Source organism: Stegodyphus dumicola, chromosome 1 (assembly GCF_044657685.1).
Source record: "Stegodyphus dumicola isolate Sdum_Otavi_A_Nest chromosome 1, ASM4465768v1".
Lineage (NCBI taxonomy): Eukaryota > Metazoa > Arthropoda > Arachnida > Araneae > Eresidae > Stegodyphus > Stegodyphus dumicola.
Genome location: NC_140768.1, coordinates 264,411,679 through 264,466,711, shown reverse-complemented (window position 1 = coordinate 264,466,711; position 55,033 = coordinate 264,411,679). Strand labels below are relative to the sequence as shown.

Here is a 55,033-nt window from a genome sequence, read left to right as displayed (position 1 = left end):
AATTAAAACGCACCGTTAAAGTTTGAGCCACCTTAGTTAAGCCAAGTTGGTGTATTCTCCGGCTACGATCCTTTTTTTAAATTATAAATTCAATTTTATATTCTTTTATTACTCACAGGTTGCGGAATTTTTATTGTATGCACATATTGTGTGCTCTATTAAATTCAAGCTTGAATAAAAAAGTTTATTTAAAACCTTCATAAGACTTTATAGTACATTTCCAGATGGTAACTCGCTTGCAGTCTCTAAAGAACTCTGAATTAATATAACACAGATAAGATCCTGTACATTTAGAAGTATAGTTTAAATTAAGTTTTCCTTATCGCGAAACAAAACCTGCTAAACAGAAATAAAATGGGAAAAAACAATTAGGGGGACTCGAACATCTTTGCAGTTGTTATTACCATAGTTACAAAGTAAAATGACTCTGAAGGCATTATTCTAAAGTAACAGACTTCAGTAGAAGCGACAATTTCTTGCAAGTAGCTGCCTAATTATTTACAACAATGTGGGAAAACCAGCACTTTGTAATATCATAGCTAATTTTGTAGTCCTTAAAAGCTAGAATACAAGAACTGTGTAGCAATTTATCGCAGAGCCCTCGAACGTAAATGACAAGTCCAAAGAAGAGTAAAAATTACCATTTCTTAAAACTCAAAAATGATTAACAGACGGCCCCTTCTCGGGCTTACAGTAAGCCTCCACTTGGGCTTTAACTCAATATAGGAAACAAAAAACTAATCTAGTAATAACTAAACTAAAATCAGCCGAAGCTGTACAGAAATAACAACAGAATTAGCCCTTATTGAAAATCACCAGCGAATACTAACGGGCACCTAACAATACGGCCGAACGACGTGGACAGTAGGCAGAACACGCTCCACTAAGCTCTTCTACTGAAGTGACCGAGACTTCAACTTAAATTCTACTTTCTACCTCATTTACATAAAAGCAGCATACGTGATGTATATAAATATACCCAGTTGATATTGTTCAATATAATGCATCTGACTGACTTCTTATATCCAAGTTACTACTGACTTCTAGAGTAAATGTTCTCTTTAAACTCAGAATCACAATGCATAAAACTTTGTTAAAATCCTCATTTAACTCAGTCAAAATCTTGACAGAGCGTCTTTAATAATCACAAGTCACAAATATCCATCTTCCGTTGTTAACTTTATAAATTCCGCTACATATAGTAATATTACATAGAGATTTTTGCCTGAGCCTAGCGACAACAGAATGCTCCACCAATTGAGGACACATGCGCTTAACAGGCGGTACAGCGACTCAGTTGGTGCTACCTCATTTACATAAAACGTAACCCTGAAAACTCATTCTGGTAGGGAATCGTAGGTGGAAAACAAGAAGGTAAGGAAAGGTTTGTTCCAAAATAAAAATAACTATTGGAAAATTAAAGTAAACTTCTACAACGGCTTTTGAGAATACATATCTTGTTTAATAGCCGTATCTCAACCCCCCCCCATTCTCTTTTTTGAAAGCATACTTCATGTAGCTATGGTAGTAAACTTTTAGTCGGTTTACGCGTTTACAGAATTTGGTGGTTTACCTTAAAGCTCATCTGAAGGAAAACGTGATATGATATGATAATACACAATATTTGCACGGTTTCAATATAAAATCTTTCGCTTTTTTGTTATTTTTCTGAAGAATTAAGTTCAGCATTATTATTTACTAAATCAGTTAAGAAAATGTCGTACTGTTTATGAAATTCCCAGTTCCGGTATCAGGAAAATGTCGTACTGTTTATGAAATTCCCAGTACAGCTATTACATAAGAAAGAAAGGGAAACCATTCATTACACACAAGGATTGTTGAGGAATGATGTAGTGGAATTCAAGAGTCGAATGAATCAGGTAATTAGCTTTTAGGGCCCATACAGTCTGGACGCTATCGATCTTGTTTATACTTCATTATACTGCTGGTTTGTAAATTATCGTTAAGTTCATGTAATATGTTGAAAATGTTATAATCATAACAATGCAGTTGTTTAATATGAAAGAATGCTTTGCGATAGATGAAAAACATAGTTTGCTTTGACTTTCCAAAAACAATTTTCTTCCTATAGTTTCGTCATATATTTTACAGCTCTAAAAGAAGAGATTCATTTCAGAGTTTTCAAAAATTTCAAAATCACTATACTATGATAAAATTTACTGTACTATGCTATCATATAAAGTTTGTGTAGTATATGTGAATCATCATAGATAGTGAGCATAGTGCAATTTAAATGTATATTATTTTAAAATCATTCTACTATGTAAATAAAATTTAAATAGATAAATTAATTAAAATAAAAATAATTAATATTATATATCTGTAAGATAAAAAAAATTATAAGGTAAAAAAAGGTAAATCAAAATTATAATTTAAATTAGCAACAGTCCTTAATCCCCCCCTCCTCTATTCTAAAAATCGTGATAACTTTTCTGAACTGTGTCATTTCTAGATCAATCCATGTCGCATGGCTTGCATAACGCTGATGACGTAGCTAATTCGGAACTTCAAATTTCGAGAATTGAAACCTATCTATCTCTTAATAAACAACTTAAGCCAAAACCTTCTCTTGGTGACCTTCCATGTTGGATAATTGCGCACTTATCGATGAAATCTTAATTATCTGGATATTAATCTGTCATGTGATCTGAAGTGTAATCTGATATAAAAGGTCTTTGCTAATTATTGGCATTGGCATTTTCTGTTTTCCTCTCTTCTTCCAAGCCGCTCTTTGTTTCATCGCTCACTTTTGCTGTGACTTTCTGCTAGCCACGCCATTATCTAAAATGTTATACATCGCACAAAATTGTGGGGTGTGTATTGTGCCCATGATCATGTATGATGATAAATATATTTTGGATAATTAGTTCGTGTCCAGCAATAAAAATTATGTTCGATTCGACCACGTCTGTCTACGAGTACAAATCTCTGCTTCGTTTTGCGTCATCATTCGTTATGCGCAGCAAGACAACTGCCCAAATCTTTTACAGCTTTCGACTTGTCATCAAGATAATGATCATTGTTGTTATTATTACATATATAAGATAAAAAAATCTGATGTGTACACCACATGATTTCCTTGTACGGAATATTAAAATATATGCATTTTTTCTTGCATTTAATTTAAATTTATTGGATTGAATTAAGTCTACTTCGTCAATAGCGTATAAACCACAATAGAATAAGTGCACTCTTTAAAATTCACTAAATTTGTTTACCATAGCGACACTCTGGCGCTAGGTTCACTTAAAAGCGTTACATTTCGTTTCATATTATAACTTAACTTAGCTACTTTAATATACTGTAAAGCTCGAAGGCACATGACGAATAAAATTCCGAACGTGGGAAAATCTCTGAAGAGAATTCAGAGGAAGCTGGAGAAGGAGGGGCCACAAACCAAACAGAGCAGAGCAAAGCGAGACATCATGAAAAGTCACTGTAATGTGGTGCGATCTGTCGTATCTACATTTAACTATTTCATTCATGAATTGTGATTATTGTTCAAATTTTCCCTCATTTTGTAAAATAAGTCTGATTTCTTCTAAAAAATTAACTCTACTACATATGACAACTGATAACTTACTAATGTATGCATTAGTAAGCCACTGTACACTGAATTGATTTCATCCAAACGAAGCGTCAAACTTTCCTTTATTTAAAGCCTTCGACGGTACTGAGGTTACTATTTTCTGTTATTGAGGCTCATTATTTTCTTTGCTACAGCTATTACATAAGAAAGAAAGGGAAACCATTCATTACACACAAGGATTTTTGAGGAATGATGTAGTGGAATTCAAGAGTCGAATTCTTAACGTGTATTTGAAATAAACTTTATCATTATTTTCATCCAACAACAGGGCCGGCGCCAGAGCATGTGCAGCAGGTGCAGCCGCACCAAGCGGCAGAACTTAGGGGAGGCAAAATTTTTTTAATTTAGGGAATTATTTGGTGATAGATTCTAGAAATCAAAGTGATGTAATCAGGGAGCGAAGGGCCTAGCGCCGGCACTGTCCATCATACTGGAGACATCAATTGTTATCGAAACAGTTTTATCTAAATCTATTTCTTTCTCAGCAGGCAAGTTTGTGCCCTTAGTAGTTTTAGGTAAAGGTGCTATCCAATTAATCCTTCCTTGATATCGTTTACTACATAATATCAAGCAAAAACAGTCAAAAGAGCAGGTTTAGTTGCTTTCATATTTTCATCAAGATATAGCGATATAATGGTAAAATACCTGATGTTAGTCCTTTGTTATTATTTTACATTTTCCGCTAGTTTTAGGATTCTGCTTTTTACTATGTTTCTAGACATAGGAGTATCTTTGATGCTCTGAATTATTCTAGCTTTACTTTCAAAATCTTTAAAGACGGATGAGGCTCATGCTATCCAGGCTTCATTCAAAATGTTTCCCTCGGCAAAAGGTTTACTGTGGCTTCAAGTATGGTTTACCAACCATTGCTGATATATCTGACTGTAACGAAAGTTTTCCGCCGAAAAACACTTAAAAAAGTTAGAAAAAAACATGAAAGAAGTGACTTTAGTGCGCGTAGTAATCACAACCCATATATGCAATTTTCTGCCCGCGTTTTGGTAGATTTTCAAAGCCTTCGTCCCAGAAACTAAATAGATGAACCTCAATTCGGATGTTCTGTACAGAATGGAAGATAAGTACCAGTAAGGTGTGAAAAATGTAGAGGTCCGAAGAATCGATGTTGGACTATACGGTGAGTGTGGCAAAAGATCCTATTCGAGTTCGTACAGAGTCCAACCGGTCAATGCAGACACATGTGGTCTTACATTATCTTGACAAAACATTCCCTTTTTGCTCCGGAACTCAGTTCGACGTGTTTCTTGATAATAGCGTCAACACGGACTAACATATATTACTTACTATCGGGGTTTTACCTTTTCTCAGATATCCTTTGTGGATAATATCAAGGCAATCCCACCAGATACAAAGCATGATCTTTTTGTTAGTCAAATTGCATTTTGTAACTCTGCTGACAGGCTCACCAGGTTCAGACCACCCCCCATTTGGGCCTGCGTTGTTGAAACAAATCTACTTATTTTTCATCACAAATGACGATCCGTCCATAATTTTGTCCTTGTGTTGGTATTCAGCAGATTAGTGCAGGCCTGAACACATATGCTCTTACGTGCTTGAGTCAGCTCATGCATCACCCAGCAATTAAACTTGTACTTGAAGTTTATGCGATGCATAGCACAACTAATAGACATGGCTCTAACGTCTAACTCCTTAGCAAGCTTTCGAGTGATTGCATACTGATCTTCTTCCACAAGTTCTCACAAATGGTCCTCATCAACATCAGTAGGCCAGCCAGATCGCTGTGCTTCATGAATGTCATAATCCTTGCTTTTGGATCTTTTGGTACCAAACCTTCACAGTCTTATATGTGATACAACATTAGTACCTAAAACTTTACACGTGATTTGGTGACATTCTGTAGCTGACTTTTTGTAAAAGAACAGTAAGTAAATGATGGTTCTAATCCTGTAGTGCGATAGATCCATTTCAGACACTTTGTACTCAATGATAACGATATCTTTTTACAAATTTCACAGCACAGTTCTCTAAAGCAAGTCCCTTTCTTTCCAATGCCAAAAATCGTCTGAAGAAATACGATCAAACACGCCAACACGAACTGTTTGCGCAGACGATATTTGCGGTGGCGAGAAACTTTCGCTGAAACCCGATATTTAATCATAGATGTCGACTGCTTATTTCACTCATTAATTTCACACCCAATGAATTCATTTTGTTCTGGTTTGCGTTTTTTGGCCAAAGAGATTTGTGATTTGTTTCATAATGCCTGTTTTACAAACGATTTTCTAAATACCACTGTTCCAAAATACGGAACGCATACCGCTTTATCGCCTTTATTAATCATGCCATATTTCTCATTTCATAAAGTTTGAACTTCTCTAGTACACTTATCTTGCAATTTTTTTTGTTATGTTGAATAATACGTAGTTACGTTCAATAACACTTAAAGTTGTAAACATAACTCTCACAAACTTAAGCAAGCATTTGTGTTAATAAAGTTAGTTTAAAAACTATGCCTGATTACAGCCGACGTAACCACGCGCCAAACAAAAACCGGCAAGTGAATGGCCAGCTTCGCAGCGCTCCCACAGCCCAGAGCCTCCGTCCGCTCATGCGCCCTACGGTTCGGACAAAAGAGCAAGGCTAGCCCTTTACCACCGAAATAACGGTGGTAACCGACATAGTGGTGGAATTTCGCTGGTAACTGCTAATCACGATTGTTCCTCGCAAGGAAAACAATTTTGAAAGTGGTCAGGTGTTGATAACTTTGCTGATAATAAGTACCTAAATTCCTCAAATAATGCCACGCCCAAATACTTTGTCCCATGTCGTTGTTTCGGCAAATTAAAGCAGTGAAAAAAATTAGTACAAAAATTACCTGATACATAAGAAGATGCGAGAAACATAAACGCAAACGGATTGTACATCTCTTGGCATATCTTCCTTAGGGATTTGGATCTTAGTGTAACGAGAATTTGTGCTTGTTTAAATTTAATAAATTTTTTTTAAATTTTTTATTTAGGTGTTTTAAGTTGATAGCTTTTCAAAAAAAAATGTAAGTTTTAAAATATTCTCCCTACAAGTCGCTAGAAATTTCGATCATCATATTTCAATACAAATATCCATTTTGTTACTTCCCAAATCCATTTGAACCATTTCTTTTGCCTGAAGACAGTACGTACGGACAGAATAAAGGATAGTTTTTTTTTGCAAAACGGATCATAAAATTGATTTAAAGTGGGTTCAGAAAGGACTTTTTTCTTGATGTTTGTACGTACGAATGTGTGCATGCATGTACGGACGTATGTGCATAACTCAAAAATGAATATTATTAGTCGTAGAACTTTGAAATTTTGTATATGAGAGTGCTATAACATTTAATTGTGTATCTCCTTTTTTATTGCAATCGGCAATATACATATACATGTATCCCCCCCTTACCCGGCCTTTATTTTCGCAATCGGTAGTCGTAGTCATATACTTCCAATCATAGAAGTGTTTTAAGTGACGAAAATAGTGACGAAGATGAATTGTTTTAGCTTTAAAAAAAATTCGACAAATAACGAAATCTAATTTTTAATGCTCTCTTCCAATTCCTATACTCATATTTGGGAAAATTTTATACTCATTATGAAAAGAATATGAAGTTAGAAGGAATTTGACTCCCGTACGACAAAAACTGGCTGGAATATTTAATTTCAAAATTTGCAGTTTTTGACATCAATTTCGACTTTGCCTTGAGAGATTGGTTAGTTTTGTTCACTTAAACTTCGAAGAACTTCCAACTGCAGATAAATAATTCGCCCATGCGAAGTCCTTTTAGGCCATCTGAGCCATTAGTCCACATAACTGTCCTTAAATAATTATTTATTCTATGTACCTTAACTAAGCTTTACTGCTTTAAAACTAGACTTTACTGTTAGAAAATAAAGACTAATTTCATTTGCATATTAGTGCTTCATTGTATCCTATCCAAAGGCATGAAATATGCTATTTTATTTTATTTTATCTTGAACACTCGATAAAAGTTTTAAAGCTTTCTGATTAAACTTTTTTTTCCTTTTTATGCTATTGTTACCTTATTTACTGTAATTTCTTTCGCATGTGCTTACACGATGTACTCGGTCGGATGATAAAAAGTTAAATATCAAAAGTCAGAGCTCTTAGAAAAGGAAAGCATGTATTTGATTTATAAACGAATCGTAGCTCATACATAAATTAATATATGTAATATAAATTATATCTTAAATATTTTTCTTCTAACAAACTTTCTAACAAAAGTTTGGTAATTTCTGTTAATTCAAAGAAGGAAAAATAGTAGTATCAGCTGAGATATTTTAGGAAGTGCCCCCGCACACTTGGCAGTTATTTAATTTCGAAATTTTAGTAATCACTGAATCACTCAGTCTTGCACAGTTTTGTTTTTTAGAAAGAGAAAAACAGCTCCTAAAATGTACGTTTACAAATAACATAAAACATATTTAATTATTATAATAATTGAAGCATATATAGTTCTTTAATTCTTATTTATTTAGCTCTTTAAGGTCTTTTTTGCAAATACTTAGAATTTAAAGGCATTTTCAATCCTCTCATGCACTGTTAAGCGCTTCAAGGTGAAAAGAAGTACTGAAACCTTATATATGTTAGTACACGCAATTATATATGTTAGAATTTGCAAATCATGTCTATTTTCAAGAAATGTATTCAGCCAAATTTACTAATAATTCCGCCAAAAATTATGCAAGTATTTGAAGTTGAAAATATAAGCATACACGTAAGTGTCTGCGGAACTGTTATTGTGGAGGGGATATAAATGCACGGGGTGGTTCCCGCTATTTGTATGCCCGTACTCCTTCACGACATTAGCCATGTTTCTTGCAAGAGTTTAATAAACTTCATAAGGTTTCAACTAAAATGAATAACCAACATAGGGATGAGAATGAACGCATGGAATGAGATGGAGAATTGTAGGTAGACTGGAGGCAGGGCAATAACAAGAGCACGTGACTACGGAGCTCAATGTAACGCTCTGTGTCGTCTGTAATTTGCGGAAACAGCTTCGGGACGCTGGATCCATATTAAGAAAACCTGGACAAGATCGACCAAGATCCTTAACGACGAATGAGGATCGTTATTTGGCATCTTCAGCACAGCGACGCAGGACTGTTACAGCTTCAAAGCTCTTACGTGAGTTATATCCTGTCACAGAAGCTCCAGTTTCACGATCTACAGTTGCCCGAAAGCTTGAAGATCCTCTGTTTGTGTACCACTGACTGAAAAATAAGATGGTATTTTTCGCATAGTGACAACATAGGCCTTGGACAAGACTTGAGTGGGGCACTTGCTTTTTACAGAGAGTGCCTGGAATAGGATACCATCCCATCCTCATCAGGGAAAAGGATGATTACGGTGGTGGAGGTGTAATAGTGTTGGACGGCCATTCATGATGTTGGACGGCCGCACATGCCTACATGTAACAAAGTTTTCCTGATTGCTATAAGTATAGCGAGGAGATCTCAGAGTTTTATGGTTGACTTTTTAGGGGCGCAGTTAGTAAAGGTTTACGCTAATAGACGACAACGCTGGTCCACATAGAGCTCAGCTGGTTGACGATTACGTGGAAAGTGAGGATACGTCAAGAGAAAATTAAAAACAAGACAAAAAATTTCAAATGGTTTTCTCTGATTCTTGATGAGTCGACAGATACTTATATTGTCCAATTGTTGGTGTTTATTTGAGGGGTTAATGCTGAATTTGAGGTTATTGAAGAATTAGTTTCTATGAATATTCTGCGTGGAACAATTACAGGTGCTGAAATCTTGGAAGAAAGTCGAGTAAACGCTAGTCCAATACAATTTGTAATGGAATCAGTTCATATGTATCACAACTTATGGTGGAAAATATCTGTGTGGTACGGAGAAAGTAAACCTCTGGTTCATTGGAGTGGTATGGGGAAAGTAAACATCTGGTAATTTCATTGTATTATTCACCAGCAAGTTCTTTATCGGAAAAATCCCAAACTCTCACGTGTTTCATAACCACTTGTATCAGTAGTAAACTTTATTCGCTCTCGTGGACTTAAGCATCTCCAATTTCGTGAATTTCTATTAGACATCGAAGCTGAATATCCTGACTTGCCTTATCATACAGCTGTTCGATGTCTACCTTTCGAACTGAGAGAAGTCATACACATTTTTGTAAATGAGAAAAAGTGCCCTCACCCTTTATTACAGAACAGCGAATGGCTACAGAAATTAGCATTTGCCACAGATGTAATGGGATATCTCAACGAATTCAATTTAAAATTAGAGGAAAACAGTACTCATGTGTGAAATATGTTCTATCGTAAAAGCATATCGCCCAAAATTTGCATTGTTTGAAATGCACATAACATTAAACAAATTTGACCATTTGTCATGCTTTAAAAAATTTCGAAAATTAACGAAATCCCCATTCCCAAAAACATTCGCACATGACACATTTCCTGAACTCATACTACAATTACAACAGCGTTTTGTGATATTGATGCAAGTGCAAAAGACATTACCATGTTTCAAAATCCATTTGACTGTATAATAGAGCAGCTTCCACCAGATCTTCAACTGGAAGTGATTGATTTTCAAAACGATGGTACGTTAAATATGATGTTTAAAGAAAAAGGTATAATTAAATTTTATATATATCTTTCATAAGATAAATACGCTCAATTCAAATCATATGCGCGGGGTTGGATATTCGTATTTGAGAGTACTTACAGTGCATAAAGATATTTTCGAAAATGATGTATGTAAAATCGCAATTCAGATCATTTATTAAAGATGACCATTTGCAAACAATTTTAATGGCAGGAAGTACTAATTTCAAACTCCAGTATAATGAAATATTCTCGCAAGTAAAAACAGTTACATTCTTCGCATTAGAAATTTTAATTAAACTTTTTTATGTAAATGTAAATCTTTTATGCTTTTTTTGTAAGTATATCATATATTACATATATCGACTATAACAAAATCGTGTCCTTACAATGAAATAAAACACAAAATCAGTTTTCAAATGCTTATATTTCATGAATTAATTTTATACATATTTCTATATTTAATTGAATTAGCAAAATATTTTCACATATAGCTCATAAAATTTGACAGAAACGTATATTCCTGTTGTTGAATGTTGGAGAATACTTTCTCACTTTTCAGATCTTCATAGTGAAACTAATGGAAGCATGTGAAAAAAAGACTTCTAGAATGCATCAGAATACTTTTAAAATTTTCTAATTTAGTACTGGTGGAATATAACAGAATATCTTTAGATCTTGAGCGTGGTGCAGGTGGTAGTTCAGTTATAATTTGTATAAAGCCAAAGCGAATTATTTATACTTGTAGCCTCGTATTGGCGATAACTGAAGCAGAAATTTTCAAATGGTGTAAGACATTCTTCAGATTCTGCATGAAATACTTTTCAGATTTAATGCGATGTGATATTGGTGATAAGTGAATAACTTCTCGTAGAACGTTACAGAAATACTGTTACTTGCAGCGAGATATTAACAATAGCTGAAAAAGAGTTTGCAGATCGCAACAAAACGCTCTTTATAGTGTTTGAAGTTTATTACTGAGTAAAGCTGAATACGTTTAATAGATGTTATAGAAAACTCTTTTGATGCTGCGTTATAGTCCTGCTAATATTTAAGCAAGGGTCTGTAGATTATGGATGCTTTTCAGGATTTTGCAATGTGGCAGTTGAACCTGACCAGTTAAAAAATGGCGATCTTCAACTTTTCTTGAAGTCTAGCCAGACTTCTACTCGATAAAAACGGAAACAGTTTCCCAAAAGATTAAAAAGTTTCATAGCTAGAGCATCTTTTCGGAACTTATGTGTTGAACACAACGAATGTGGTACAACTCTAGCCCCGTAGGATTCCAGATATCATTAGCCTTACATTGATCTTCAAAATACGTTAACACATATTCCCGGAAGTTGTGGATATTTCGGATGCGGTTGGCAATAATAACCTTTAGTGCACCGTCCTGCTAAATCGTACATTCCACCACAGCTATCGCCCGGTCCCTAGAGAATAGAATTAAAGTAATATTAAAATTATCCTAAAATTAAAGCCGAATATTTTCTTAGTCATCATTTTAAAATTTCTCTTAAAATTATTTATTGATTTATGATAAAATGCCTCATATTAAACAAAATATTGCACATAAAAAGTGACATAAAAACAAATTATTTTTCATAATACACAGAAATTAATCTATTCAAACAAAATTATTTTGTTCTGTGAAAAATTATATCTAGGAAAAGGACAAATCGATATCAGGTCATCGCCTAATTAACAGCGTTTTTCAAACAGGACTGCTTAAAATATATTCTAACACATTTAAATAAGTGTTTGTCGCGAATTTATAAAAACTCCTAAAATGAGAGGTAGAGGAAGTGTGTGATAAAAGTGCTTTGAATATTTGCAAGTGCAAAGGATGATTCTCTAAATTTTGACAATGTGACCATATCTTGAAAGATTTCAGTCGCTGTGGGCGTTCTGTATTTTTTTATAATGTTGTGTTGAAAGCTGCATTTGAAAGAAATTCATATGATATTGCTGAAGAGTTGTCAGAAGGCTTCATCATCATCGGCTGTCCATCGCCATTTGAAGGAATTTGGAATCACATCTAGTTGGAACCACGTGGGAACATTGGAACACATTTGGAAACCACATGGGTCCCACATAAAATTATTGACCCTAACCGAAAAGAACATGTCAGCAAGCATCGACCCTGCTTTTTTTCAGGTGAAAACATATTCTCTTCTTTTTTAAACCGTTTAGTGACTGGGCATGAAACGAGACTGCTGATTCGAAGCTTGCAAAATTTCATTGATAGAAAAGAACACAATTCTCATGAGGCACGAAAGAAACAAGACCTTCAAGACTTTATTTCCTGCAATAAGTCGTATGCAGTTTATTAAATTAGTAGCCTATCGATTTGTTTATTTCTACAGAACCTGTTTCAAAAAACATTAGTTATAGGATAATTTGATGCCAACATCTAATGGGGGAAATTTAAAAGACAGTCATTATAATTTTCTTAGCCCAAAAGTAGTTATTAGACTCGAAAGGGGATTTTGCGTCGGTTCACTATAAAAGGTGCGTCACTTTTCAAAGTTTTACCATCAAATATTATAACCCTTTGTTATTTTTAAGGAAGCTGAATTATGGAGAATCTGCATATATGTATTTCTTCACATTCTGAGAAACTACGTGTACTAGAGCCATCAAATTTTGAATAATGCAGCCCCCACCCGAGCATGTGCCCCTCGAAGCCCGAATTTTGAATTTCGAATTTTTTTAATTATCTGTTTCATATTCTGTAACATTTAATGAGTTTCTGACTAACAAATTCAACGATTTCAAAGCCAGCAGTGGCGACACTGAACGGAATAAAAGACTTTTTATCTCCTGCGCACGAGACTGTATATCGGAAATTCTAAAGATATCCTGTTTTTAAATATTTTTGAATTTTGTTATTGAACTTCATTTTATGTGGCGTAAGTGCGAAGAACGTGATATTTAATAAATAAAGTTAGTTCTCAAAACGATAATAATAAAAGGACGAAAAAACGCAGGAAATTGAACATTGATATGAAGAACTAAACAGATTCAAAAAATAGAAAAAATATTACTCCAACACCTAACACTGCATCGGGAATTGTAAACATATGCTGCTTTACTACTTTTAAAATTTTGGAATTTTGTTTTTGAATTGTATATGGCATAAGTACTAAGAAAACGATGAGTAATAACAAAGCTAAAAAAAGTGTGAAAGCTTTCATATTTTACATTACGCCCAAAGGGGCGTTTTTTACCGTTTTGTGTGTTAACTTTACTTATTAAATATCATATTCTTCGCACTTCAACCATAAAATTCGATTCAACAGCAATATCACAAAATATTTAAAAGAGAATTTCCTATACACCTGTCTCTCGATTTTAAACAGATTTCTTTAAAATTTCCGATACACAGTCTCTCGTGCTGGAGATAATTTTTCCCCGTACAGTGTTGCCATTGCTCGAAATCGTTGAGTTTGTTAATCAAACATTCCTTAATTTTTGGTAAAATTTGAAATAGATAATAAAATTTTCCAAATTTGGGCTTCCAGATGCCCATATTCGAATTGAGGACTACATTATTCAAAATTTGATGTCTCTAGGTACCGCTGTTTTTTCACAGTGCAAGAAACATACATACCTTCATGCAGATTCTTGATTATTTAATTTCTTTAAATATAATGCAGGGCTTTAATATTTGGTGGCAACAATTTGAAAAGTGAACCCGCATTTATAGCGAGCCGACACAAAATAGCAAAAAGAAATTAATAGCCCTTCTGGGCAAATAACCACTTTGGCTTAAAAAAAAAAAAAAAAAAAGTTTAAGCAGGAGTGAATGCTACACAGCAGACTGGAACACTGCGAGCTCAGCGAAAGAGTACAAAACCTTAACGAACCCTTTTGAACAACCGTTAAAATGCGAAACTTTTAAGATTTTTTTTTTTCTAAAATTTAATAATGTTTTGCATGTGTGTGTGATATTTGCACAAGATCTAATCGTGTAATGCAGCAAAAAATAATACTATTAAATAAAAGCGAAAACCACTGTTCAAAACGTTAGCGGAAGTCAAATTGCGTTCATTATATTTGCAATATTTGAAGCTGACTGTTAGCAGAAATTAAGGGAAACTCTCTACAGATAAAATGTATAATCCAGAGTTCAAATATGTCTTGAGCTTACGCCGCGATCTCCCATTTTGACCCGAAATAAATTCCTGTCGTGCCATAATCATATTATTTGCCAGCTTTCTCATCAATTGATCTCTCTATTCTCACTTACCGACAAGATTTTCTGGGGTCAATTTTCTAGCAAATTTAAGCTATCAAAAACGAAGAAATGTCCAATATGTGACAGATGTCTCGTAACACTTCTAAGAATATCAGAAGTACTGAAGCAACTATATGCACTCTGGTGAATGGTACTCTTATGGTAACTAGGCAACACTTCTTTATATTTCGAACCGAACTGCGTTATTAACATGTTTCGCCAACATTTTGAACACGGTACTTTTTAGAAAGAATTGTGGACTCGGATTGTGGACTGAGTACTTAATTATGGAGAATCATGTCAGAACTATCTGTCCAAGAAGGGATGCCTTTGTGAAAGATTTTTTCTAAATTAAGAGAAATTCAACTAAATATGACGAATTTTCGAATTTGCAACACAGGAAGGTCTCGTGAAGTTTTTGAAACCCCAGTGCTTGAATTAGAAGTCCGCCAGAGGTAGAGCACTCATAGCTCGTCGTCGTTTCCCGTTTTAACAGTCTGAATGTTTGGCCGTTTGGGGTTTTTTCCATGTATAGGGATCGAGTTTAATAAGAGTTAAATTTTCGTTATAAAATCTTTAGCAAAGGCATTCTTTCTTATATACTTTTCTTTCTTTCTTACGTTCTGCACGTAACTTCTGAGTGCTTTCCTTAGCTGCTGGTAGGCCACATGAGATAAAAACAATCTATTCACTTTGCATCTTATTTGATGCTTCCCCCCCTTAAAAAAGATGGAAAGAGAGAAAGAAGATGTAACCTTAAAATTGATATAGATGTAGATTGCTTATGGTTTGGAAATAATTATCTTACGGGTGTTGTGAAATCATCTTTAAGTTGCGCACCTGCGAGAGTATCACTGAGGAAGAAAAGGAACTGGGCAACTGGTTCATTACAGGAATTACGATTTACCTCGCTGTAAGTTACGTAAATATTCACTTCTATTTATTGATATTTATTTGTATTTTACTGGATATTTTTTTTAAAAGTTTTGTTACTTTGTATTTGTTTTGTAGTCTATTTTATAGGTTGTAGAGACATTAGAAATTTTTTGGAAACAGGCAAGATGACAAATTAGTAAACGCCTTCGCCGGGAATCGAACCACGAACCTCTAGAATACCGGCCTTGTGTGCAGACTTCCATTCCACGAAGGCGCAGTAAGAAGGCGGGAGAAATACCTTATATAATCCCCCTTGGGGTTTTAGGAAACCCAATCGCCAAATCCTAGGTGCGGAGGATCATCATCCAACACCCTTTTTAGTTCGGACGCCTTCGCTGGGAATCGAACCACGTACCTCTGAAATACCGGCCGAATGTCCAGACCACCACACCACGAAGGCACGCTAGAAGGCAGAAGAAATACCTTATAAGGTATATTTGTATTATTACATTTTGTATGCTTAATTTCTTTATTATTTTGTAACTTTTGTAAGTGGCCTTTTTTTTTTTTTTTTTTTTTTTTTAAATTTAAATGGTCTGTAATATGCTGTCGCAATTTATAGCGATCAGAACTAAACATCTAAGTACACTTTCTGTTATAAGTTACAGTATATTTCTCGCTGTAAGTTATTCAAAAATAGTATAAATAACAGGTAATAAAACATGATTCAATCCATTCGAATATTTTAAAATTTTGCCAAATTTCAAATTTTTTCCATATTGAAAAGTTATTAAAGACATGCCACTTAAGCATACTCAGCTATTCAGTGTATCACACTATGGAATGATACACAAACACGTTATTATGTTTTATTCACTAGATAATCAAGTGGACAAAAGTCTGTATATAGAGAACGTGTACATACACAATCAAATTAATTTTGAAACTGATAGAATGTTTATCGATCTTAAGCTTACAGGAGTGATTGAAAATAATTGTGGAATACAAGTGGGAATAAAGCTTTACGTGCTGTTAAGCTTAACGATAAAATGCTCTCATGAATAATTCTAAATAAATAAAATGTTTAACCATTGCATTAACATGAATAACTTCACAAATCTGAAGGAAAAATATTTTGAATGTATTAGCTTAATAATAACGTGAATCAATAATGGAAATCCTTATTCTATACCAATAGATTAGAAACTGATACGTTTTCATCAGCAAATAGTAGAAAAGCAAATATAAATCTTACAAACTGAGAAAATAAGCAGAAAACTAAAATCTGGAGAACATTACTTTTGTATTTATTTTACATTAAATTTAAAACTGAAATTAAAGTTTAATCTTTACTTACTTTAGCACAGGTGTAACAACATCCGCAAACATCCGGAGCCAGTCCATAATCGCAATCGTCTGTCTCCGGGCATTCGTAATCATCGCATATTATATCGCTGCATAACACTTCTCGCTCATCATCTTCAAAATCATCGTCATTAGCTCTGCAGGTAGAAATATGAATTAATCCTGTTATTTGATACAGCACAATGCAAAATGGGAAATACAGCATAAGAATGAAGGTAAATAAGTTGTTAATTTGTTGTGAACGATTCCATAATTTCTAAATGAAAATTTACTAAGCTTGATATTAACCGTTAACTGGAACATATAACTGCATTTCAGATCAAAAACCGATTACCAAATTTAATTACTTTTATTTTTTAATTCGAGTCAATCAACCACCTAAATTTCAAACAACAACAATTCATTGAAAATTATGGTATGAATCTTAACACATTTTGCAATTTATTTGAAAATGTAAAAAGGAAAAAGGACTATTTTATAAGAGAATAAATATAATGAGTTACACTAAAAAACAAACAACCAAATACGGTATATTTTTCTTTAAAAAAATATAAAGATAATAAAAGACAAAATTATATTTTAGCCCAAATGAGCGTTAGCTCAGAAGGGCTGTTAGTCTCGAAACGGTATTTTGCGTCGAATCAATTTAAATATCATAATCATTTTCAAATTGTTGCCATCAAATATTATCGGTCTGTATTATATTTAAAGAAAGTAAATAATGAAGAATCTACATAAATGTATGTATGTTTCTCGCATTGTGAAAAAACAACGGTACCTAGAGTTATCAAATTCTGAATAATATAGTTCTCCATCATGGGCACCTGGAACCTCGAATTTGGGATTTCGAATTTGCTTAATTGTCTATTTCATATATTTTTAAAAAATTTTAATGAATTTTTATTAAGAAACTCAACAATTTCAAAGCGAGAAGTGGCAACATAGGAGGGAATAAAGCATTTTTATCTACAGAGCGCGAGACTATCTATCGGAAATATAAAGATATGCTATTTTAAAATACAATTTAACCCGACGTGGCGTTAGCCCAAATGCTCTCGAAACGTGTATGTATCTGTAAACGCAAATAATAATAATAATAATAATGCCCGTTTGGGCGTAATATAAAATCTGAAATATTTTAGATTTTTTTTTCAAATTTTATTCAGGTGTTAATGTAAATAAATAATTTTTAACCATACTTCAGCTATTGAATATTACCGTTTGGAAGGAAATGATTATTTGCCTAAAGAAAAAGTCAGAAACAATCAGCATCGTGGCATTTTTACCCCACCCACCGTGGGGTACTTGTTATAACTGTTTCAATAATTTTTAGTATTAATTATTTATTTTTAGGTGGTTATTTAAGCTGAAAATTATTAAGCTTATTTAAGCTGAAAAGCGAAATAGCTCATCCTAAAGCATAATGAGAATCAGAAGAACTAAGATAAAAAGTACCTTGTTCAAAAGATACAACCTGCCAATTTTAATCACTATATAATTCAGAAAGGTTTTAGAACAGTTACATTTGAGGAAAGTGATGAATACATTGCAACTACAATAGCTGCTCATCGAGCGCAGCAGCATTTAACACTACAGATACCAATCCTTCAAACTGATGTAATACTTTTCTTCTTGAGAGAAACGGATGCAAATTAATCATTGTTAGTTTTAGTGCTTACTAATAGCTATTTTCTGAAATATTTAAATTTATTCGTTGAAATAAATAGAAAATACATATCAAAGGTGGCAGAAAACATTGCAAGCTGCTGATGGTCAGATACATATTAATGGTGACACACATACCAATGGTGAGCTTTGAAAATTTTAACAAACGACTTGTACTTTTTTTTATAAAATTAAAATATCACTCTAAATATTTTACGTTGTACAAAAAACAGTAAATGTAAGTGATTATGTATGAAAATTAATAAATAGATAAATAACTTTAACATTAAAAAGTTTTTAAATCATAGAATAGCATAGAAATTGCATAAAGGCAACAAGTAAATTTTATTATGTGGCACAATTTATACCTGCCACATATTATTTTCTTCTTCTTTTGCCTCAGGCGGTCTTTTCGAGGTTTAAAGCAAAACAATCAATTCTCAAGAATGTTTTATGTAAGGTCCAGGATTAAATTCTCTTAGAGGTTTCCCATTTAAGGAAATTGACTTATTATACTTCTAAGATAGGCTTATTATGCCTTTTTCTGCATATTTATTACGTTTACAAAACTTTGTCACTTAGCACATTGACAACGTTTCGTAGACATAGTTTCGAATACTTGTACGCATGTAATACCTTTCACATTCAATATGTTATTTCTTCTCCTGACAGATTTGTTTGCATTTTACTGAACCTGAAATTTGCTTCTGCTACATGTTTTAAACTGTGTTCGGTAATTCCCAGACTGTCAAGTGGATGTGGTTCGCATTTTTTACTGATTCTAAGACTGCTTTTGGATACTTCGAAACGTCTTTCATCGGTGCTCCATAAGGAGTAAATAGTCTTCTTTTCTTATGCCTCTTGAAGTTTCTTCCTTGGAGAAAAACACTTTTGTTTAAACTTCAGAGTTACCAGCTTCAGGATGTTATTTGCTAAAGTGAGTAATGGCTTTCTAAGCAACGCACTTGAACAACATTTTATAAATTCCTAATAATTATTCCTATCTACTCTCTGCGAAAGTTTACTGTGTCCAACTAGATTTTAGCTCATAAATACTGCAGTGATAGAAACATGCCTTATGATGATTGAAAGATGTTTCTAATAGCAGGAATCACTCTAGTTAGCTGTTTAACAACTGGATCAAATGTCCAAAAATGCGAAAGCCTGGGAAAACCAGACTGAATGAATAAGAGGAAGCCTCGAGGTGCTGATCAACCCTAAGGCATTGATTGACTTTTCATACTTTCCCTAAACACTCAATTTTGCAGGCGCATTGGACTCAATTAATTAGCTGCACTAGTCTGTTATATACTTTCTGGAGACATTCATTCAGCACTTCCCTTGTGACTGTTTCGCAATGCAGTAGTGTCTAAGTTATAGCAAAGTCATTGCGATGCCGAGCCCAAGAATAGTTGCTGAAGTCATAATGACACACTGTAATTCTTAACACCAGAATCATAAAAAACAGCTGTCTGTCATCAGATTTTTATCCTCAAACAACAGCTGTGTAAATTTGAATGGCTTATTTAATGAAAGCATGTACCTAGTTACCTAAATGCAGATACCCATCTGTTCAAAGACATATATCCAACCGTATTCGTTAGTCCGCTATCCCTTGGTATTCGTTACCACGAACGCATTCGATTAACCCTTTCGCCGTCCTTTCTTGTCCGCAAAATTTCCCTTCAGCGGCCGTCTGTTTTCGGAGCGTGTAATGATGATTTCTCTGTACATCATAACTTTCCATGCATGACCTTTCGTAGTGGATGAATGACAATGAACATTAAGTAAAATTATAAGGAAATAAAGCATAATGGAAAAATAATAATATCTCTGCTTATTTCTAACAGCAGGATAATTTGATAACATCTGATCCAGGCAGTCCACCCCTCCCATTTTGTTGTTGTAATCTTTTACAATTATTGTTCTTTTTACAGTCCTTTTCCGTGTTCCAACATCAGTCATTGAGTTATTATGGACTCGATGATTGATGTTGGAACACGATGACTGTAGTCTTCAAACGTATATCCTTCTTGTCTTTCCAATTCATAACCTCATTTTTTCTCTTTTTCTGCTGAGTAGACGTTGAAGCCATCGCTCACTGTCTTGTATCTTATGTAAAATGTCGCGAATATTCATAAAACGCGGGAAAATTCAATTAGAAATAGAATGCCTGATTAGTGATGCCCTCTACGAGGTATTATAACAAACAAAAATAAAAACTCAAGGAAGTAAACATTTAGAAAGCGTTTTAAACATTTAAAAATTTTAAAATGTAGAAGAACGCTCGAAGCGCATTACGGCCGCCCCGTGGAAGTTTCACTTGAACGCGCTAGACGCGTTGCAGACGACAAAGAGGTTAAGCATAATATCACGTACCTTGTTCCATGAATTCTGCGTAAGGATTGTACAATATTACTGTATTGTAAATACTTGTCGCCTTTCCGTGCAATAACTAATACGAAACCAGTCATTTCCTGCCTTCGAATTTCGTTTGTTGTTGTTGTCATGTTCATATTATATGGAATAATGGTTGCCACAGCCTACTCCAAAGAGAGGTTGGACTTCTATTTTTTACGCCTAGTTTTGAGAGGGGGCACCCCGGGGGGATCCGGGGGTTTCCCACCCCTCTGCACTCCCACCAATCCACACAAGAGGACTTTCGGCTTGCCGCATATTTAGGGTGCTGTCATGCCGCACCAGCACTATACATTTAAAAGCATCCATGTCTTCTCCTGGACTCGAACCCGGGCCCTTCGGTACCGTAGTAAGCTCCTCTAACAACTATACCAGAGGTTCGAATCCCGCGAACGGGCTGGCTGCATAGGTGTTTTCGTGGTTTTCCCCATGTGTAACGTGTATACGAGCCAGTTTCCATTATAAAGTCCTCCACGAAGGTATTCCTCCCCTTAGGCAGATAGCCCTAGTGTGCTTTGCCATAATTAAATACACCACACCACCTAACAACTATACCGTCTGGGCGACTTGAATTCTTTTGATATTAATGAAAGAGTCTTTGCTCAGAAAGCTAAAAATCTCAGAAAGCTAAATTTTGGTAGTCTAGAAAGCAGCTGATAATCATTTCTTTGTTTGATATATTCACTGATATCTTAAATCTAATGCTCACAATATCAGGACTTGTGTTCCTCTTGACTTGCTTTGGAAACATGAACTGTCCTGACTCGGAACAGGGAACTTACTCAAGCTATGTTCAATAAATTGTGAAGTAGACAATACACATAGGAAGGGTATACGAAACCCTTTATTTTTCTATCTTTACAGATCTTTCCGGAACTTCGGAATACAGAGACCAACCACTTGTGGTCTGAACGTAAGAATATAAAACTACTAACTAAAACTCTAACTAAAACTAACTTTGAATTAGTATACAAGTGCCTAGCATTAAGATTGGCCGTTATTTAACAAAGTCCGTATGTAGAACGCTGAGCTGCTAAAACTACGATACGTTTGAAATTATCAAGAGGACTAAACCTCTGGCCTTGAGGGCAACCAGCAACCGAGTGAAAACTCGTAAAACTACTATGGCAAGCGGCTTGCTTCCAATAACTCCTTCCTCTCTCTTGCTTGGCAAAAAACCACAACTTAAGTACTTGGCGTTAGCAAGACAAATTTGCATAAATAAGTTAAAGCTTTTAATTCTGACCGGAAGTAGAAAATAAGAAGTGATAGTAAAGATTTAAAATAAAATAAACGTTAGTAAAACTTAGGATCCTTACAATAGTTGTTTTCCTTTCTTCAAATGAATATCGGTCTGGTAATGGCTGCCTTGCAAAAACATTACAGACAATTATTTCTAAAAATTTTAATACTTAGCAAATTTGAACTTAAAAACTGACATCACAAAATGTTTTCATTTCTCTATAGATACAAACCAGGAATGAGAATAAGAGTTTCTTTTGAATTATTTTATAAAGATTACTATTTCCTAATAAATGTTGTTATAAATTTAAGACTACAAATTATTGAATTAAGTAACTAAATATAAAGTTTATCAAGTAAACAAATGTAATGAGTTAAAATTGTCTTCCATAACTAGGCTAATCAATTAATTTAGCTGATTATGTCAAATTCGTTAATATATTGAATATAACGAAAGATTTACTACAAAATATTAATAACAATCATTTACATTTATCAGTTTTCAAATAAAAATGTAGATGCTTAACAACATTAAATTGCTTAAGAATACTTCAAAATCTATACGTAGAAAAAATGAAAAGTAGTATTTTTAGGTGAATAATAACAAATTTGTTCATAAATTTACATTCTCAAAATAAAGTTTGAAAAAGAAAAAAAAAAATTATTTGTAGGAAATATGTGAATTAATCAGCTGCGTTTCTACATTTGTTGCATGATAAAAACTTTTAGACTAATGTTACAAAGTTTTATCTTGCAATAAAATAAATTTCTTACTCTGAGCAAAATAAACAATATATCGCTGAAACTCAAATTTCGTTGAAAAACTAGATTAAAGTAAAAATAAACTGTCGAGAGTTTTCCCAATATTCTTTCTGTGCGCTAAACATTGAAAACAGTATTTCTAAGTGTATGTGTGCGTGATTATGGCAAAGCCTCGAGGGCTATCTGCCTACGGGGAGGGAAGCCTTCGTGGTGGACTTTCTAAGGGAAACTGACTCGTATACACGTTACACATGGGGAAAACCACGAAAACGCCCTCAGTATTTTTAAGAACAACGTTCTTAGTCAACTAATACTATCGAAAATTAGATTTAAGTTAAAATTAAGTTTCAAGTTTTACTTTCAATTTAAAATACCTAATCACTGTAGTAATAAAACTGAAAAAGTGTGTAGGTAGTATCAAGTGCTAGATAATTTTATGCAATAAACTGACTAATTCATTATTTTAATGAACTGCTGTACTGCAATGAAATCGATAACTTACTTTCTTTTCAACAGAATATTTTTCTACAACTGTATACTTTTTCTGCCATTTAATATGTATGTTAGCTTTTCTGTAAGAGCTAATGTTATTTCAAATTTCGTCGAGATTAAATTTCCTACGTGAAATATTAACTGTAGACTGAAAATGGTTAAAAAATTTGAAAAAATTTATCAATAATATTATGCATCAAATTTTATTTCAGTATATTAATCTAAAATTTGAATATATTTTTTCTTTCATATTAACTTATGTTTATTTCTATTTCATTTAAACTACATTTGCCAGACTAAAAGAGGAAACAAAATCAGATAAAGCACATTAAACAGAGAACTAACTTTTTAATTTTTTTAAATAAAATAGTTTACCGAGTTTGAGAAACTGAATGGGACTTACAGTGAAGATGATAGCAGCCCAAGCATTATAAATAATTCGAAAACTCGTAGAAGTATCATATTCATCTGTAAATAAAAAATGAAAGACTAAAATAAGAATATATCCACAAACAAACTTTAGAATACATTGACTAATCCTTTCAAATGCAATCGTTCATCATATATGAATAAAATATTCTTACACTTCATACTTCCAACCTTGGACCCGCATGTTTCCTAAAAATGACCCTCATGACTTTCATGTAATTACTAAGCCCGTTGAAGTTGAAAGAGCATATATTTTCCTTCAGCAGCTTTTTATGTGTAACTGACACCTGTTGTTATGTTCTGATATATTACTTCACCAGTCTGTATTCCGTACAGCTTAGAAGTTACTTTAACACAGTAGACTTGTCTGGTTCTTTTATTTATTAACCGAAATGGGCGTTAGCCCAGAAGGGCTATTAGTCTCAAAATGGCATTTTGCGTTGAATCACTCAAAGCGCTAAATCACTTTTCAAATTATTGCTACCAAATATTATCACTCTATATTATATTTAAAGAAACTAAAGAATATACATGAAATGCATGTATGTTTTCTCGCATTGTGAAAAACCAATGGTACAAAATTTTGAATAATATAGTCCTCCATATGGGCACCTAGAACCTCGAATTTGGGATTTGGAATTTGTTTTATTGTCTATTTCATATATATTTTTTAAAATTGTAACGAATTTTTAATTAAGAAACTCAACAATTTCAAAGCGAGCAGTGACAATACATAAAACATTTTTTTCTCCAGCGCGAGAGTTTGCCTATCGGTAATACTAAAGATAACTAAACTAAATGTTTTTAAATACTTTTAGCACAATGTTGTGTTAGCCCAAATGCTCTAGAAATGTATATCTGTCTGTAAATGAAAAAACAACAACAACGCCCGTTTGGGCATAATATAAAATGTGAAGGCTTTCAGATTTTTTTTTTTTTTTTTTTTTTTTTACTTCATTTTGCTTTTAATACCAGTTTATGCAAATACTTTAACCAAGATGAACTCAATATCTTAACACTTGAACGATTAGCCTTCTCAATAGGACTGTTTCCAGTGTCATTTCGACGTTATTTAAAATCGAAAAAAATTTTTTAAATTTTCAAAATGAGATAGTTATTTTTTATTTTAGCTAAAATTATCCTTATATCGTAATATTTCTATTAGATATTATTTGTTATGATATTATTTTGCTTTAAAGAAAATATGTTGAAACGTTAAATTTAACTTGCAGAATAGGAAATTCACAAAGCAAAATAACTTTTTTACTCATTATGACAACATAATGTTAAAAAACGATCTTAAAATTAATTTAAAAACATAAACATATGCATCTTATACTTGCAGTTATACATTTACAGGCCTTTTGATGCATTTTTCGTCTTGTCATTTTTTGGCACAAAAAGTTGCAGCGTTCCCATGATAATTTTTAATTTTACGCGTGCTTTAGATATCAGTTTTTATGATCATACCATTTTGATTATTTACATAATTTCAAACTTATTCATTTAATAATTGCTGCATGTAGTTTTTTGCATGAAATATATTTACCTGATTCGTGTATGTAAATCATTCAAAAACTTATAGCTGTAACCTGTAAGATGTTACAAAAGGTGCGGCTGAAAAATATGTTCATGCGATTATCGCAAAATCCATTCAGTTAACGATAGAAGATTTGAATCTTCAAACTCCACGAATCTTCAAGCCCCATGAAGATTTGAGTTTCGAAAACTCAAATTTTAGCCCTCTATTCGCCATTCCAGTGTTTTAAATCCTCATTTATAAACTAATAAATAGTTTAACTGTTGGAAATATAAACTTTATTGGTGGCCCGGAGAAGCGTTCATAAACTAGAAACACTTCTGTTGCAATTCAGTAACTCGGAATCACTAGTATCGAATAGTGGCGTCCTTAAATGCTGTATTCTTAATTTTCTGAACAGAATTTAATATTTCGTATTTAAAGTTTACAAGTATTTATACTGATTCTTAGAATAATCTTCTATAACTTTTTACCTCAAATGGGCGTTAGCCCAGAAGGGCTATTAGTCTCAAAACCGCATTTTGCATTGAATTACTGAGAAAATCTGAATCCCTTTTCAAATTGTTGCCACCCAATATAATCGCCCTGTATTATATTTAAAGAAATTAAATAATGAAGAATCTGTAAGAATTTATGTATGTTTCTCGCATTGTGAAAAAACGACGATAACTAGAGCCATCAAATTTTGAATAACATAATCCTCCACCCGAACATGGGCACATGGAAGCCCGAATTTTGAATTTCGAATTTGTTTTATTATCTATTTCACATTTTGTAAAACTTTAACGAATTTTTAATTAACAAACTCAACGGTTTCAAAGCGAGCAAAGGCAACATATTGTGGAATAAAAAATATTTTTATCTCCAGCGCGCGAGATTGTTTTTATCGAAAATTCTAAAGATACGCTGTTTTTAAATATTATGTGATATTGCTGTTGAGTTGGATTTTATGTGGTTTAAGTTCGAAGAACATGATATTTAATAAATAAAGGTAGCACACAAAACATTAAAAAGACGCTGCTTTGGGCGTAATATAAAATCTGAAAGCTTTCGAATGTTTTTATTATTTTATTTAAAATTGACTACTGGGAACTACAAAAAAAAAAAAAAAATGTGAACTGCCACTCATATATTTTTGCCGCGTTAATTCTTAGATAATAAAACTCAAGATTCTAAAATTTGATTTTGTATTTCGCTTACTATATTTATCCTTTTTTTAAAAAATGCATGTGTATTTTTAAAATCTGCATGCTTAATTTTTTTCCATTAAGCGCAGATTTCAAACTTTGGTTTATTTAAAAATTTTAATGAGAAGAAAGTTTTTATCTTCCTTTTTTTCGCATTATTAATTTCATTTAAAGAACTTTAGAGACTGGAAGTTTAGGAACTGACAGAGGTGAACGTTTTAGGATTTAAATTCGGATGGGTGAAAATTTACGATTCGCCTTTCTTCTATTTTCTATTCGCTTCATGGATATGTCTCTGCAGCATTTAATTTTATATTACTCTTTCAAAAGTTTCACTTTAATTGCGATCTTTTATTTTAGTGTTTGTATGGGAGACATCCGTTTTTCTGCTTCGTTATGCGATATACTGCTAAACGTGGATGAGAGTATTTTCACTCTCATACTCATTTAGGAAATAAAGAATGTCCATCAAGCTTTTTAAATTCTCTAGTACTTTTCTTCGAGTGCCACTCAGATCTTCTACAGGAGTTGTTTAATATTTATCAGTTTTTTCACTAACATTTAAGATGTGAAGAAATTATCAGTTATCACATCGGTTCCTTCTAAACTCTACGTATCCCACTAATTTTCACCAATCACGTTTTGATTTATTTTTCTATATAAGCAGAAACAATCAAAATCAGTTTAGTTTTTAAATTAGCATCGATGCGAAATTTTTGACAGAGGTGAACTAGAGTTGGTGTTATAGATGGAAAATGGGCATCATATTTTACTGCAGAATAACTGCATAATGCGGCGACTTCTCACTTCAAATACATACAAATATTAACAGGAAAGAATCATTTATGCAGCGAGAGATGAAAAGGAATTATCATCATCAATATAACATCAATACCCTTAAAAATGAATGTTTAAGTTTAGTTTGAAATTTAGGATATTTATCTATCTAAACTAATTTAAAAAAGACTCTTTTGGAAGCCTTCATTTATATCGAAATAATCCCTGTGGATATCGTATTACTTTTGGAAGACTGCCGGGTGTCGAAATAAAACCATCTAATATTCAACCACTTTAGAAAGACAATACTGAAACAACAGCAGGGAATATTCTAAGTGAAACTGGCTGTAAGAGTGACTCCAGCGAACACTGCCATGCATGTTCATTTGTACCATCTTAAAAGAAGAAACATTTTCTTTAAATTTAATATTCTTACTGCAAAGTATTTAGTGTAAGAAAAAAAGTAAAAGGAAAGATTGAAATAAAAAAGAAGATTAAAAAAAGAATTTATTTCCGTCGGTTGATTAGATAACAAAAATTTACTATTTTTTCACTATGGTGCATCATGGAGCCATGCCAAGTGTAAGGCAAATGAAACACTTGCCTAGATAAAATATCAGACAGGCGTAAGATAATAATACGTTATATATTCATTGGATAAGTAATAAAAGATATTTAGAGGGTCAATTATGAAGTCTGCCCAGGTTATTATATACGTCGGCATTGTTCTGGTATATCATATCTTTGGTGAATGTAGTTTATAAATGAACGTTTTGTTGTAAAATTGATTATAAAAATTGCATTACAAAACTAAAATCAAAGGAAAAAATATAAACTCGAATATTTTTTCTATTTGAAACTTATAAAAATATTTATTGAAATTATAGATTGGCTGAAGTATGTGAAATGACAAAACGTTTCGGATCATGGCTTGATAGGTCAGTATATTTATACAAAAAATCGTCTATTATGATTTCGCTGCTGTTTTCTATTGCATGGTTGTTTTCGTGATTTTCGTCCATGTGTATCATGAATATGAATGAAGCTGTTCCCTTAGAAAGTATTCCACGAAAATATCCACCTTAAGCAGTCTCAGTCTTAGTGTATTTTCCATAGTCAATCAATGCTAATGATGAACCGAATAAAAGACGTCCGTCCATCAAGTCTGTTGTTTACTATATAAATGATCTTGGAACATACGTTCTCTAAATTCAGCCGCCCAGGCAGCACAGTGGCTAGGAAAGCCTACTGCGGTATCGAAAGGCACGGGTTCGAATCCCGGAGATGGCATGGAGGTTTGTAAATTTATAGTGTCCGTGCGGCATGGGGGCTTTTCAGATATGCGGCAAGCAGAAAGTCCTCTCGAGAGGTGATGGTAGGGGGAGAGGGACTCGACCCCTCCCGCGATGCTCTCCATCAAAATTGGGGATGGAACCTATCAAAGTCGTTATTTCACCTGTATTGTGCTCCAAGACCATGGAAGTTAGAATACCATGGAGGCTATTCTAACTTCCATGCTGAAGACTATTGCCAATACAGGCGCAATCTTGCATTCCTTGCCACAATGAATTAATGAATTTCGGGGGTTTGTTCTGATGTTACTATTAGACAAGTGAGATAAGTCACAACATACACAACAACACTTTTCAAACAGCTGAAACTAAGAAAGGCCATACAGAGACAGCCAAAAGCGGCCAAGGACTTTAAACTTCTATTACACGAACTTGACAGCATGACTCTGTTATGCACTAGGGTGACTCCTTTACGGGAGCTATCAAGACATTTCACATTAATTGCACTATGGACTATGTAAGAGAAATGGCTAAGATTTATATTAAACATCGGCAAAATTTAAAAAAAAAAAAATTGTATGCACTCAGGCTGTAACCTAGATTTGAATTTGGGTTGAAGTATTCAGGGGCTGAACACATCAATACACGACCTCTAGCAGATTGATTCATTTATTACGATTATCAGTACTCGTACCACACATTGCAACACGATTTTAAGTGTGAAGAATATTTACTAATTACATAGTCAAATAATCAAATCATAGGCTCACCCTGGACTGCTGCACGTAATATAAGCGTTAACAGGACTCGTATTAAGTGCAGCCTTTTTGATCCTGCCTTGTAGTACTTTATACAAAGTCGTTTCTATGTACAGATAACTGATGCCGTATTTCAGTTACTGGTCGCAGAAACTTAGTAATATAGAAAGGATTTTAGAAATAATAAATAACTTTTTTACACATATTTGAGGTTATAAATAGTTCAATGTTGAGTTTTCTTATAAGTTAAAAATTCACTTGCAGAGGAAAAAGATTTCACATAACACCTAAAATATACTAATGATATCTATTATATACTTTCATACGGCAATGATACAACTTGCAAAATGCAAACTAAGTTTTAAAATGCAACAAGAAATCATAACTAGTATCCATAGTCAAAGAATTATTACTTAAAAAAGTTAAGAATAATACTTTACCGAGTAATACCCTTGGGTTTTTCCTACCTGTTGCCCAAAATAAATCGAGCTGTTTGAGACGTGGTTCCATATTTGTTAAGCATCGGCTTATATTTAAGATTCTAATAAGACTTCCTGGAAATCGTTCCCATAATCAACTTCCGATTTCCGCTGTCATAAGTATACTGACATTTCCATTCATACGTATTTCAGCTCTTTCAAATGCGTCGTATTTCACTGCTGTGACGCAGCCAGTTTTTTACAAGCGGCATTTAGAGTATAAATCAAATTCGTTTAAGTAAATGCAAATTATCTGCAATCTTTTCGCTTAAATTTCATTCAGACACTAGTAGAGGAACAGAAAATGGAAAGTTTAAAGTAATTTATCGTGACAGTGATAGTAAAATAATGCATAATCATGTTTATTCAAACTAGCCGCAGGGAAGTCAGGTTTATTGTCATGTAAATGGTAATGAAATTAGTTAACTTTTGCGCACGTCATTTTGGATATAATGTAGCATTTTGCATAATAAGTTTCCAAATTTAAGCTTGAAACATTTTATTTCTCTTTAAATCACGCAAAAGAAATTGTAAACATCTATTACATTATCTAAAAAGTTATTAAGTATTACAAATATAAAAAATTATTAATTTTTGACAATTACATATCATCTAAAAAAAGAAGATGAGTGAAATATTTTTTTAAACTAATGTCTCACAGGAAATTGAAATCGCCTTGGAAAGAGAGAATTTACTTTCGAAGGATTGGTGTGCTGAGAATACGGCAAAGCACACTAGGGCTATCTGCCTAAGGGGAGGGATGCCTTTCGTGGAGGACTTTCTAAGGGAAACTGGCTCGTGTACACGTTACACATGGGGAAAACCACGAAAACGCCCATGCAGCCAGCCCGTTCGCGGGACTCGAACCTCGGACCGAAGTACCAGTGTTCAGCGATTTTACCGCTCGGCCGCTGGTGGGCCCACTTTCGAAGGAGGAAAAGTCCCAATGTCATGGGGTGATCCTATCATCAGTTGTCTTTCGTGCCTTTATTTTACTGTCGCAGAAATAAACTCGAAGATTCGCATTGATTTACTGGAAACAAAATTGTTGAAATATTTTTTCATAACACATGAATTTTACTCGAACTGTGTATATTTTACTGCTTACTTTTAAAAATAAAAACCCTAAAAATAAAGGAACTATATTTTTAGCGGAAATATTCTTTCTGTAATGGAAAAAAAAAAAAAAAAGGGGGGGGCGGTCTATCTATCCCATCTGGGCGGAACATGGAGGTAGGAAGTAAGAAGGAGTCGCCCTAAACAAGTTTCTCCCTACCCTGCTCTGAAGCACCGGCGATCCCTACGTGGTGACCAAAACATTGGGTCATTTACCATTGAGTTCTATGGGATTTGACGCGTTCGGGTGTAAATATTTTGTAACTACGTCGCAAATATACATATAAATGTATATATTTTCTTTTTCTACAACACTTCAGAGTCCTAAGTATGTGAAAACAACATATTTTTAAACAACATTTCATTCCGAACGGAATTAAATGCTATACTTTTCACAGGACAGTTTTCTCAGAATGGTTTAATTTCAATGAAATATTTTCATAAGTTTTCGTTAATTACATTAGAAAAAAAAATTAAGGTAATTCGATTTTATTCGGTTAAGGTACAAAAATTAAGATCAAAGTTTATCGCATTATTAATATTAAAATTATGCATTATTTCTTTTCTACTTATAGAGCTTCTTCCTAAAATACTTTCTTAAATATGACATGATTTTTTGGCTTCTGAGGCATCTTTTAAATCGAAAAATGTAAGTCAATTTATAATTAATGCTCTATTTGGTTCATTTTAAATTAGAGAATTATTACGAATTAGCGAAATACTTTAAATAAATATTTCGCTAATTCCTAATAATTAAATAGGTATTAAATAGTACTTGACTTTCTCTGAACATTTCTGAAAGGGAATAAAATAAGTTTTTTTTTTTTTTTTTTTTTTTTTAAGTATTATTTAAAACTTGTAACCGAGTTATTATAAAATGTAAGGGAAATAATTCTTTTAATTATACTTATCAGATTTTTTTTTATCCTTCATTTCAACAATACATATTCCCAAACTCTTTATTACGTTCTTAAGTGCGCATCTCATAGCATTTGCTTTACAATACCTTTTAACAGATTGCTTTCCAATATGAACAATTCTTGCTTAAATAGTTTTATAACGTATTTGTCAACAGGATTTCAATTTATGTTTACAATTCAATATTAAGGTTATTATATATTTAGATAACATTTATAATCATTATAAATTAGATACATTTAATCATTAGATTTCTTCACAGTACTTTCACAGTTGTTTATAAGTGAATAAATTCTTCATTTCAAATACATTTATAAATAATTTAATGAATATTTAAGTATTTTGTCAAAGGCAGATGCATGCTTTTTGCAAGCACATGCATAAATACCCATACATATTTCCTATTTATCATTTCCGGCATTTGCAAATCTTTAATTTCTGTGCATTCACTATATTTTTCGTGTAAAGTAATTTACACTAATTTAGCATACACCCGAAAGTTTTACATAAAAAAATATATATGAATATAATTTGAATGAAAATTATAAGTATTATTTTTAATACCCACTCAAAGGTCAGTTTTTCTTCAAAATTCCCCCACGATGGCATCTCTCTTTTTAGGCAGATAGCCCTTGCATGCGTTACTCTATTTAATAAAAACTTAATCTGACCTATGTGCCTAATTACAAATATTTTAACATACATAATTTTATATTTACATTTAGCCATCAAGTTTCAAACTTTTCAAATCTTCTAGAAAATAAATTTTGGCAGATCTCTTTTAGCAATTTTCTTAAAATCTATATTTTTGTAGTGCAACAGCTTAGAATTTTATAAAACAAATTCATAATCAAAATCGCTGTTGTTAGTTATCGAAAAATAACCAAGATGTGATTTTTGCGTAAATGTCAGTAAACTATACAAATTGCTATTATCCATCACACTATGAATGTTTCTTTCATGCGAGAGTGTCCCTTTTTCGATTTCTATGGAACTGTCGTGTGTCGAAATACTATCAGAATTTTGTCAAGCGAGCTTCTGAATGTAAACAAAAAACACCCCGTCTGGTGACCCAAGCTTCAAAGCAGTGTTTCACTTCTAGCGCGGAATGGCCCCTCCTCCCTTTCCTACCTCCATGGGGCGGAATCTCCACTTATTCACGTAACGCGACATTTTTCAATATTGTGATCTTTTATGCAAGAATTATTTTTGTTCTTTTTTATTTAAATAAATTTGTCCTCCTCGCCACTTGAATTATGTTTAATAATGCAGATTTTAGTCCAAAAAATTTAATAATTATTTATTAAAATGTAATTTTTATAATTAATGAAGTAACTGTAATAATCGTTTCTTATCGTATAATCATTATAAATAATTATTAGGAAATTTCTTTTCTTCAGTGTATATTCATGTACACTACGAAAAAAAAAAAAAAAATGGGACAGTTCTATATCTTCCGTTCTATTGGGCCAATTGACGAGATTGAAATTGCGTTTTTTCATGTCTCGAAAGCGAGACTTAGGATATATATTAGATTTATATATAGCATCATTCTAACATAGGTATCTTGACCCAAAATCGGACTCTTTCTGAAATGACATGCTATTTTTTTTCATATTTCGATTTTACCACTCAAATTATGCTTAAATATTAAATTTTGTAAAATTTGGTCAGAAATTCAAAAATTTATCTTGGCGTATTTTTTTAGTTTTCGCCAAGAATAATTTACTCAGCGAACTTCTTAATTTATAGCAACCTATTTTCCTTTTCTTTTCCTTGTAACGAGCGGAAAAAAGGGATCGTTCATACTTTCAAATAATTTTAACAAAGTGCGTATACCACCTTTGGCATTATTATCGCTCAAAAAACAGATGCCAAATTTCAAAACGCTCCAATGCGTAAATTCGTGTATATCTTAGAAAATTTTGAATAAAATACTCTAATTTTTTGCAGGTGTGCCTAGAAATACATCTACCTTAAGACGATGTTAAAAATTTTATAGGTTATAACACAAAAACGTTTTCGAAAAATTTATAAAAAATATTTACAAATACAAATTTAAAAAATAAATCATAAAAAATGTGCGAATTTATTTGGATTAAGCCTAAATTTCGAATTCTGGAAAAAGGAATCAAGTAAGTTTAATAAAAAGTGATATTAATAAATATACATCAAATTCAATTAACACTGAGGAGCTAAAACTTTGAGAGCTAATTTTTTAAAAACTACTCGTGCGTTTTTACAAAACATAGCACTTCGGCATCATTCGAATCATAAAATCGAAATATGGAAAAAATTTGGCGTGTCATTTCAGAAAAAATCCGATTTTGTGTCAAAATACCTACAAGAATGCGAAGCGGAAAGCAGACGTCTTGCAGCTGTTGATCTGAACCAGGGGTTGATTAAAAATTGCAATTACCAACCATCTTATATTCACACTTAATTTTTTTTTGCAGTGTATAATGCTAACTATACAGACACCTAATGATGAAAACCTTCCTAACGTAAATAATTACGGAACCTAAACATATATCAGAAGTAAGCAGTGAGATAGGTTTAATATGAATTTCATTGATAGCGGGAAAGGAACAGAATGTTGTAAACCTAAGATAGTGACGTCTACGCAAGATTACACTGTGGCAATATTCTAATATAAACTTTTTGGATGCGGACCCTGTAGGGTCCCTTTTCGAAATGTTTAATAGACAGTAATATCTTTTCCGTTTTTAAGGTCAAGCGTACGAACATATTCAAGATAAGAATAAAAATTATAAATTTATATGAATTACACGCATACGAACAAACGCGCACTCTTCTTTACATATATTTATTACAAAATTTTGAGAGCTAATTTTTAAAAACTAGTCGCGCGATTTTTACAAAACTTGGCGGTTTGGCATAATTTGAGACGTAGAATCGAAATATGGAAAGAAATTGGCATTTCATTTCAGAAAAAGTCCGATTTTGTGTCAAAATACCTATATTAGAACAATGCGATATATAAATCTAGTACATATTTTAAATCGCACTTTCGAGACATGAAAAACGCAAGTTGAATTTTGTCAATCGGCCCAGTAGAACGGGAGATATAGAATTGTCTCCCCCTTTTTTTTGCGCAGTGTATATATATTTTAGTTCAAAGATAAAAATATATGTAATGATTATTAAGTATAGTATTATAATAATTACTTATTATCGTAAAATTATTATTATTAATTATAATAATTATTATATTAGAACTAATTTTAATGAATTAAATACCATTATATACGATTATTAACGAATAATATACAATAATAGTTATTTATTAAACTTTATTATAAAATTATATTTATGTGTTGTTATATGTATATATTACAATCATAAAATTATGTATGCAAAATGAAGCATTGCAAGCACTCATATTTTTAGCAATATATGAATAAATAAACATATAAATACACAAAATTAAACACAGTGTAATCAAACAGTTAAATTGCAAATACAAATCAGTATATTATGTTGGATTGCTCAAAAGTAATTTCCTGCCTTCTTAAATCTGGGCTCTTTGAACGCAGTGAATATAAAAATGGAAAAGATAAGAATGGAAAAATCCTTACTACATGATTCTACCCTGTTTCATTCTACCCTCTTTCGCCAATAAACCCCATTCACATGCAACGCTCCTTCGCACAGCTGCCGTTAGCAAGGGGAGAAAAAGGAGACATGAAAGAGTTTCAGAAGACCACCGTCTTCCTTCCGCTTTACACCTAAGCCTCTGTGAACAATCACGTCTCCGAATTGGCAGATTTCTAATACTGCCAATTCGGAGACGTGTAATACTGTTTACACATTTTTAACGTTGTTTACTGTTGTTAATTTTGTAATCTGGACTTTCGCAACTGGTACCTGAACTTTCGTAATGGTTCCTGAAAAATATATGCGTTTTAATTATTATTATTATTATTATTATTTTATAAGCTGTTATTTAGTTCACTCTTGGTGCTTGTCGCTATTTTTAAAAGATGGTCATGGATTTTTAAACTGTTTCCCGATAAGATATAGAACTCAAACTTTGTACATACACTGCTTGTGGATGTGGTGTCACACTTCTGATTTTTAGAGGACTAAATATTTTTTGAAATTTAAAGTTGAAACGAGTTTTTGGAAATATTAACAAATAAACTGAGAATCTCAGAATATTATAGTTTGCACCATAACACACTGTGGAGGGAAAAAAATTAAATGAAATTTTTAGCATAATTTTTTTTAAAAAATATTTTGGGAGAATTTTTGAAAATCGTTCATATTTTTAGACTTCTTGACGCCCATACTTACTTTTTTGAAAGATGTGCAATGAAGGAGAATGGGAAATATTGGTTCTTCTTGGGCATCAATTCGAAACATCGGTTTCAAAGTAATAATCTCATTATACCACACTATTTTTATGACATTATTTATGCTATATAAGTTGTTATTGGTGCCAATTGTTAGTTCAGCGTTAGATTGGAGATATTTCTGAGTTAACTTTCTCTTAAGATGCATTTTGCATTCCGTTGTGTTTAACGTTCTTATTAGATTGAAGCATAACTACTGATTATACTTAGTGATATTCTAAACACTTGTACGAGTATTTCTGTGGAAAATTCCAGAACTTTTAAGTGTTTCTGTTGATAAAATTAATTTAATTAAGCTATCATCGGATTTGAGTGCAATGACAATCATTTACTAACTATTATCAATCTATTACAAACCCGTACGCACGCAATAATATTATAATTAATTAATGTATTAAATTGTTTTGAACGTGTTTTACAAAACAGAAACAGGTAAAGAAAAATTCTTCTTCCGTTTTATGAGTTTTTGCAATTTTTCTGGCCACATAAGGTTTTAAAAAAAGGTTTGTAATTTATGTTTATATTTACCAATTAAATAAATAGCACTAGGTTTGATTTATATATATATATATATATATATATGTGTGTGTGTGTGTGTGTGTGTGTGTGTGTGTGTGTGTGTACTGAATTTTAGTAATAAAATTTTAAAGATTTGAAATCCTTAAATGTCTATTTAGACAGTTTGTATTCCTTAATCTGAAAATGCAAACTGAGAAACCTTTTGCATTTTTTTCAATAAATCCTTTTACTTAAAGTCCTAAAACATATACAGGTATGGACTAATTTTTTTATTATTTTTACTGCTTATTTAAAATTATATACTTTATAGAAACAAGGATAGGTTTTGCAAAATACTGAAAGGAAAAAATTATTTGAAATGAAAATGTGACTGAGATCATATTTGTTTTAAAAAGATTTTAGATAAGAGTGTATTTTTTTTCCTCAGAAACTAATTCATTAATTGCAAAATCATTCCTTGAAGTTATTAAGAACACTCTAATAAATACAATAAAAAAACTGGGGGAAGACATTAAAAATTGTAGGAGAAGAAAAACATTTTAATTGTAAAATTTTTCTTCAAAAATTTAAATTAAAAAAATACAAGCAAAAACTTTTTTTTCAGCTTAAAATTGTTTTGTTTCACAAAACCATTTAATAATATTCATACAAAGTAGATTGAAAATGCTTAAATTTAAAAAAAAAATCATTCAAAAGATACCGAGTACCTTGTCGCGTTGAAGCCGATATGCACTTGTCTTTTCTTTAGTTTTAATTTGAACGATATTTCTAGAATACCTAGCACCAGATAACCTTGTCTGTATTTGTCTATAATTTGCGTATCTTGTACAGTTCTATCTAATTTTTGAGGGGATGCTATCACATCCCCAGACATCTATCAGCGCGATTGTTTGGCTGACAGTCCAGCGAGCAGTAACTAAAATTAAGTGAACCGCGCAGTATAGTACAGGAAATCTCCCCATTTGCCCTGCTCCCGAGAGGTAAGGAACATTCAACCAAGTTCTACCTCCAATTCGGCGAGGCAGTCAATGCTTGTCCCATGTGAATGGGACACGTTGGAAGAACCGGTTTCCTCTACCGATCGAATCTGCTCTTGTGAACGGGGCTTAAATGGGTTCAAACAGAGCATGGCAGTTTGTGCTCACGGTTGCGGCTGGCGAAGATAACTATACCATTTTTACTATTCCTTTTTTAGTTCAAAGGAGCTTTGTCCCTGAAGGACTATTGTCTTCGTTTTGGGATTTCGCGTCGATTCACTACAAACAGCGAATGACTTTTCAAACTGTTGCCACAAAGTATTATCGCCCTGTGTTATATTTAAAGAAATTAAATAATGAAAAATCTGCATAAATGTATGTATATTTCTCGCATTGTCATAAAACAACGGTACATAGAGCCATCGAATTTTGAATAACGTAATCCTCCTACGAATATGGGCACGTGGAAGACCAAATTGGAAATTTGGAATTTATTTTATTATCGATTTTCTATTTTGTAAAACTTTAACGAATTTTTGATTAACAAATTGAAGGATTTCAAAGCGAGCAATGGCAACGTCGTACAGAAAAACTTTTTTATCTCCAGCGCGTGAGTTATCGAAAATTATGCTCATTTTAAAACAATTTTGCGATATTGCTGTTGAACTGAATTTTATACTTTAAGTGCGAAGAACGTGATATTTAATAGATAAAGGTAACACACAAAATGTTTAAAAAACGCCCCTTTAGACTAATTTAAAATCTGAAACATTTTGTTTTTCTTTATACACAACTTTTCAGCCAGAATTAATATTGAAATTAAATTATTTTTTTTTTCATCTTTTAGCCGTCATTTGTAACAATTTCTTAGTTTATGCGAATACTTTGTAGTCATACTCTTAAGTGCGCAATTTTTTCGCCAATAGTAACTCCAATAAACATTTCATAAGCTAACCTTGTTTTCGCTTCTTCAAAGTTTCTAACACTCGGTTTTTTTTTTTGCTTAAACAGAACGTTTAACAGCATTTGCAACAGCTTGTTTTAAACAGCTCAAATATATATATATATATGTGTGTGTAAAATGAAAAAAATGTGTAAATCAACTTTATAATTTAATTTAGTAATAGCCTCTTAATTCCTCGTTTATATTTTGGGTATTTCCTCTTTGTATTCTAAAAGTAGTAGGATTGCGTAATTTCTATATCAATCCATCTCGCATGGCTTGGTAACGCTGATGACATGGCTACTCACTTTAGCTTCTGCCTTTCATGCTTTAATGATGCTTTTTCGCTCTGCTCTCTTCCCATCGCAACGGTATCAAGATTGTAAAGGTCCTTGAATATGCACGAATAGAGTGCCAGGAAAATTATAGCCACAAATGTTAAATGAAATAAAAATGGATGTTTAATATTACTCGGCTGCCGAGTTTCCTAATTATTACTGATTCAACATTTTAGCATGATACACAATCAGAATTCTTCCTCTTTGATATGGATCTACGTCATCAACATTCGTTACGTCTTTTTCTCTTTTTCATCGCATATATATGAGGCTTCTTGTTATTTTGTATTTTTTTCTGTAATTAAGACGTGATTTATTGATTTTAAATCTAGAAATCTTATTATTTTCAATATTAGTACCATCTGTGTAAATATTTGTATAGATATTTAGAATTTTTTAGTATTTAAAAGTTTTACACTACACCGTATTTTTCATATATTACTGGGTACATTTCAAGGTTCCCTAAAAACGTAGATTTTCGAAAGTAACTGAAGTTACTATTGATTATCAAGGAATAACAGAAACGTTCTTTGCGATACCTGAGGTAAGTTGGTGGAATAAATTCAAATTAAACACCCTCTGACCATAGTGTAATTTGAATTTATTCGATTGACTGCATCAGTTCTTCTCTGTTCATTAATTTTCTTTTCAATTTAGTTTTTTAGCTTCTAGAGTTCTTTACTCTTGTTCTACTCAAGTCAGTGTCGAAGAACCTAGTGAACTTTTAAGTGACTTATCGCTGAGTTCAAATACCAGAGGTCGTAAATTCAAGAATCGATAACTACCCTTTATTTTACTCAAAATAAGATGAACAGTTGGCCCCTTATTCGGGCTTACAACAAAGCTCCCACTCGGGCTTGAAATCAAAATAAGAAATGAGAACTACGTTAGAACTAACTAAAAGAGACTTAGCCGAAACTAACACAATATAACGTAGTTGGACCTTAATTCAAATTAACCGGCGAATATCAAAAGACACGTAATATACGGCAGAGCGTACCAGCTTCTAGAGAGACTTAGCCCGAAGGCAAACACGTGCCACTCAGGATTCCTAGCTCTCTCTCTTGAAGTAAGTTGAAAGTTCCTTAAATACTGCTTTTTACTCATTTGTATTCAACGCGATTCTAAACACTCATTCTGGTAGGGAGCTGTAAGTTGAAACAAGAATCGACAGGAAAGTATAATTAAATTAAAATAACTGTTATAAAATTAAAATATACCTTACAAGCTTCCTGTTTTTCAACAACAATAATTTGGCCATAGGCAAATTATTGTTGTTGAAATTATTGTTATCGCATACTTCTAGGTATCTTATTTACCTAGAAGATGCGCCTTAAATTCCTATAACTTTATAGTTATCGGTTATGATAGAAATGGTACACCATCACAATAGTTATTATTTAAAAATATTAACTATTCTTTCATGAAGAGAGCTATGAGGAAACAATATTTTTATCAAATGAAAGGTATACTTATAAAGGTAAACAATTCCCTTGTTGTTTATAATAAAATAGTCGAGATAAAACTTTGCACAATCTTTTTTTCATTTGTGATAAGAGCGAGTTTATGTTCTCTGTATTTTATTAAAATGCAGTTTTACTTTCTGATTGAGGTAGTAATTCAAACGTTCCTTAAATCTGAAAGCTTTATTCACATGAAAATTCCGTACTTCATGTATGCTACTGAACTCGGATAGTTAAAAGGCAGCTTATACAGAACTTAATTGCTTTAAATGTTAACGTTTGGTTCCGTGAAGACAGACAGGCAACTTGTCGCTCCAACTTCATCTCTCAGTAAAGTAATTCCCACACAGAAGAAGGTTTAAACTTAAAATTTTTATTAGTTCATCAGCCTTACAGTACACAACCTAAATAATAATAAAACTTAAACTCCGGAGCTTGTTAAATTTTCTTGAAGCTAAAAATAAAATGTATGAGACAATAAAATGTGAGATTTATCAGAAAAAAAAGCCTGTGAAATTTTTAGCTCAGGACCTCAACTTGCGAGAAAGGCTAAAGCCGAATTCAAGTAATTCAGACGCTAGCCGGAATAACAGCGATGTGGTTAGCGATAACTAAACCTCAAGAACTGTTTGCTTAATTAGAAATTAACTAATTTGCATCCTAGTGGGAATTGACGAAAGTAGAAATGGCAGCAAAGGAGGGGAAAATAATAGCTGATTAATAAAAAAAACTTCGTACTAAATATGTCATAACACAGCTCAATCCCTATAGACTAGAAGAGAAACACGCTAATGTGACCATCAAAATCGTAAAAACAACCTTGTATTTAGCGTAGGTATAATGAAACAACGTGCAGTGCTGATAAGGACCACGTGTTTCTGTGACTCCTTCTCCTTTATTTTCTTCTTTCTAGGTATTTCTTTCTCCTGATGCGGAGGGACCTTTAGCTGCCCTCGAAATCGATTGAGTGTTTCATTATACCTACGCTAAATACAAGGTTGTTTTTACGATTTTGATCAATCCCTATATTTATGAATTTTTCTTTATCAGCTGAGTGTAATAATTAATTCCTATGTAGTAATACCAAACAACATCTATAGTATTTCAATACCCGCAGATTTGAATACCAAATAAGAAATGCTAGTTGTGTTACAGATATGAACTGAACAGAATGTACGCAGCAGTATAATAATATTCCGTTTTTACCTTTAAAAAGCGATTTTTACATTAAACGCATTTCTTTTTCTTGGAAATAGTAGCATTTACTTGTTCCAGAGAGAAGAAGATTCGATACTTATTTCCTCTCACAACATCTTATCTCAGAACTCAGGTGCATTGCCTTCCCACTGATAAGACACACTTTCTGCTGATTCCTTGAGAAGATATCCGGTGACATTTAGAAGTTGACTAATCACTATTAAAAAAGAAAATATCTGCCACGCAGGAAAAAGAAAAAAAAAAGAAGAAGAAGAAGAAGAAGAAGAAGAACATGTAGAGTGAACGCACCTCCTTAATTAAACAATTTCAAGAACAAAAGGTTTACCACGTGAACAAGAGAGATAAAGGAAAACTTGAGTAGCAAAGACCTTAATTGATTGGACTGAATTTAAAAGCAAAGCAATTTAAAAGAAAGCTGTTTACTTATAGGGGAGGTCCCTTCGATGTGGTAGTTATAAAGAAAACTGGCTCGAATTTGTGTTGTGCATAACGAAAACTAGGAAAACACCAGTGCAGCTAGTCAATCCACTAATATTTGAAGGGGGGTCAAGTTACCTATGCTTACTATACACTCGGCTCACTGGTAGGAATATTAAGTTTGAATTAACACTCAAATGTCTCAACGCCTACTTTTGGCTTCAATAATTATAGCTTTATCCCGTAACAGGATTTTGCATTATTCGCTTACCATATAACTTTGTAAGATTCCAACCTGTGTACCTTTAAGTTAAAGTGAGGAACCTTAAGAACTGATAAGCGAATAATCGCTCGAGTTCGTGAGACAGAGAACAAAACGTGAGAAGGGATAAATACCCTTTATTACTTCCAATAAAGTTCCAGAAGACTCCTTCTTGGAGTTTACAATAAAGCCTCCACTCGGGTTTGGACTCAGCAAACTAAGAAATTAAACTTAACTAATCTAACTAAAAAGATGTAGCCGAAGCTATCAAGATTCTAACAGAGTTGGCCCCTTAATGCTAACTAACGTCGAAGCTATCAAGGTCCTAAAGTACGGCCGAGCGTAATAATAGCTTAAGAGAGAGAGTAGCCTAAAAAGGCGAACTCACGCTAGTCAGAATCTCTGGCTCTCTCTAACGATGTCACTAGACCTTCACAGTTAAATACTTCTCCTCATTTGCATTCAAACGCGATTCTGAAAATACGTTCTGGCTGGAAGTTGTAAGCTGAAATTCAGGAAGATACGAAAGTAACTTTTAACTAAAAATTAACTGTTAGAAAAATTAACATAAACCTTACAACTTATAAGGTTTATCCTAAGTTGTTAACAGTTATCTTTTTAATTAAAGCTACTTTACTGTCGCTTCTAATTTCAGCTTACAAATTTCCTACCAGACTGTGTTTAGAATCGCGGTTAAATGCAAATGAAGAAAGAGTAGTACTTAAAGTCGAAGTTCCGCTGACTTCGTTAGAGAGCCAGAGATTCTGACTAGCGCGCGTTCGTCTTTTAGCTACACTCTCCCTAAGCTATTACTACGCTCGGGGCCGTATTTCAGGCCCTTGATAGCTTCGCCATTTAGCATTTAAGGGGCCAACTCGTGTAGAATTTTGATAGCTTCGGCTATATCTTTTTATTTAAGTATTAGTTAAGTTTTATTTCTTAGTATTCTTGAGTTCAAGCCCAAGTGGAAGCTTTTATGTACGTCCTGAGAAAGGGCCATCAGTAAAAGTTTATTTTGAGCAACAAAGGGTAATTAACCCTTCTCAAGTTTTCGTGTCTGTCTCCTGAACTAAAGCTATTATTCGCTTACTAGTTCTCAAGGTTCTGCACCCTTAGCTGCAAATTCTAGGAAAGAAACTTATAAACCCAAAGTTTGTTCTTGCTAGAGGTTTGGAATCCCGCTCGTCTCCTTCTACTTGTAATTTTCACAAAAATTTGAGTTTCGAAACATAGTTGAAAATACACTCGCGAGCCACAGTCTGGCCTGTCTGCTACTTTTGTAATCTTACAAAAATATAAGAAATGACAAGTAAAGCTTGTAGAAAAATAAAACCTTAACTAATAGTATGAAAATCACAAAATTAATATGTGCCACAATCTTTCTTCATCGCAATGACTGCTAATCAAAACTATTCTTGCAAATGAGCTGCTGGGGGGGATTTGCGCTTTTTTCTAATAGCTACAAGGTGATAAACCAGGTTTGCGGTTATTATAAATGACGACATACAATTCTATTTTCAAGAAGATCATACTTGTTTTCCTAATTCAGTTTCATACTATTAAAAAGATATCAAATCTTCCTCGACTGTTACTGAGTCGAATTTTGATGATTATAAGGACCTTAAAGTGCTCGGCAACTTTTGGAGCCACACAGCTGCACGACAAATATAACTTTGTCTCCAATAAGAACAATATATTTTGACATTTGGAAAGGGAGCCTTCCAAGATCAGCTGCGCCCTCTCTGGGAATCGAAACATCCATTTTGCAGTTGCTAAGTGTAACTATTATGCCGCAACAGTATACATGAGAAGAATGCTTTAATTCCTTATAACATGACTCGGATTATCCAGTTCTTATGATGTACTTCCCTTCTTCAATACTCATTAGCAGATGTGCATTACTCATAATCCTAAGAGTAACCTTTTTCGTTCAAAGTAAAATATCGCTACTAATATTGTGTTGCTCCAAACGTTAGCAGTGCGATACAGTCTTGAAAATATCGCGAAGAAATATTTTAGAAGATCTGTGATCTTTAAATACTTAAAGCTATGAACTCATAAATGTTAAAATTACGTCTAAATGGATATAAAAGTTTTATGAACTAAAATTGCTTCGAACAGAAAATTCTTCCCACTGAAAAGGAAATCATAAACTGAAATAGCATAAATTATTCTGAGAAACAATCAAATGATAGTCGGCATAATTCATCATGTCTCAAATGTACTGATGCTGAAAGGGTAAGTTAAGTTTATGAGACAACGGCTATATCCTGAGTCCCAAAGTTTTGCTTCTCTCATATGTGAACAAATATGTAAAGATAAGAAAAGAGGTAAAATATAAAGAAAGAATTAAATGGCTGCATCTAAATGATGACAAAATGCTAACTAAGTGATAACAAAAGAACTAAAAGGCTGCGTCAAAAGCAAAAGAATGTCATCCGAGGCTCTCATAAGTGAAATGATTGTAGCTTATATTTTCTATTTTTTTTTAAAATTTAAATGATAAACAGAAGATTATTCGAATTGGATTAAAAGATAGGATTCCGAGAAATTTCCATATCTGAATCTGCAACGGGACCGAAAATTTCCTATAATATGTAAAGAAGAAGCATTAGGAACTGTGTGTGTGTGGAAAGGAAAACAGTGTGTAAAGGAAGTTAACTAAGTTTGCAGAAACACTGGTTGCAACCAATTCACCTGCTAAGGCCTCAAGAGAAAATTCTCTTTCTTTAATAGCTATAGCATTAACTATCTATTCTTGTGTCATCAAAAATGTTTTTGCTCCTTTTTCAAATTTCCCTGCTTCGTTTTCAGTTGATTTATTTCATTTTAACAAAACTAAATTAAGGAAGTAAAGATTTAGTTGATATTTTCTTTACACTTTCAATACAAGAAAGACCGGATTCCATATCTACTACACTTTTTATTCTTGTGGGTATCTAAGCCAATATTTTCTGAAGTATCATTACTTTAGTTATTGTCTACCATTTAAATTTATCTACACTGCTGGTCGTTAAAATTGCTATACCAGGATAAAAGCAAATAGCAAAATCTTATTGTACATATACAGTATTATATGAAGAAGATATGCTGGCAGCAACAGCGGCTATAATTCCACTGGGCATTGAGTCGAACTCAGCTTGGATGACAGACACGGGCACTTCAATCCATGCGGCTTCAACTTTATACCGGAGCTCATCAATCGTAGTAGCTAACGAATGGTGGATTGCTAGTCTCTCGGGAACCCATGACCAGTTGTTCTCACTGAGTGAGAAATCGGTAGAAGGTATTAGCTAAAGAAGTATTAGTGGAACACCTTTTGAATTGAGAAGGTCAGAACAACAATGCTGACATATGATGGTGCATTGTCTTGCTGGAAGATGGTGTCACATAGACCTCGAAGAGAAGGCACAGTCACAGGCCTTAACACATCAGAAATGTAAAAGCGGCTGTCCATATTACGGGCTATGCGAACAAGAGGTGACGAAAATGTGTATCCAGTGGCACCCTATACAAGCACGCGAGGTGCTGGGGGGCTCGTTATAATGGAGAATGCAAGCTGGTTTTCTCTCAGTGCTTCCATACACACGGAGATGTTCATCATAATGCTGTAACGCAGAGCCGGACTCCTCTGGAAAGACGACGTGATGCCCAGAGTTAAACAGACGAGCTGGTTCATTCTTTTGAATGGCCCCTCGCCGACAAGATCATCCATCAAGGGAGTTTTCCGACATCGCTGTGATGCAACAGCTCTGATCTGATGCCTTTAAATCTATATTTCCATTCTCCTGCCAATCTAGAGGTGCAGATACCTCAGATTAATTTTAATCGCATATATTTGTTTTCTAATAATGTAAATATTTAAAAATTTCGTATATACAATTTTAGCCAGTTTTCCTTTTAAAATCTATTTTGTAAAGTATCGTTTATGTAATACGTGTTCTTGCGCTGTAGCAATGCGCTGTAACATTCATAGAAATAAGAAAGGAAATCCCGAAGTACAATTGCCTTTTGTCCAAAGACTGGAAACATCAATGTCGAATACAGGATTCTATTAATGTAAAGAACGCAATAATTCGCAAAGAGCTTTTACTATGTAATAATTACCAAAATGTCATGCAAACTTGCTTGCATAGGCTGAAGCAAAAGAAAATGTTAAAATCCAATATTGTGTCGGAAGTAAATATGCCTTGCACAGTAGAAGATATAACGCCAAAAAGCCGTAGATAAGAGAAAAGAAAAATAATGCACATTACTTTTGGAAGAATACATGAATTAAGTGCGAAGAAAATTCATTTTGGGTGAATACGAAAGCGATAATAACAATAATAAATCACATGTGAATCATTTTAAAATAGAACTCACAAATGATAATGTAAAAATTCTTGAATGCCCTAATTGTAAAGATAAACAAGATGCATTGATAATTTGAAGGGGAAAATAATATCTATAGAAAATTATATTGAAGTACAGTAGACTCCAGATTATCCGCGCCTGCCTCACAATTTTTTTTTTTCCCCTCCAAGCGTAAAGCAAAGAAAATAAAAATGTTCACAAAACTGAGCGAAACGTTAAATTTGCTAACATCGGGCTTATTTATAGCAAAAATATCCCAGGCCTTCTCGGAACCTTTCCCTCTGAGGAGTAAATGATTTCTTACTCACCCTTGCAGTGCCCGCTCCATCGCCCTCTCTCGTCTTAACCTTACTGAAACGTCCACTTCCTCCCCCTTGCCATTGTTAGTTTAAGCCTGATAGTGTTTGGTTCATAGAGGTAAGAAAGGAAGGAGTGGCCAACCGGCACTAGAAGTGAAGCACTGCTTCGAAGCTTCGGTCACCAGATGGGGTGTTCTTTGTCTACATTCAGAAGCTCGCTTGACAGTGTTCTGATAGTATTTCGACACACGACAGTTCCATATAAATCAAAAAAGGGACAATTTCACATGAAAAAAACATTCATAGTGTGATAGATAATAGCAATTTGTATAGTGACATTTACGCAAAAATCACATCTTGGTTATTTTTCGATAACTAACAACAGCGATTTTGATTATGAATTTGTTTTATAAAATTCTAAGCTGTTGAACTACAATATACATTTTAACAAAAATGTTATGCTTAAAGAATGAAAAATACCTTACGGTACCTTTAAAATTGTATACGTCTTTCGATACCCTTGATAGAGTATTCGCTACTTTTATTTTATGTTCCAAACGCCAAAATGTTTTAAATAAAATAAATTTTTTTCCCATCCATATATTATTGTAACATGTACCTTTTTAAAATTTTTTAGAGGAGAGGCTTTACTGTTGCTCATTTTAAGCTCATCATTTTAATTTTATATATCTGAAAAATAATCCCTTTGGGCTTACACGTTTTACACTTATTTGGGTTAATTAAAAATAAAATATAGTGAATGCACAGAAATTAAAGATTTGCACATGCCGGAAATGAAAAATATGAAATATGTATGGGTATTTATGCATGTACTTGCAAAAAGCATGTATCTGCCTTTAACAAAATACATAAATATTCATTAACTCATTTATAAAAGTATTTGAAATGAAGAATTTATTCATTTATAAACAACTGTGAAGAAATCTAATTATTAAATGTATCTAATTTATAAAGATTATAAATGTTATCTAAATATATTATAACCTTAATATTGAATTGTAAACATAAATTGAAATCCTGTTGACAAATACGTTATAAAACTATTTAAGAAAGAATTGTTCGTATTGGAAAGCAATCTGTTAAAAGGCATTGTAAAGCAAATGCCATGAGATGCGCACTTGAGAAAGTAATAAAGAGTTTTGGAATATGTATTGTTGAAATTAATGGTAAAAAAAATCTGATAACTATAATTAAAAGAATTATTCCCCTTACATTTTATAATAACTCAGTTACAAGTTTTAAATAATACTTTAAAAAATCCTTATTTTATTCTCTTTCAGAAATGCTCAGAGAAAGTTAAGTACTATTTAAAGTATTTCGCTAATTTCTAATAAATAATTCTCTAATTTAAAATGAACCGAATAGAGCGTTAATTATAAATTGATTTATATTTTTCGATTTAAAAGATGCCTCAGAAGCCAAAAAATCATGTCATATTTAAGAAAGTAATTTAGGAAGAAGCTCTATAAATAGAAAAGAAATAATGCATAATTTTAATATTAATAATACAATAAACTTTGATCTTAATTTTTGTACCTTAACCGAATAAAATCGAATTACCTTAATTTTTTTTTCTAATGTAATTAACGAAAATTTGTGAAAATATTTCATTCAAATTAAACCATTCTGAGGAAACTGTTCTGCGAAAAGTATAGCATTTAATTCCATTCAGAATGAAATGTTGTTTAAAAATATGTTGTTTTCATATACTTAGGACTCTGAAGTGTTGTAGAAAAAGAAAATATAAACATTTATATGTATATTTGCGACGTAATTACAAAATGTTTACATCTGATCGCGTCAAAACCCATTGAACTTAATGGTAAATGACCCAATGTTTTGGTAACCACGTAGGGATCGCCGGTGCTTCAGAGCAGGGTACGGGAGAAACCTGTTTAGGGCTACTCCATCTTACTTCCTACCTCGATGGTTTGGTTAGGTCGCAGTTAATTTCTTATCTTTTATTGTGTTCAGTGTTGTGCTTTTTGGTCTTGTGTTTTTTGTTACCGATTTAAAATGTCAGGAAAACGAAAGAAAGTTGTGCTAACGATTGCGCAAAAACTAGAATTAATTTCCAAAGTTGCAAACGGCGCTACAAGGCAGCAGATGGAATTGGATTATGGAATCGCGGAAACAACAGTGCGTGACATTGTAAAGCAAAAAGACAAACTGGTGAACTTTGCTTCAATGTCGGACAGTGCTTCCGCAATGAAAACGCGAAAAACTATAAAGGGTTCTATCTTTGATGAGCTAGACACGGCATTGACAGAGTGGTTAGCTCAAGTTCGAAAAGAGGGTACTCTTGTAAATGGTCCTATCATTACGTCGAAAACAAAAACCTTTTTTGAGTTGTTAGGCCTGAAAGGTAATTTTGATGCGTCTTCTGGCTGGTTGACTCGTTTTAAGAAGCAGCATGGAATTCGAGAAATTGGACTTCATGGGGAGAAACTTAGTGGTGACCAATAAGCAGCTGACGATTTCCACCATGAATTTGAAGAATTTGTTTTAAAAGAAGAGCTATCTTTTGAACAAATTTACAATGCCGATGAATCGGGACCTTTTGTGGAAATGTCTTCCCACTCGCACTTTAGCATTTGAAAGTAAAAGTAAAGCGGCGGGTCATAAAAGCAGCAAAGGAAAGGATCACTATCATGTCTTGCAGTAACGCTACCGGTGGACATAAATTTAGACTTGTTGTTATTGGAAAGTCAAAAAAACCGAGATCTTTCAAAGGCACAAGGATAGAAAATTTGCCCGTTGATTACTTTAACCAAAAAAAAAAATGATGGATGAACCGATACATTTTTCAAGAATGGTTCGAAAAAATCTTTGTTCTTCAAGTGCGTAAACATCTTAAATCGAAAAACCTGCCTGAAAAAGCTGTGCTATTGATCGACAACGCACCTTCTCACCCAGCAACAAGCGTGCTGATGGTCAAGTCTTCTGATGGACAAATTTTTGAAAATTTCTTCCCCCAAACGTTACTGCGCTAATCCAACCCATGGACTAAGGAGTCATTGCAACAATGAAGAGAACATACCAAACCAAGCTGCTAATGACCAAAATTGAAGAAGGTTATGATCTGAAAGAGTTTTGGAAACACTACACAATCTTGAACAGCATCTACGATATTGCATCTGCATGGGACTCAGTGAAACCGTCAACCCTTATAAAATCATGGAGAAAACTCCTGCCTAATGTTGAAGACAACAACAACCTAACCCCTTTGAGTTGTGAAGAAGAGAATGAAGATGCAGACAAGCCCACGGCAACTCTTGCCGATAACAGTTCCAGGAAGGTGAGAACGTCGATGCTGAAAACTTTAACGAGTTGTTGGAGTGTGACGTCAACGAACCTGCCTTCGAACGCTTGACACATGATTGACAGAAATTGTGAAGTAAGCAAGGGGAGAGACCGAAAATGAAGGACAGCGAAGTGAAGGCGAAGAAGAGCCCATTGTGCAGATGCGGAAGACTCACGAAGTGGCTTTGCAACAAGTCGACGGACTGCTGAGCTATTTGGAAGATCAAGACAACTTATGCTACGAAAAATGCAATCTCGGATCAAGAGAAAATGCTTCCAAAGCAAAAAGCAGACACAAATGACTGATTTCTTCAAAAAGGTGTAGTTTTAAAGTTATGCTATTGTAATTACATAATATATTACAGTATTAAAAAAGTACATATGTATTAATTTTTCTGTGTATCCTTGACGCTTCTCGTAAGTACAAAACACTTTCCTGTTTTCATTAACAAAATGCATTTTAGGTTAGTTTTGAGTGATATACTAAAATATTAAGCGTTAGTTAAACATTTCCTGCTGTTTTTTTACGTTTTATTGTACATAAAACGATTTTTCAAAGATGGAATGACTGTTTTCTCTTTTGCTTTACCCGTTTTTAGCTTTTTTCGGATTATCCGCGATTTTTGTTATCCGCGGCGGCCGCGCCACCCAATCCCGCGGATAAGCGGGAGTGTACTGTATTAAAAAATAAAGAAAAAAAATTTTAAATGTTTGCTCGACAGCAAAAAAGTGGACGACGTCTAGAAAAAATTTTGCATCAGAAATACAAAAATTAAAATCTTAAATAGCGATGTAAGGTCCCTCACTTGAAATTCTAAGTTAATGTTGGAAGTGAGGAACCTAGGAACTGATAAGCGAATAATCGCTAGAGTTCGGAGACAGGAAACAACAAGAGAGAAGGGTAAATAACCCTTTATTATTTCTATAAGATTTCACAAAACTCCGCCTGGGAGTGAACAAATAAAGTCCGCACTTTGGACTTGAACTTAAAAGACTAAGAATTAAACTAAGACTAAGATTAACTAACTATGTATAGCCAAAGCTATCAAGGTACAATGAGAGTTGGCCCCTTAACCTATTTTACTACGAAACTTAGCAAGGGCCTGAGTACGGCCGAGCGTATAACAGCTTTGAGAGAGAGAGCGGCCAAAAAGGTAGACGCGCGTAGTTCAGAAACTCTGTTTCTCTCTCTGTCTCGGTAAGTAACTTCGTGCTTTAAATACCGCTCCTTCTCATTAAATATTCAGCAAATTCCAAAACTACGTTCTGGCCGGAAGTAGTAAGTTGAAGTTAAGAATTTGACAGGAAAGGAACTTTAACTTAAAATTAACATGATCCTTACATAGCTTCCGACCAGACTTTAAATACTCGAAAAATAAGGTCTCAAAACGACCTTGTTTAAGACTTTAAAGTCTGAAACTTACATTAACTACACTCTTCCAACTTTTACATTAACTAAATGACTTTAAAGTTTCGTTTTTAGGGCCAACTTTACAACAATTCTAAAAGCTAGACTAAAGCTAGGAAAAATAAAAATTTACAATGAATTCTTTCTGGACATTATATCTTGACATAAATCTTCTTCCTACATACTCTTAGAGCTAGACTTATTTCAGGTCTTGATCCTTCCATATCTGGAAAGAAATGTCATTAGGAATGCATTTTTACAAAACTTGACTTTAAGTCCTAGCTTTACGATTTTAATTCATTATTTGGCCCTTATGCACTTTCATTCATCTACAGATTTATTTCACCCATGTTCTCCAGCAAATGTACTGAAATGTACTTAGGGTCTTCTATGTTGTGTTACCGCGAACAAACTACCGCTACACAACACCTAACTTTGTTAAAATTTGACACACTAGACCTGCCAAGACTCCCTACACGAAAACTGTTTCCTACTGTAGTAAGCAAAAGCTTATATTTTACTTTTAAACGTGTTAACTTGAAAGCCTAACATTAAACACATATATATCAATATTGCATTCTTCCGTACTCCCATACACAGAAATAAAAATTTATTTTCTATGCCCTTTTAATCTTTACGATATTTCCACACAAAGATCAAACATTTCTACATGAACATGAACATTTAAATATTTACACATTACTTTTGAATTCATTTTACATCAACAGTCATAGTTGCTTAATTGCACTTTACCAAAATTTACACGAAATTTTAACTTTATGTTAACATATTATAGTATTCCAAAAGTCTTCCGACTAAACTTATTCAGAACTTACTTCTCGCAACTTGCGAGTTCTTAACAAAAAGTATTTAACGCTAGTAGCTTCTCGCCAAATTACTAACATAAAAATCTATGCTTACGAACATTTACAAAATATCGCTATCTGCGATTTAAATTTTCTAAACAGATTTAGCAACTTATAACAATATGATATAATTTGAACTTCAAAGAAAAATTAGCAAAGAAATTTTCACTTATCTTTTTCTGTACTCCTGCATCCTCTCTTTACAGAATTGATCAAATGTAGAAAACCTGATAACCTCAACTCTTCTTCTCGATGTTCGATGTTCCGCTCCATTCAGTTCCAGTGCTTTCCTTTTCTGTCCTTTATGTAGGAATCTGGGACTCTTCCGGGCAGGTTGTGGATTCTGGAATGCCAATTTCCTTTTTGACTCCGGTGGGGCTCTCCGTCCTTCAGGGTCTTTGAATCTTCTCTTGGCCCTTCTAACTTGTTGCTCCGGCACGGTTGTGTCTATAGGTCTTTTCTGGCTTTTCGGTCTCCACGCTGGTCCTTCTTGGGTCTGCCTTGTAGTTGTTGATGCTGGAAACTGTGGTTTACGTCTACTTTTAATTCGTCGTTGAGTTTTCTCCTTTCCTGGAACATTGTCAGCAGGCCTCCCTCGTGTGGTCGATGGCACTTGAGTTTTTGCAGCATCCTGGGTTCTGACTCGTTGATCTGTCGGTGCTAATTTCCTCCTTTTTTGTGCTCTTGTAGCCTTAGTGGTATGGGTTTCCCTGGTCGAAGTTTGTTGGCTCTGCTTTCTTTTTTGTGTTGGGGGACTCGAGCTGTACTCCTGAGCTGGCGGGCTTCTCTCCTTACTTCCAGAATCCTGTAATAAATCCTGCAATATTTTAAAGTCAGTGCGGCTGTAATAAGGTTTTAACTGATCGATATTTGCCACCAGTTGTTGGCCATTTTCAGCTTTTAAATAAAACGTGGCTTCTCTTATTCTTTCCACCATGTACGGCCCTTCAAACCCGGGCTCAAACTTCGCCACTCTGTTTTCTGGTGCCGACGATAACGAATATTTCAACTTCAGCACTTTTTGTCCCACTGCATATTCCAATTCCCTTCTATTTCTATCATAATAAATCTTTTGTTTTTGTCTTGCTATATCAGAACTTTTAATAGCTTCGTCAATAATTTTTTGAACGTCTTTTAACTTAAATTCTTCTTGTCGCTGTTATACAAAGAATAGCTTATCCAACGGCGTTATGATTTTTCTTCCTAAAAATAACTCCGCGGGGGTTTTCTGCGTAGTATCGTGCTTTGCGGTTCCCAAGGCAAAACCTAACTCATTGACACAGCTGTTCCAGCGGTCAAGAAAGTTTTTCACGTATCCTCTGATAATTTTTACAATATTCTTATTTATGCGTTCCGCTATATTCGACTGCGGTCTATACGGTACCATTTTTAGATGGCGTATGCCAAGTCCTGTGCACAAATTTTTAAATATACTACTAACAAACTGTTTTCCATTATCTGATATCACTTTTAGTGGAGCCCCGTATTTTAATATATATTTATTTAAGAAAGAATCTGCGACTATTTTAGCTGAAGCTCGTTTAAGAGGGACTATTTCTACCCATTTTGAAAAATGGTCAACGATTGTTAAAAGATATCTGTTTTTATTTATTTTTGTCCTAGGGTAGGGTCCTAGCAAATCTATTCCAATTATTTCGTTTGGAAAAGTGGCCTTTATGTTTTTTTTAAATACCCGGCCGGGCTGTAATTAACATCGTTTATTAATTGGCACATATGGCACGACTTAACATACGCCGTAACAACTTTCTGTAATTGCGGAAAATAAACCGCTTCGCGTACCCTCTTTAGTGTTTTTCGTATTCCGAAATGTGCTGCAGAAGGTAGATCGTGTAACTCCTCTAAGATACTTAAACGTAGACTCGCTGGGATTACTGGTCGGTATTCCTGATTTTAATTAGTTACTTTTGTGTAAAATAACAATTAGTCGATTATTTCATAATGCTGTGCCCTATTGCGGATAGCAGTTAAATCTATATGTTCAAATTTTTCAGGGTCTTCCAAGTATGCGTAAATGTCTTTAAACTCTGGATCCTTTTTTAATTCTTCGATTATCGTTTCACGGGACTCAATAACTTTTGAGGTGAGCACGGCACACTTGATAGTGTTTTCCTCTTCATCAATTTTTATTAGCGAAAGGGCATCGGCGACCAAGGTTTCCTTTCCCGGAGTATGTTTTATAATTAGGTTGAACTCTTGTAATTTTAAAGTCCAACGTATCAAGCGAGGCGATAATTTTTTTCCTGAATACAAGCGACCCACTGCCGCATGATCTGAGTAGACCGTTATCGGTGAACTTCCGAAGTAGACCCGAAACTTCTGAACTGTTAATAACACAGCAAGCGTTTCTCGCTCAGTAGCGGAATAGGACCTTTGTGTAGCATTCAAGTTTTTCGAAAAGAAAGCTATAAGTTGCCCATTTTGGGATAGCACCGCTCCAACTGCATAATCGGATGCATCCGCTGAAATTTCT

At 33.5% G+C, this 55,033-nt stretch overlaps 1 protein-coding gene across 4 annotated transcripts; it reads right to left on the bottom strand.

The window, feature by feature from the left end:
- Nucleotides 1-10,628: 10,628 nt before the first annotated feature.
- Nucleotides 10,629-35,442, bottom strand: LOC118203584 (cysteine-rich motor neuron 1 protein-like). 4 transcript variants are annotated; one of them, XM_035375883.2, is made up of 4 exons: nt 35,376-35,442; nt 23,684-23,748; nt 16,694-16,838; nt 10,629-11,653 (listed from the first exon to the last, which is right to left on the bottom strand). In XM_035375883.2, the coding sequence occupies exons 2-4, from the start codon at nt 23,746-23,748 to the stop codon at nt 11,534-11,536; spliced, it is 330 nt and encodes a 109-aa protein (XP_035231774.1). In that variant the 5' UTR covers nt 35,376-35,442; the 3' UTR covers nt 10,629-11,533. The 4 variants fall into 4 exon arrangements, with proteins under 4 accessions (XP_035231774.1, XP_035231762.1, XP_035231768.1 ...); XM_035375871.2 differs by lacking the exon at nt 35,376-35,442 and adding an exon at nt 29,704-29,797; XM_035375877.2 differs by lacking the exon at nt 35,376-35,442 and adding an exon at nt 29,731-29,797.
- Between the last annotated feature and the right edge of the window lie 19,591 nt (nt 35,443-55,033).

Bases quoted from the DNA above. Each gene is read 5' to 3' on its own strand.
- LOC118203584 (XM_035375883.2), bottom strand. From the start codon at position 23,748: ATGAATATGATACTTCTACGAGTTTTCGAATTATTTATAATGCTTGGG. The intron at 16,839-23,683 runs GTAAGTCCCATT...TTCTACCTGCAG, and splicing joins GGGCTGCTATCATCTTCACT to AGCTAATGACGATGATTTTG. The intron at 11,654-16,693 runs GTAAGTAAAGAT...TCTATTCTCTAG, and splicing joins GTTGTTACACCTGTGCTAAA to GGACCGGGCGATAGCTGTGG.